The sequence below is a fragment of the Ipomoea nil genome, unplaced genomic scaffold, assembly GCF_001879475.1.
Source record: "Ipomoea nil cultivar Tokyo-kokei standard unplaced genomic scaffold, Asagao_1.1 scaffold0873, whole genome shotgun sequence".
NCBI classification, from domain to species: Eukaryota; Viridiplantae; Streptophyta; class Magnoliopsida; order Solanales; family Convolvulaceae; genus Ipomoea; species Ipomoea nil.
The window spans coordinates 1,482,838-1,554,926 of NW_017617301.1; the positions used below are offsets into that span (position 1 = coordinate 1,482,838).

The 72,089-nt window shown below is 35.6% G+C and overlaps 2 protein-coding genes and 2 non-coding genes across 4 annotated transcripts; all 4 read right to left on the reverse strand.

Annotated features, from left to right (window-relative positions):
• Positions 1-4,993: 4,993 nt before the first annotated feature.
• Positions 4,994-35,419, reverse strand: LOC109178886 (CHD3-type chromatin-remodeling factor PICKLE). The gene is made up of 30 exons (XM_019328430.1): positions 35,273-35,419; positions 28,072-28,209; positions 27,806-27,960; positions 27,406-27,564; positions 26,898-27,127; positions 26,718-26,813; positions 26,486-26,622; positions 23,592-23,804; positions 23,405-23,512; positions 22,350-22,400; positions 22,140-22,239; positions 20,785-20,927; positions 20,605-20,702; positions 20,197-20,335; positions 19,915-20,084; positions 18,430-18,496; positions 18,220-18,342; positions 17,485-17,594; positions 17,267-17,348; positions 16,150-16,347; positions 15,593-15,743; positions 15,400-15,505; positions 15,113-15,187; positions 10,239-10,300; positions 9,565-9,641; positions 8,724-8,854; positions 7,413-8,031; positions 6,760-6,889; positions 5,967-6,040; positions 4,994-5,805 (listed from the first exon to the last, which is right to left on the reverse strand). The coding sequence occupies exons 1-30, from the start codon at positions 35,417-35,419 to the stop codon at positions 5,308-5,310; spliced, it is 4,587 nt and encodes a 1,528-aa protein (XP_019183975.1). The 3' UTR covers positions 4,994-5,307.
• A 9,806-nt stretch (positions 35,420-45,225) lies between these two features.
• LOC109178859 lies at positions 45,226-47,849 on the reverse strand. The gene is made up of 4 exons (XM_019328411.1): positions 47,595-47,849; positions 46,353-47,252; positions 45,792-46,239; positions 45,226-45,365 (listed from the first exon to the last, which is right to left on the reverse strand). Exons 1-4 carry the CDS (start codon positions 47,847-47,849, stop codon positions 45,226-45,228), a joined length of 1,743 nt encoding a protein of 580 aa, XP_019183956.1.
• A 4,584-nt stretch (positions 47,850-52,433) lies between these two features.
• On the reverse strand, positions 52,434-52,505 carry TRNAP-AGG. The gene has a single exon. It is a non-coding gene; the product is annotated as a tRNA-Pro (tRNA).
• Positions 52,506-52,898: 393 nt separating this feature from the next.
• Positions 52,899-52,969, reverse strand: TRNAL-AAG. Its single transcript has one exon. It is a non-coding gene; the product is annotated as a tRNA-Leu (tRNA).
• Positions 52,970-72,089: the final 19,120 nt, after the last annotated feature.

The window sequence follows — 72,089 nt, forward strand, 5'->3', positions numbered from 1 at the left end:
CCAGAAAGACCCAGCATGCACAAATGTGAGTCAGCAAATGTCTCACCAGTGGTGAAAAAGAGTTTAGTTGAGTTAGCTATCATATAGAAGTAAAGAAAGGTTGTAACTGAGAAGAGGACCAAGATTTTTATGAAAATTTCTACAACCATGAAAAGAAACAAAGAATCCACTCAAGACATATATATATCCATAAACATGAAAATTATCAACAAAAAATGAGCATACTCTAAGGGGGAAAGCTTGCACTTTAGACATGCCTGATAGTTGAAGTTAAACACATCACAGTAGGAAGCACATGTGTTCAGATTAAAATAGCAGACAATGATATCACAAGGCAAAACTCAGATAGTCAACTTACAGCTGAAGTTAGTAAGAAACCTGTTGACCTGAAGAAAAATCAGCTGAGTGAGAAAGCCAAAATTCTACAAGTCCAGAAGTTAAAAAAAAAAAATTCATAATTTTGGTAACATGGATAAATCTGGGAAATTATTAAAAGAAAGATCAATGGAGATCAGGAGGAATTTGAAGCATCCTAAGAAACTACGATGTTTTAATTATGAAACGATATAGCACCCAAATGGTACATGTGTCAACAGATCTACAAGAGGAGATCTTTTTGCAGAGATCCTGAACTGACGGTTCGTATAGGAGCATTAATGCACGTCCCAATATTAATGGCAAAGATCGTGTCAGTAACTAAAGAGGCATATACTAAGACGGTCAAATCAATCGTGCAAGAGTGCGGTAACTAAAATGATGAAACCGCCTTATAAATTGTCAAAACATCAACATCCATTAATGGTTTCTCTCTCCAGGGAAGTTATCACTTCCCATCTATTTAAGGAGTCTCAAGCAAATACTCTGAAAACATAAAATCTTCTCTTTGCAAAGTATCATTTTCTTTCATTTTTTTTTTGTTTCAGAAAATCACTAAGGAAGGAGATAGTAGGATAAGAGACCTAGAGGAGTTCACTACTAGGATAGTGGATGTCGACCAATGAAACAAACTAGCCGGAAGAGCATTGAGGAGTTCACTACCATGCTAGTGAATGGTGACATCGCAAGAACATCAAAATCAAGAGAGTTGAGGAGCTCACTATGAGGATGGTGAGCGATGACATCATAGAGGAGTTCACCATTACTCCAAAAATGGTGAACGGTGACAAAATAGCGAAGGAGTTCAAGAAACCCTTGGAGAAAGATGTCAAGGTCCATCCACTGGAAGATCAGACAGACTCAACCTAGATAGTGTCTAACATCCCCAGGGCTAATGAGTCACTATCTTGGTTGTGCAAAAAGGGAGTGTTGGAAGAAAGGGTGGAGTACCCAAGGTCCTCTGGCAGTAACACTGCAAACTCAAGGGCTAGCAATGAGAAGTGCATGCATACCTCCTTTCTAGGAGGAAGAAGGAAACCTTTCGTAAGGAGGAGTTAAGCTGTCTAACAACTAAATTATGTAACGATGTAGGTAGCGTAAAGCAAGAGGATGGGTTCAAAATAGGAACCTTCCTTTGAAAGTCCCTGCATGAGTGTTCTACCAGCCAACCTAGAGGTGGCATCGAAGAAACTCATGTGCTCAATTGGTGAAGTTGCTAAAACCCTAACTCATCAAGTACAATGGTTTCCAACAATGGATCAACCTTAGGGCTAATGATAAGGAGAAATGGCGGATATACAGCCGCATCCTCTGACTCTGCATCTGCTGCACCACCCTATGTGCATCATCAGCAAGATAATGTATAGAAGGGGATGGAAAAAGGGTAACTGATGAAGTGAGGAGTATACCCTACACCTCTGGAGTCAAAAGGAAGGACATGAACTTAGTCTTACAAACCCAATTGCCTGTCTTTATGATGATGTCAAACAGGTGGAAGAAAGGTGAGATATATCACGAATTTCAAGGAAGAAAGGTGGTGGTCGCTAATAGTAGCAACAACAACCATAAAATGCATGATGTAATCCAAGCAAAGCAAAGGATATACATTCGTTATGCAGCAGAGGAAAAGAAGAGAAAATCAAGCATGAAAGTTTTCCAGCCACCAGCAAATGCTGAAACAGCTGAATACGAGTAACCAACTGAGTTGAAAGAGCTGGAGAAACTACTAACCAGAAGAAGCAGAGGATGAAGCAATTGAAGACCAAAGACTTAGAATAGGTATAAATGTAATCAGTTGTGTAATATCTTTTAAGAGCTATAAAAAGATATTCAGTTGAGTTGAAATATAGTCTTGAAATCAAACAATGTTTCGAGAAGTTAGATAGGTTTCAACATCCTCAAAAGGGGAAAATTGTTAGGATTGGACTGATTGTAATGGGTTTGTTAGAATCCAAATGTAGATTTTGATGATGTCTCAGTATAGTTTTTAGATCATAGAAACCTCTATCGTTTCCTTTGTAAAAGTTGCTCCTGCTAATAGGCTGAAAGAACCTAGCTGATGATCGATAACCAACTGGTCTATCTTCACATGGATGAGTAGTAGACCAGTAAAGAAGACAAGAAAAAGTGAAGATGTTGATAGAAGAAGTGGAGCCATTCTAGCTGAAATGTTAAATTAGTTGACCTTGGAGTAGTCAAATGTCAGCAGAGATGCAGAAGTAGAACAACCAGCAAAAAAGTCTTCCAACAGTGGTTGTCTAGCAAAAAAAAGGTTTTGATTCAAACTATGAAATGGACAAGGAGCATATAAGAAACATGTATACTAACTAACCAGCTGAGTTCTACAGAAGACATGAAGCTATAGTAGGCTTGAGATTAGTTGTTTACCAGCCAAGTTTCAAGGAATTAGAAATTGTTCAAGTTATCCTTATAGCCTATCAAGTTACCTTTGGAATACTTCTAGAAGGAGACACATGGGATCATTTCAGAGGCTGATAAAAAAAAATTACAGCATGTTCTTTTTGAATTTACACAACACTCGAGAAGAAGAACAAAAGTTGTTACGCAAGAAAAAAAAAAAAAGACGTACAACTGCATCATCATGGAGTTTTTTGCAGCATGGACACCTGTCAAAATCGAGTGCAACGGGCAGATTCCAATCAAGGTTATTTTACCAATCTGCCCCCACCTCTATCCCATAAATAGAGAGCTCCAAAGCATAGAGAAAAAAAATAGCGAATGCATATACGAGATATATACGAGAGACAACATATGAGGTTGAATGTGAAAGATGTAGTAAAAAACTTCTAAAAGTGAAGAAGGATGAGAAACATTAAGAAAGTTGCAAGTTATCTCAAGTTGAGAATCTGAAGGAGGAACAACGAAACTATACTTAGCACCTTTGAAGTTTCCATTCCAACATTCAGAAACAAACAACTTTCATTGCAGTGGGCGATCCTTGGAGTGAATATTAGATGTTGAAGATTGTGTGGCCATTGGCAGGTCGAAGGAGCACCACACTCAATCACAGTACTTAGTAGATGATATGTAGTTGGATCACTTTGTATTTGAGGCCCAAAATGCATAGTGAAGCCTTCCTTGGAGTTTAAGGAAGAAGAGTGGATGTGGCGGAGTTGCCGAACCACTTAAACATCTCTTGTGGCCAAAAATACCGCTTTACATTGCATATTTACCTGCTTTATACTTTTGCGAAATAGTTGATCACACACTAGATTTTGACCTTTATTGACTACTTTCGGGATCAACACATCTACCACCTCTACACAACAAAAACACAATGATTCATGGTGATAACCTTTTGCATGGCCCCACTTTGGTCCTCCTTATTAAAGATGTGTATAGGATTGTGTTTGCCTTATTTCCCCCTTGGTGAGGGTCTATCTGGTTCGTTTGGTAAAAAAAAAATTTTTTGGGATATGCCCCGTGTATTTGTTTCTTTCTTGTGCTTTGTTGTCCACCCTTTTTGTTTGGTGGCTCTTTTCCATTTGCTTGCAATAGTTATTGCATGGACTGTGGTCCACACAGCTGTGTAGACCACGGTCCAAAAACGACGTTTTGTTTAATTTTATTTTTTCGCACGTCCAACTGCAACATACATTTTTATAACTCATAATATATATTATTCTAAAATATAATGTACATTATTCTAAAGCATAATATGCATTATTTTAAAACATAATGTACGTTATATTACCCTAGATGTTTCATTATTCTAACACGTAATGTATATTATTTTAACACATACTCCCTCTGTCCCATTTTACCTGTTTTACTTTCCTTTTTAGTTTGTTCCAAAATAGTGTCATCTTTCCTAAATTAAACATAACTATCGCTCTACATTTCTCAATTTACTCTTTTGACTTTTCAAATTTCTAGAGGTAAGTACAATTGTACTTTGTACAAATGACACATACTTTTGAAGGGAAAAATTAAAAAGTTAGTAACATTTGTTATGTTGTATTAAAAATCGTGCAAAAAAACAAATGAAACATTCAATTAGGGACGGTGGAGTAATATACATTATTCTAACACGTAATGTACATGATGTATATTATTCTAGAACATAATATACATTACTCTAACACATAATGTACATCATTTTTACTCAATATTTTGGACTAAATTTGCCGTTTGCTTGCTTTTGGGTTTCTCGTGAATTCGTTTTTGTTTCTTTTGGCTTGTCTTTGTAGCTCTTCCTTGCTTTGCTCTACGCTTTGTTCTCTGCTCTTGAAAAAAAAAATTCTCGTCCTTTTGTTTCGGGGTTATGTCCCATAGGTATTTGACTATTTTATTTAAAAATAAAATTAGGGGTCCTTTTGTTTCGGGGGTATGTCCCATAGGTATTTGACTATTTTATTTAAAAATAAAATTAGGGGGCCAAATACGTAGAATAAACACATTTGATCCATTAATTTAATAATTAATTTCCAAACGTATTTGGTATTTACTTTTGGCGTGAATTAAAAAAATATTATCACTCGCATACAAGATTAGTATTTGAAGTTTTTATTTTTATTTTTTTACAATTTCAATTTTTCATTTCCAAAATATGTAAAACACACTTTGCAACATGCATTTCTGATGGGGCGAGTTTATAAAACGGAAAAGCCAAACTAGTTTCTCCTAGATTTATCTAATTTTGAAAAATTGTTTGTTTTTGTCCACAACATTTGTAAACCTTCCCATTTCAGTCACTTTCCCCAAAGTACATATCATGGACCCACACACTATTTTTTTTTAAGCCACAAGCTAAAGTTTAATGGTACCAGTGTCTCAGTATGAATTACAATTGTACTAACATATCCCAATAATATATGTGGGAATGGGAAATGAAAGATAAAATATTAACTGTGCCTCCCTACCCTTAAGAAAGCAAAGGGGTTAGAGAGCATAACAGCATATGTGTACCCTTCAATCAAAATCCATGCTGCTATCCTTTTCTGGTCTTCCCTGAGTAGAAGTATCACTGTTAACACCAGCATTATCATCCTGATTATCGGTATCGCAAACTACAGTAGTCTCTGTAGGAGGTGTTTCTGCTAGCGGAACTTTGCCATCTGCATTGCTCCCGTCTACCTCAAGGTTTGCTTCTGAATCGCTGCTCTCTGATTGAGGATCTGAATCTTCTACTACTTTGTCGTCATTTCCTTCCCCACCACCAACAACTAAATTATCTCCTTGAGGAATTGACGATAGATTTGATTCTCCAGCTTCTGGTTTTGTATCTTCTGGGCATATGAACCTCTCTAAATTGGGAGAAGTCTGTTGTGATGAAGAAAGTATTTGATTCATCTCGTTACTTATGTTCTGAAACAGATGAAGGTTCTTTTTCATCCCAGCACTTGCCGTTTGATTTGCAGCATATTCGGCTATTGAATCTTCAACATTTTCAGAAAGCACCTTGCACATCTTTAGATGGAAAAATATATTAGTTTCTATGAAGTAGCTTCCATTTGTTGCATTGACATGATTTTTTTAGAAAATAAAAATTCTAGCTTGTAATCTATCGACCGAATAATTTATAGCATATAATGCAATCAAATTTCAACTGTGCCAGTGAAGGATTTAACCTCATTATAAAGCTGAGCCACACCCAAACGATCTGGTTTAGTATCGCAAGCAGCTTCTGAAACTTCCTGTGGGGCTGCATGAATCAAATTTTCATGTTAAAAAAAAAAAAAAAAAAAAAAAAAAAGGCACACGCACACAGTAAATTACAACCACAAAAATATTGAGCTCCGCAAAAGATCCCTATTCTTCTAATGTGATATATATTTCACCCTGACAAGCTAAGTGTAATAGACTAAACCATGTGACAGACTAAACATAAGCAGCATCAGTAGATAAGGGATACAAAAATATGGGATGCATCCATAAACAGTAAAATGAAAAGCCTCATGCAATGAGTGAATCCTTTCCTTTCTTAGTCAATGTACTCTTGCCTCTTATCGATGTTCTTATTTGGCTAAGCTGGGCATTCTTTGAGTCTAACCACCCCCTCTTAAGGATTTCCTGATCCACACCAAAATGATGACAGATCTGCTTACTGTTGATTTAGAAAGACTAACATATGCATATCATTATCACCTACCCAGAATATTAACAAAAAGAGCAAATAAATCCTTCTGCATTAATCCTTACAAGAGCAGAATTGAGGAAAAAGGCCCATCATTCCGACAGAATGTTATGTGCGCATACTTCAAATTATTCAGCTCATTTTGTGAAAGGTGCTCCAAATTATTCATTAACCGAATTCAATATATTGTGTAATCTTGAGGACAACCCCACTATTAGTATGCTGGCATGAATTCCTCACCAATAGATGCTAAAAAAACAAATGAAGAGGCACTGGGCAACACTTACAAATCCCAATAATTTTTGGCAAATGATCAAAAACTTCACTATCAGAATCTACATTTCGGTTTGGTACATCCACAACCTTGGATTCAAACTCTGTCTCATCACTAGGCAATTCACTTGACCTCTCATCACCCTGTAAAATTTGAAAATAAATAAATAAACAACTAATTTTTTTTTTTTAAAAAAAGGGCAAGTGCAAACAGATACCCATGTGTGAGCTATAGAGCTGAATGGAAAAAGAGAAGTCATACAACCAACACAAGCTGATTCAATAAGGCTCAAACTGGATTTAGTTGAATGACATCATGTTATGACTTCCAAATGACATGACTCTTTAGCAATCTATTTATTTGAAATTGAACTGCTAGACTGCGCTGCAGTTGGGGAATATTTATGATAATGGTAAAAGAACACTTGGTCAAAAAGCACAAGGAGTAGCACATGTATAATTATGCAAAGATCAAATTTAGGGATAAAGCCACTGTGTTAAGCACACGAACCAAATTTATTGACAAAGTTACAGGATTGAACTTTATCTAATTCAAAGGCTTTTGCTTTTTACCTCATTGAGGGGGAAAATATGAAGATGCAGCTTTTAACAAAAAACTGACAATCTACAACCAGAAAAAGGAAGTAAGTTATAAAAGGGAACTTACATAGGCTTCTTTAGTGTATTCCGCATTAAGAGCTTTCTCTAGAAGCAGCACCCTTTTCTTAACAAACTCAACCAGTCTTCTTTGAATTTCTCTAAAATGATATAAAAAAGTAGAATCTTGGAAAAGCTGTGTTCGGCTTGAAGGATCGCTTGATCCAGTAACAGTAGCACCAACTTCAGCTCCAAGATCATTTCCACCACTACGTCCTTGTACTTGATTAATAGTACTTCCAGCATTGGATGTATTTTCACCATTAGGTGCTTGGGAAACTCCTAAAAGAGGTACTTGTGCTTCGGAAACTCCTGATACAGGTACTTGTGTTTGGGAAACTCCTGATAGAGGTACCTGTGCTTGTGAAACTCCTGATAGAGGTACCTGTGCTTGTGAAACTCCTGATAGAGGTACCTGTGCTTGGGAAACTCCTGATAGAGGTACTTGTGCCTGGGAAACCCCTGAACCAGGAACTTGTGGTTGAGAGGTTCCAGGTGTAATAACCTGCTGTTGAGAAGCCCCTGGTACAGGCAAAGTTATCATGGGGATATTTAGCTCCTTGCAAATCACTTCTTGGATCTTCAACTCTTTGTCATCAACTATGGATTGCCATTTTCCATAACCATGCCTTCATGTGGAATAACATAAAAGGAAAAATCAAAGTAAGCATAGAACCTCAATGAGATACTATAGTCCAACTAATATTTGCAACTTTGGAGTGTCACCAAGAGCAATAACAACCAAGAATGCACAACGCAACAACAGACATAATAGCCGCTATAAGACTTACTGAAGCATCAACTAGTAGAATTTAGAGGAGAAATGATAGAATCATGGTTGACATACGGGAGTCATGGAATCCAAACTGTTGTTGAGTGGAGTTTGGAATGCACTAAGTTTTAGAAGTCAATTTATTACAAGCCCCATGTTTCAGTTTCCTTCATAAGCCAATGAAGCAAATGCACCCAATTGTGCAATCAGAATTTACATGTTGTCTTAGATCAGGAATCAGGAATCATGTGAAGCACGTAGTATAAAACAGAATGTAAGACAAATAAAAGGAAACTACTTGGCTCAAGTAGATAGCCTTTCATTTCTTAACACATTAACCTTTTAGGTAGTTTTGGAAGTGAGGACCCACTCATTATGAGCATTCAGTAGCAGGTTGTCATATCCTAAGTTTTCCCAAAACACAATCTGAACATTAGCTCTCAACAGTCTCTCCATCTAAATTATTTAAAAAACTACAAAATTTATTACATGAAAGTGATGAGAATGTATTAGTATCATGAAAAATATGGCAATAAGAGGAGCCCTTACTTGAGTACTGCTCGCAGAAGCAACAAGTCATGCTCCTCCTTCCATAGTCTTCCACCCTTGAGTCCAGGAAAGCGAGATAGAATATCCTCGGTGAAAAGTGGACAACCTGGTTTTTCTGATAAAGCCTTGACCTGAAACTCAGCCAACTAGTTTGTTACTCTGATGCAAACTATAAAAAGTAAAAAACAGAAAAATTTATGTTGAGAATGATGACCAGAGGCTCAGAGCCACTGCTATGAGTCCTATACATGCTAGAATCAAGGTTTGCTTCAATGTGAAAAGAAAAAAAAAAAAAAAAAACCAGCATAACCAGGCCAATTGCAGTAAAAGGGCACAGTCGCAGGAGGCAAGAAATAGATTCATGTCTATTATCAATATAGAATGCACAAACAACAAAAGCAAGAGAGCCCAAATCTAGTTTTAAAGCAGCTCAGCTATAATATCATTCCAGACTGGATTCACCACATTGGTCTTGGAATTACTTGCCCTTCAAAATGATTAATGAATTGAATAGTTTTACAACATTTAACTTAAGATTTTCCTACTGCTCTCAACAGTTTTTCAGTTCTTTGCAATACATGATGCTCATCCAAACACCATCCCAAAAACCAAGAAAAAAAAAACACACACACACTCTCTTTATGACTGAAACATATAAGTGTGATCATGTGGTGATGGAACTATGGAGATGCCCTACTGGTGCAGAAAAGCAACACCAAAAAACTAATTTAATATTTAATCAGTAATGAAATGCTATGGCTACATCAGAGATCAAGATAAGCAATAGAAATAAACACAATTTTAGTGAGTTATATTCTCTTAATGCTAAATGTAGACTTACTTTGTCTCTTACAAGAAGTAATTCTGCAATCCTCACAAGTACATCTGGTATTCTCAAACCTTCTTTCGGAACACCATCTGCATGCAATGAAATTTAGAGATTGCAAGCTCGAGTTCATTTAAAGGACTAAATATGAAGAGAAAACAAACGAAAAAAAAAATTTAATAAAAAATCGGCACAAGTGTCAAATAGGTCCATCTACTACTGCGAAGTGCTCAATTTCCACCACGAACTAAATTAAGTGTCAAATAGGTCCATCTACGAATTAAATTTGTTCAATTGGCTTTTTTTACAGGTTAATAACAGGTTACCTATTTAATTATTAAAATAAATAAAATAAAATTAATTAAAATAAAAAAGAATAAAGCCATCGGCTCTCTGCCATTTCAAAGACAGCCGCCACCGGCTGTCCGGCGAGGACAGCCGGTGGCTGTATTCTTTTTTTTTTTTTTTTTTTTAAATAATTTTTAAATTATTTTGAAATTATTTTTTTAATAATTGAATTGGTAACCTGCAAAAAAAAAGTCAATTACCTTCAAAAAAAGCTAATTGAACAAATTTAGTAGGTAAGTGTGGTTAATTAGCCTTTAATTTAGTTCATGGTGGGAATTGAGCACTTGACAATAGTACATGTGCCTATTTGACACTTCTCCCAAAAAAATCAAAATGATAACCTGAAAAGGTGGGAGAGTCAGTAAGTTCCTCAGCAATGTGAGACAAAAATAGGCGCCCATAACTGTTATCATGACACATAATAAGGCTCAGTTAATGCATATCATCGTTGATGGTTTTTAGTCAAAACTAGATAACTAGAGAGTAAGTTGGAGATAGCAATATATAATCAGTGTAAGTAAACAGATAGCACTAAGATCCTGTCAGTAAAACAAATATTAAGGGAAAAAAAAAAACATAAAAAAACATTCCATTATCCCAGTATAGTACAGAATTAGTACATATTCTTTTGAAGTGTATATGACATGCAACATCAACACTTGTTGAAACATATATAGAATGTGTCAGGTACTCAGGTTATACCTTTGGTTTTCCAGCATGTGGTAGTTTAGATCTTTGGCCTTTGGTGTTCTTGCATGTGTGTTTGTGTGTTTATACGTGTATATTTTCCTATGTACAATGCCCTTTTTATAAATGAAAATATACTTTCATCCTCCTATAAGTCTACATGGTATCAGACCCTAGGTGTCCTAGGACATTTTTCTATTTTTCACGACAGAAATTGCTTAATTGTAACACAAATTGTTGGAATATTAATTGTCTTGGGCAGCTCACCAGACTTAGTAATTAAAGCCTTGGGGAGAGGAGTAGTTTTCTTCTTTATTTATTATTGTTTCTTCCCAATACTCTTGTAGACCTATATATATGGACCTGTAACCTGAAGTTAGAGGATAATAGAAGAAACCTTTCTAGCTTTTTAACATGGTGTCAGAGCCCTCTTTTTGGGGCCTGAAATTTCTTTCAAACACCTACTGCCGATGAACAGTGGTGTCCCTTTTCATCTTTCTTAAATACTGGAAGTTCACTTCATGAAACTGGTGCAATAGACTATATCAGAAGAAGCAGAGGCAACCTTTCCCATCCTATCTGGCCACTAGGAACCTCCACACGCGCCACTGCAACGAAGCAGTTCCGACACCACGCGCCGGCACGTGAGCCTTTTTCCAGCAACCTTTTCCGACAAAATTTTCCAGATCAGTTCATCCCTTATCTGCGATTCTACGGTGATTTTCTCATATTTTTCTGAAAGTTATGGCAAAACATGAAAGTTCAAGCAACATGCTGAGAGTTGCCAGGACCACCATGTCTCATACTGCTCTTGCATTAAAATCTGATTCAGCTTGGATTCTAGATTTTGGAGCCACGGATCACATTTCTGGTAAGCTCTCATTTTTCTCTAATATTGAGTTCTCAAACTCTCTTCCCGATGTCACATTTGGAGATGGATCAAAAGGAAAGGCTATAGGAGTTGGAAAAGTCACCATTCATTCTTTGTCTTTATCCAATGTCCTTTACATTCCTGGTTGCCATTTCAATTTGATTCAACTTACTCACTCTCTTAATTCCCTTGTCACCTTTTCTTCTGATTCGGTGGTTATTCAGAACCGTCAAACAAAAGGGACAATTGGTGTAGGATATGAATCACGAGATCTATACCATCTTTCATGTTCCCCAATACCAAAAGGGACAATTGGTGTAGGATATTTCACCTCTTCTTAACCATTGTCGTTTAGGACATCCTGACCTCAATAAATTAAAACAACTTGTTCCTGGATTGTCGAATTTAAAAACCAGAGATTGTGAATCATGTCAGCTTGGGAAGCACTCAAGAGCTTCATATCCTAGTAGAGTGAATAAGAGGGCCAATATCCCATTTTCTTTAGTTCACTCTGATGTTTGGGGACCGTGCCGAGTTTCATCCACTTTGGGTTTCTTATATTTTGTTGTCTTCATTGATGATTTCTCTCGGTGCACTGGGGTCTTTCTAATGAAGAACCGTTTTGAATTATTTGATGTGTTTCAAAAATTCTACAATGAAATTGAATCAATTTAGGGTATCTCTCAAAATCTTACGCAGTGATAATGCAAGAGTATTTTTCTGACCCTTTCACTTCTTTCTTTTCCTCAAATATACTTCATGAATCTTCATGTGCTAGAACTCCTCAACAAAATGGAGTTGCTGAACGAAAAATTCGCCATCTTGTTGAAACAGCTCATACTTTGCTTATTCATAACAAGGTACCTAAGAATTTTTGGGGTCATGCTATACTTCACTCTTGTTATCTCATAAATTGGATGCTTTCTTCTGTTTTGCAAGGAAAAATTCCTCTTCATATCTTGCGTCCACAAGAACCTCTCCATAAGCTTCAATTGCAAATCTTTGGGTGTAATTGCTTTGTTCATGATACTTCTCCAGGGCGTGATAAACTCGATTCCAAGGCAATAAAATGTGTTTTTCTTGGGTATTCTCGCCTCCAAAAAGACTTTAAATGTTACTGTCCTAAAACACACCGATTTTATACTCTTCTGATGTTGGCCCTGTTTGGTAAAAAATTGGCCTATAGCCCAATTTTAGCTTATTTGACCACTATTAATTGTTTGATTCAGTTAAAATATCAATATAACTGTTTGGTTAATTAGCTTTTTGCAACTCCAAAAGGCTAAAATTAAAAAAGCTACTCCTAGCAACTTTTTCAATTAGCTTTTTGAGAAAAAAATTTATACCAAACAGCTATCAGCTAACAGCCATTTTACCAAACAGGGCCGTTACCTTTTTTGAAACAACACATTTTTTCTCTTCCACCTCCGTTGAGTCTAATTTACTAGGAGAACCCATTGAAATCACAGATATTCTCCCTGTTCCTACTTTCTCAAAACATGTATCTCCCACTGTTCCTGAAAGCACCATACCTATTCCCGAAAGAACTATACCAACTCCAACCATTCAAGAGGAAAGACATATTCCACCATTGTTGTACACCTACCAACGACGCAATCATCGAGATTCCCAAGAGGATAGACATCCAGTTGAGTCATGTCCTACATCATTGTTACCCAATGATGTTGTCCAAAACACCACAACAGACTCTCCCATTGCCAGTCAAGTAGGTAAAAGATCCACTCGAAATCCTTACCCTATCTATAATTTCCTTTCACAAAAACGTCTGTCTCCATCATATTGTGCCTTCATTGCTAGTTTGTCAACTGTTTTTGTTCCAAACAATGTCAAGGAGGCGTTAACTCATCCAGGGTGGACTCAAGCAATAATTGATGAAATGGAGGCACTACATTCTTCAGGGACATGGGAGTTAGTACCTTTACCTCCTGGTAAAACTGTTGTTGGTTGTAGGTGGGTGTATAATGTGAAGGTTGGTCCAGATGGACAAGTTGATAGACTCAAAAAGCTCAACTTGTGGCTAAAGGATACACGCAGGTTTTTGGCATTGACTACACGGATACCTTCTCACCGGTGGCCAAGATCACTTCTATCCGCCGCAGTCAACCATCACTGGCAACTGTATCTAGATATAAAGAATGTCTTCTTACATGGTGATTTGAATGAGGAAGTGTATATGGATCAGCCACCTAGATTTGTGGCTAAGACAGGAGCTAATCTTGTTTGTCGTCTTAAATGCTCTCTCTATGGGTTGAAGCAATCTCCACATGCCTAGTTTGGGAGATTTAGAGATGTCCAACGATTTGGCATGATTCAAAGCAAGGCCGACCACTCTGTCTTCTATAAGCATCTACTTCGAAAAAGCATATATCTTGTGGTTTATGTTGATGATATCGTCATTACAGGGATGATAGTGAAGGAATAAATCAGCTTAAGAAACATCTGTTTCAACATTTCGAGACAAAGGATCTTGGAAAATTGAAGTATTTCCTTGGTATTGATGTTGCTCAATCCAAACAAGGTATCTATGTGTCTCAACGAAAATATGTTTTGGATATTCTTGAAGAAACAGGAATGACAAATTGCAAACCAGTTGACACACCCATGGATCCAAATGTCAAACTTCTTCCAAGACAGGGGGGAGCTTCTATCCAATCCAAGTAAGTATCGGAAATTAGTTGGCAAGCTATTGTACTTGACTATCACTCGACCAGATATCTCCTTTGCTTTAAGTGTAGTTAGCCAATTCTTGCAAGAGCCATGTCAAAGTCATTGGGATGCAGCCATCAAAATATTGAGATATGTCAAAAGGTCTCCAGGTACAGGGTTGCTCTATAAAGATCATGGACATACAAAAAGTGTTGGCTATACAGATGCAGATGGGGTTGGATGCCCTTGGGATAAGAGATCAACATCAGGATATTGTATTCTATTTGAAGGTAATCTTGTCTCTTGGAAAAGTAAGAAACAAGATGTGGTTGCACGCTCAAGCGCAGAAGCAGAATACCGAGCAATGGCACTTGGAATATGTGAGCTAATTTGGGTTAAACAACTTCTTACAGAACTCAATTTCTATAAGCCTGGTCCTATGAAATTAATTTGTGATAATCAAGCAGCGCTCCACATTGCATCCAATCCTGCCTACCATGAAAGGACTAAGCATATTGAGGTTGATTCCCACTTTATATGAGAGAACGTCGCATCCAGAGACATTGTTACCACATTTGTTGGGTCAAATGATCAACTGATGTTCTCACCAAATCTCTCTGTGGACCTAGAATTGAATACATTTGTAGCAGAGCTTTTGATTTATACGCTCCAGCTTGAGGGGGAGTGTTGGAATATTAATTGTCCTGGGCAGCTCACCAGCCTTAGTAATTAAAGCCTTGAGGAGAGGAGTAGTTTTCCGCTTTATTTATTATTGTTTCTTCCTAATACTCTTGTAGACCTATATATATATATATATATATATATATATATATATATATATATATATATATATATATATATATATATATGGACTTGTAACCTGAAATTAAAGGATAATAGAAGAAACCTTTCTAGCTTTTTAACACAAACTTTCCACATTTTCCAAAGGATTACAAAATATGCAAACTTAAAATATAAGTGGTCACATACTTTTTAATTTCTTCATAAGTTTTCTGCTTTAGGCGTGGTGTGAATTCGGCCCAGTCAAACTCTCCAACACCAAATCTGCAAAATAAAGGGGAAGCTGTAAAGGCATGAAAATGTACATGCAAAGACATTTTGAACTAATGCTGTCATTTCGTGATGGGGATAGATATAATAATTTAACTACCCCATGTTTCAAGTGTGCAAGGACAGATATAGAGAAAGTGAAACACAAACATATGTTAGCAGGACCAAGAAAAAATGCATGAGATGAAACAAATGCAAGATCTAACCTCATTAAAATCTGGACAAATGCTGTCCTTTGGTTCTGATTAAATCCCAGTACTCTAAATGATCGCCCTTCACCTTCCATCAAAGGAAGTGGTTCCGAGGGGTCCACTGTTCAAGGTTGACAAACAGTGTTGCTTTAGAAGTCATATTAATCAGATTCATACAAATGTAAAACAACACGAAGCCATTTTATACCACGTGCTCTCTTCCTAATAGGTTTTTTAATGGCTGCTGCTCCAGTTGAAGCTGCCTCACCATCAGTTGAATCAGCTTCGTAGTTATCATCTTCTCCATCAGAGCTCACGTCTTCCAGACCGGCAAGGTCATCTTCCTCAACTGATACCATCTAGAAAGAACATGAAATGGAAATTAGAATTACAATAGGAACACATGATAAAATAGAAACCCAAAGTAGTGAAAGAGAATTGAGTAGTTACAAACAGGAACAGAAGAAACTACAGCATTTAAGCCCACCTTCATCAAAAGAAAAATAGATAAATAAATAAAATAATATAATAAAACATTAAGCAAGTTCAAAGAGAGGTGAAATATTAAAAAATGTGTTTTACAAACATTTTATTGTGTCTAGTTCATGACATTAGAAAACTATCATGTTCGTCATACTACATCTCCCAACCAGAAGTGAAGAGAGTTCATATGCAGCTTGGTAATTTGTTTTTTAATTGCAATTCTGGACTAGTATTAAATAATTTGAAAAAACAGGTGGCCATAGATTGATTGAAAAACCAAACCTGTTTACGACTTCTCTTCCCCTTGCCCAAAGTGTTAAATTCTTCAACTTTATGAACTTCAAATCTGTCTCGTAGCAATTCCTCCCAGAAGTTTGCTCTTTCTGAATTGTTCGTAGCTGTTTTATCCTCTAAGGGCGTTGTTGGAACTTCCTCTTCAGCATTTGCTTCTGCTTTATCAATGTATTCAAAGTTTGCAACCTAAAGCATATATGATTGTTTAGCTTTCTCAAAAATGACTAATCAAATCAAAGAAAAAAGTTAAAGGTGAGTGTAAAATGCCCAACTCAAGAAACACTAAACAATCATTTTTAAGGGTCACCTTAGCACCAGTTCAACATAGTACAACGAAGAATTAGGTTCACATCTGGGCCAGAACTACAAAACCTAGCATATTTTTTATTTTGAGCCATGTGGATGCAGTTGAACATCAATCCATGCATAAAGCAGGCAAGAAAAAAAAAAAAAAAAAAAAAAAAACACACACACACACACACACACTCTCCTCCCATGCTATTAATCAAACAGAAAGTGAAAAGTGAATAGCAATAGCAAAGCCACACCACGTCATATTCCTGTTCTTTACTTCTTTCCACAGGTTTATGACAAACAAGCACACAGGGTTTTAGCATATCATTGATATAGAAAATCTTTTAAAGATTTTATTTTATTTTCGGGTAGAGAAGAGGCAAAGTATGGAAATGCCTCGCATGGAGGCATCAGTGATAGACTTTAGCGTCCCAATGAAAGGATGTTGAGGTGTGAAATATATAGCCTTGTACGACCAAATCGCTCGGCAGCAAACTTTGGCTGCTGTCACCATGCAAATTGGCAATATCTCTAATTTGGTTTCTCGAATTCACAAAGGATAATAATTTGGGTTGTATCAACAACCAAACCAAAGCAAGGCAAATTCCATTGCCACAGAAAGTATAAGAACCAAATCAAAGTTCAATTATGCTTCAGTTTTCATATTTCTGGCAGAATGGCACCTAAAACATCAGGTGGGCTAGTTTCAGACAGGCCATATGCCCAAACCAATTTGGCAGGGGAAGCAAGGAAACAAATACCTCAGTGTGGCAAAATCAGCGAATAAAAAGAAGGTATATATGAAATAAACCTTAAAGGCCTTCAAAAAGGTATCTTCTTCTTCTTCATCCATGACAGTTTCCTCATCTCCAGCTTGTTCACGGTTCAGTAATCTGAGGTTGAAACAATTAAATTGCCAAAATAATAATTTCATTTTTATAAAGAGAAGGTAAATTAAATAGAACTTGAAGTGAAGAAATTTTTTAGATAAACCAATACCATACAAACAAGGAAAGAAAGAAAATGTACCTATCTATAGCAGCATCATCATAATGAATTTGTCTGGATTTTCCAGTTTCATCATTGTCATCAGCAAATAACTCCTTTGACCCATACCTAATGATATCGTCAAGTTCTTCCTGCATAAGATTTAGATAGCCACAATTGATTTAAGAAAATGCAGTTGATCACGGAAATACCCATCACAAAAGGAATTACTGATGGGCTAAATACTCGGAGACAAAAATATTAACAAACCAGAAACTCAATGAAAAGAAATAGTGACTGGAAGAAATGCAATACATTTAAAAAGACTATCATTGAGGATTTACAAATATTTGGGGGCAAATGATACTGTTAATAACTATATGGATAAAGGCAGTTTCAATGATTAAGAAGCACATAAAACTAAATAATAATGGAATAAAACCATTCACAGAACACAGTGCATTCACTTGACACTAAGAAAAAGGTATTCATTTACCATTTCTGTTTAACTTTGAGAAATAAATCAAGTCACCCCACCCCCAACCCCCACCAAAAAAAATAAATAAATAAATAAAATAAACAAACAAACAAATGTATTAATAGTAGTTTATATGAATGAATCCAGAGAGAATGACTCATACAGAAGGTTTATAGCTCAAATACCTAAATTGGATGGTCAATCTAATGTTTTGAGATGATCTTTTCCCAACCATACATTGGTAAAGACTTGAATGAACAGACTCAAAGAATTTGTTTAAAGCAATCAAGTTCTATTACCTGGTTGATATTTTGAGCCTTGAGCCTCCCAACAACTAGATGTTCTAAAACCATTTTCTTCTTAGTCATCTGCATCATCCTTTCTTCGATAGTTCCTCTTGTTATGAGTCTATATATCATTACCTGGATGATCATAAATAAGCAAATAAATCCAGAAACCCACAACAAGGCATCAAAAATTCTAAACAGAATGATAAGCAAATATTTAACCTTGCTTGTTTGACCAAGCCTATGAGCCCTAGCCATTGCCTGTAGATCAGCATGAGGATTCCAATCACTGAAAAAGAGCCCCATTGATTAATAGATATGTCAACAAAACAATCAAACCAAAACAAATTTTCTATAACAGATGAGGCACATCAAAGCCATAAAGACCTACAAGGATCCATATACCCATCTAATGTTAAGTCCTCTTCAGTATTGACCACCACTTCACATTGATTCCTCAAAATGCTAACACAAAATAACTCTAGTATTCTTAATTACTATGCTTGGAAAAAGCTGAACTATGATAAGATATCAACCATCATTAGGAATGAAAGACCTAGTGTCCAAGGCTCATGCATCTTGCAGGATCTGGGAAAGGAAAATATTGGAACCTTGCCTCTCTTTAATAGGCTTCAAGTAAAAATAACCAGGTTAAGGAATTAAACCAGTGAAATATCTTGGCAAGGCTCACTTCTAGCTCTGATGAAAAACAAGTCTCATTATTTTACTGCTTTTGGACATACGTTGAATAAAATGAAGTGTGGTCTGTCTAGTAATACTTTGCTAAAACGCATCTAGAAGCTTCTATCACAAACTCATTTCGGCTGGATTCTTAGCATCTCATTAAGTACACACAGGCCTCTATTTTAGTATTTGTACATATTGCAGCTAGATCAACCAACTGCCTCTTTCATGAAACTCATATAATTTTACCCTTGTTCAAGACATCAATATAATGGAATGAGATTTCATAGAAGTTCCCTAAATGAAGTTGCACTGAGAAGTGAAATGCACTTTTTATTGAAAAGATCATGAACCCCAGCTCAAAAATCCCAATCCCCATACTGGCCCTGTGCCTGTCATTGATAACTAACAATTTTCAGGAACAGGTGATTTAAGTTTTCTCCTTGCACAAAAGAAGAATTATGTATATATAACAATAAAGGTTAAGGTCACATACACTTGTATTCAACAAATTGCTTAGTCACAGTACATAATAGGAGGGACACAAGCACACTAAAAGAAGCATTACAGATAGGCAATACCCATCACTCTCGATTCACTGCTGGTGATAGGCAATACTCAACCTTTCTTCATAAGAAAGAATTTACTAAACAAGAAATCTGGTAGTTCAGGCAATTATAGGAAGCAACAGTGACATGAGAAGCACAAATTTTCCATTTCTTCATGTCAACAGTCTTTCAGATATGTTACTCCCTAATTCTTATATATTACTACTTTTTAGGGCAATTCATTTAATCATCTATAAGCACACAACTCATTTCTGGCATGGACCAAGAAGCTCACACCATTAAAGAGATAAATGTCTTGAGCGACAGTAGAAATGAGCATTCACATGTGGCCCACACTACAAATTCATACACAAGTACCAAAGAACATGACTTTATCAAGTCCACTATATCAATCAAAGGGAAAAGAGAAAAAGTAAAAAAAAAAAAGAAAAATGCAATATAAATCCTAAAGTACCTGTCATATATAATCACTGTATCAGCAGTAGCAAGGTTAATTCCTAAACCCCCAGCCCTAGTTGACAGCAGAAAGCAGAATCTGGAAGAATTCTTAGCATTAAATCTATCAATTCGAATTTGTCTTTCAGCTCCACCAACTTTTCCATCGATGCGTTCATATTGCCACTTCTGATCAGAGAAAAAAGCAGCCATTAAGATCAATTTTCCAGATATTCAAATGAACAGTAAATAACAAATTCGAATTCTAGATAATCAAATGAAAGTGCTAATACAATAATACCCTAAAGTTGCAGTAATCTTCTAGCAAGTCCAACATATGCTGAAATTGTGTATATATCAACACTCTGTGCCCTTGCTCTTTAAGCTTCACCATCATCTTATCAAGAAGTTGCAACTTTCCAGAAGATTCACGCAGCTGCCTGTTATACAAATGCAAGTGACAGAAAGATAAATTAAGTTAAATAAAAAAGCATGGCAATCTTAAGGTTAATCATGGGGTGTTCAACCTGTACAACCAAACCATAAGTGCCACAATAGTTACAAATTACATATAGTTTTTGCTGAGCATTCTGATGCTTGCAAAAGAAAATTTACTTTTTATGTGAGAAGTAATATCTAGCATCTCCTTTGTCTCTCAACAAGATAAAAAAAAAAAAAAAAAAAAAAATTAGAAATGAATTTTACTTACTTGTGAAACTCGTTATTATCCTCTGGTTCAACACCTTCTAGCATAAAAGGGTGACAGCAGAGCTTCCGTAGTTCCATAACCACATTTATAAGAGAAATCTAATGGCAGAAACAATGACCATCATTATATGTGAAACATAGCAGTACAAGGGCATTTCTCATAAAAGAACATGTAACTTACTTGTGCACCACCCTTTCGAGTAAGTATCTGATAATTACGCGTTAGAATTGCTTTGTAATATTCTTTCTGCATAGTACTCAATTCCACACGTAAAATTAGCTCCTTTTTAGGAGGTAGTTCCTTCATGACATCTTTTTTTACCCCTGCAATTTATCACATAGTTCTTAGCCAGCTACTTAAGAAGACATTTTAACAATAAAACATGAATCTTATTAAGAACAAAGATTGATACAACTTTGAGAGAAAGATGTACCCTAAAAGAGGAAACAACTACAAATAAGAAATCTGGAAATAAAGCCAGCCAATTTCCATGAATATCCACAAGACCTTATCAGAGAAGAAGCAAAAACAAAAGCATCTTTTATTTTACTATAAAGTATTACTTCAGTAAGACCTTCCACAGAGTGACACTGCTGCTTAGTCATGCATATATTCAAAAAGGTAATTATAGAACTTGGAAATTTGTTTCAGGAACTTAAAAAATGACCCAAATGCATTTTTTTGTGATTATATAGCAAACGCCTACTAAGATCTAGAAAGATTTTCCAGTACAGTCATACATTTCCTTCAGAAGCTATCTTAAGGAATAATCCCTAAAAGTATAAATGAGAGTCTCCTGAAACAAAAATCAAGAATAGCTACAAATTATCCAAACTAGCAAAAAAATTACAAGATTCATTGTTTGCAAGGAACAAGTCTTTGGAGTATTCTAAGGTGAGAATAGTGTAGGTAGAGGGTGTAGGAACAGTGGAGGCTATTGATTGAACAAGACAAGTGTTAGGGTTAATTATATTGCACCAGCTGCACTAAAATGGAACAGGGTAATGAGCAGGTCATTCAACAGAGTGGTGTGGTAAACAAGAAATATAGAAATCTTGTACTTCTCCAGGCCTTACTAGCATTAAAAAGCAGCTTTTGAAAAGGATAACTTTATGCATCATCCTCAGACATGAAGAGAATCTGACATATTAAAAAGTATGTAGTACTCAAAAATTTTCATTGTATAACCATGTATAAACATTTAAAAAAAAAAAACACTAAAGAATTAAATAACAGATTTTTTATACCATGAAATCTTGTTACATTTACCTACTAATGATTTTTTTTTTTTGTACAATAATAAATAAAACACTTTTTTTTATCTCATGCTAAATTACAGATGCAACCCATTTGAACTTTATCCAAAACTAGATGCCAATTATATCAAAAGGAGAATCCAAAGACACACTTAACAAACCAGTGTAGAAGTTAAACAAATTTATGTGTATTTGAATTTTGAAAGGAAGCTTAACCCATATAAGTCAAAATTCTAAAATATCAAATGAGAAGCATGAGATTGAGTTTCACAGTTGTACTTCTGAGCAGATGTGGTGCCAACATCCTGTGAAGCCGTGAGATCTGCTCTTCTTGACTAATATCCTTGAACTCCTCTTGGAATTCCTCCAAGCTTCCAAACTGCAAAGATTAATGTAAAATATATCACATTTACACTGGCCAGTCTACAATTAAATTACTTTTTTTACTTTATTAGGAGTTGCTTCTCAAAAACTGAGGAGAGCACTGACCTTCCCAGCATCAAGGAAGTGCATAAGCATGAAAAGTTCATCCAGATTGTTCTGAAATGCAAAAAACAAAAACAAAAACAAAAAAAAAAAAAAAAAAAAAAGGATTCATAATAAAAAGTAGGCTTTGATAAGTAAAAGATCATGCAAACACTACAAAATACAAATGTCTCAAACTTGCAAACACAACTGAAGTCTTAGTATCAAATAGAACCATGACTATGCCCAGGCATCATTCTTAAAAAGAAAAGATAGCAAGAGCTTGAATGCATACAGCAGCATATCCAAACAAGAGGCAAAAAAATTTTGCACAGTTGAAAGAGTTACACAATAAAGAACTTGCTAGATAACAACACTTAAGGATCTGACTTGTAATGAGTGCAAGGATACGGCAATACTGACTTGCAATTCAAGAAATTAGCAGGCACATAGAAATAATTTCACATTACAGCCAGTGCTCCAGCTTGATTCTTAGTAACACTATCACAAGCTTTAGCACAAATTGCGAAATGATAGAATTCCAATTCCAAATTCAGTGCACCATCACACTTTGTATTTGTTAAGGAAATTCAACTGCTAGAATGAAGATAGATGAATTTAAGAGTCAAAACTCTCCAATCAAATTTGAAAGGTTGATATACAAAGCTCAAATGCAAATAGCATAATCCAGCAAAAGAAGTGTACTAGACTTATGTTTCAAATGAGTTCAGAGAACAAATGATTTTTAGTAGGAATAGAAAAATTAAGGAGGCAAGGACATGTCAAGTAAATAAAAAAGAAAAAGGCTTTCGACTGTCAATACTAAAGATATGTCCAAAAGTCCCATTATTTTCCATCACAGTGTACTCAAGGATGTTACTCTATCGTATAAAATGTATTTGTCCTCAAATCTCAGTATTACTCATCAAACTCTTCCAAAATGTTGTTTCAAAAACAATATAGGATTCTAGGTGAAATTTTTCAAAATGAAAAAAATTATTTACAGAAAAGCAATGAATTACAGACTAAGACTATAACCAGCTACACCATGACACCATGTGTTGAATATGTTCACAAACCTGGAGAGGTGTTCCAGTCAAGAGGACACGATGCCTGCTGGAGTACTGCTGCAATGATGAAAATAATTTTGAATCCTTGTTCTTCAAACGATGGCCTTCGTCAACAACCTAAATACAGATGTTGGCACCTTACTACAGCTTAATACACAAATTAACAGAAAATTGCAAGGTGCCAAAAGATATTTACCATGGATTCCCACTTTATTGGTTTCAGAGATGCAGTGTCTAAGTTAATCATTTCATATGATGTAAGAAGAACATCAAATTTTATCCTGTCTTGCTTGTTTTCACCAACAACTTGACCAGATTTCTTCTTCTTGCTCTTCTTGTGATTTTTGGGAAAGTAAAATTCGTAATCCCTTATAATAGTACGCGCATTGGATGAACCAACATACATAACCTACACCAGTGACTTCTGTTAAGAAGATGTATATAAAATTATCTACAAATAACAAAAAGGCATTTTAGCACTTCGGGTCGATGTCACTGCAAACTCCACTTTTAGTCCTCACTTTCCAGGACATTGTAACATTAGCCTTCATTTTTCTCTTAAAAATTTATTTTAAAAAACAATCTCTTAAGACGATGACCATCTTTAAAGTAGCATTCATAAAATGCAAGATTGTCATATACTTGTGAAATGAGATTTCATGACCATTCATTTCCAGAAGCCCTCTGGTAAGAATTAGAACTCAACAAAGAAAGCCTAAAATAGCAATAAAAACTTATAGACTACCCTTAAAAAAGTAAAGTAAATTAAAATAGAGCAAACGTAAAACAAAATGCAAATATTACTTAAATGTAATGACAAAAAAATCATATTATTGTTTCCCTACAGTGCACATCCCACCCCCTTTGCCACCGCAAACACCATTACCGTCAGCCAAACATGAAACACCACACCAAGTGTAACAGCCATATCTTGCACTTAAAAAAATTATAAATCGCATTGTTTACTACTTCACTTGACCCAAATGTTTGGATAACAGTTACATACATTTGAGGTGTAAAATTGTAGAAGAAAATATGACCCATCTTCTCCAAAACACCTATCATCCAGCTTCCATTCCCGACCTCACTTCTCTCACAACAGCCACCCTATCCTGCCGGTAACCTCCAGCAGCAGCAACATAATCCCCAAGCCAGTAACTAACAACTTTGGTCCCCAGATTCAGATGACCTCAAACACCCCCACAACCTCCTCCACTCACCAGTCCATACCTCCAACCATCAACAAACGATAGCAGAAATCACTTTGGCAACAATATTCTTCAGTGGGTAAATTAAATGAGCAAGGTCAAATTCTATTTCCAAAAGTTGGCATTTGAGTAGCTTACTCAGCACAAGAGAAATATAACAGATGCTTTCCTAAGAATCAATGATTTTTGTTATGGAATATAGATATACTATTTGGAATCTCTATAGATTAGGCATTCTTAGGGATTTAAGTAGTTAGGCATATGGAAACTTGTTTCCTATTCGCAGTCTTCTAGCACCTATTTATAGGGCTTTGTATTCTCTTTTCTAAATGACAGTTTGAGACAATATACGACAGCACATTAAGAAACTCTCTCTTTACTTTCGTAACATGGTATCAGAGCTCTGGGCATTGATCGACTTAGGGAGGCGACCTCACCGGGAAAGTTTTGCGGCGAACGGAGCTCTCACGCGCCGTCACGCGCTGCTGCTCACCGGAGCTCCGGCGACCACGCGCCGGCGCTTGAGGCCTTTTCCGACGATCGGAAAATTGTTCTGTTGGCAGTTTCTGGGTCGCTTAAGTCTCCTCTCCTCAGTTCTGGACTTAGCTTGGACCATTGCTTTTTTGTTCTATGGTTAGATTGTTGCGTACCCCTCCAGGCTCCCTTTTTTGTGTGTTATGTGATTAGTTTTTGTCTGGGTATGGCTGAGTATGAATGTGTTGCTGCTGCTACCTGGGGATCTTATGATGAAGAGGGTTATTGGTGAGGGGCTTGCGTCTGGGCCCTGGGGGTCTCTACGTTCTTGACCTCTATAAGGATGGAGTCCGTTCTGTGTTTTGGTGCTGTCTTGTTTTGTGTTTTGGTGCTGTCTCGTTTTGGTCCTATCTCGTTTTGGTGTTGTCTCTCCTTGTTTAGTCAAGATGCTCCCCTTTTGCTAGTAAAGAATTTGTGTCCTCTAGTTTGGAGTTTGTCTTCTTTACCTTGTGCGTCCAAAAGCTTGTTCGGTCCACTTTGTGTTCACCCGGAATTGTGGTATTGGTGGGGTTCAAAGCCTTCGTTTCAGGGGGAGTATCCAACCCCAAGCTTGTTCAATCTGCTTTGAGTCACCCGTTGTTCGTGGCATTGGTGGCGTTCAAAGATTTCGTTTCAAGGGAATGTCCTAAATGTATTTAGTTATTTGTTATTTAGTTATTTTGGGTTATCACTTATTTGTGTAACAAGTTGGGCATGATTAAAATCTATGCTCCAACTTGAGGACGAGTGTTATGGAATATAGATATACTATTTGGAATCTCTATAGATTAGGCAGTAATAGGGATTTAGGTAGGTAGGCATATGAAAACTTGTTTCCTATTCGTAGTCTTCTAGCACCTATTTATAGGGCTTTGTATTCTCTTTTCTAAATGACAGTTTGAGACAATATACGATAGCACATTAAGAAACTATCTTTACTTTCGTAACAATTTTAAATGATACTTGTGTTGGGTCCATGGTGGGTATTTTGGGCTTTGATTTTAGGGTTTTGATTAGGAGGACAGTTTGGTCTTCTGACAAATTTTACATTTATTTCCATTCTGGATCAAAAAAACAAGAAAACATCAAAACAATTTTAATGTGTAGAATATCTTTTAGGTTTTTTATGTTAAGTGAATGAGGCTGGAAAGTATGCTTTTTTCATATTCTGGAATGTAAAACACAGTTTTTGATGCCTCATGAAAATTCACAAGGACAGGACTTTTAAATGCCTTTTTAAATGGCCATCACCAAGTTGAATAGAGTGACTCAATATCTTCCCATTTCCTATATTAATAGTGGAGTTTCACAATAACAGGTGGACTAAAATGAAACAATAAAAAAAGAATCCAAATATATTAATACTTACTACATTCATCTGAGGAGCCCATGTAGCAAATTCCCGTTCCCAATTCCTCAAGGTTGACAGAGGAGCAACAACTAAGTGAGGGAAAACATTCTCCTCAAAAAGAGAAGCTAAGAATGCAATACTCTGTATAGTTTTGCCTGCATTCTTACAAGTTAATCACACAAGAATATTCCAAATAATGTTATTTAACAAAATCAAGAATTTCATAAAGAGAAATACAAAATAAACTCACCAAGACCCATCTCATCTGCAAGTATCACATGTGTTTGTTTGGACCAAGAAAACCGTAAGAAGTTGAGCCCTTCAAGCTGATAAGGATGCAGGGAACCTTGCATTCCATCCCATTGATGAAGCTTTAGAATAGTATACACAGAAAATAAATTCCAAAAAGCACCAAGGATATTGTGACTACCTCCAGAAAGAAACTCAGGACTGCATTCATACTGCTGAAATTCTTTTTGTTTCTTTTTCGATTCTGTGGTATCTTGATGGCTGGCTTTTTGCTTGCGTCTGGATTGGATTTTGTTAAACCTTTCAATTTCTTGCTGAAAAGAACAAATGTCTGACTCAAGTTCCCAGGAGCATTCATCATACTGGAGTTCCTTCCACTTCACATAGTACTCCTTATCCTCACCGTCTCCTCTGTTAAATAGCAGAACATTATACCCCTTAGCATTTGGAGAAAAACTATGTATAATAATTAATAAATATATCCTATGACCAGTATACCACACTAAAGGTAGGAAGAATATGAATAGAAAATAGAATAAGGAGCTTCTATCATTCCACCTATACCTTCAGTCAAACTCAGTCTCAAATTGCATATTGAACTAATGCTTAAAGGTATCCCAAGTAATCAAAAGCTTTACAGTAAAATAAACAACACTGCAAGAACTATCTCTGCTAATGGTTAATAAAACCTGCAAGCAAGGATGCGGTCAACAGTAGTCCATTCTGAACGTATAGCAACATAATCTTCTGTGTCAGTCATCGATGACATTTGACGATGGAAGTTGTTCACTTTTGTCTTTAGACGAGGAAGAGTCTTGTAAGCTTTGACAAACTCATTCTCCGGCACCCTGAAATAGTATATAGCATTATAGCACATAAGAACTGTTGCCTTGTCTAATTTAACAAAGTAAATCATGAACTCAAAAGATCTATGAGAATCAACATTGGAGAAGTGGGATAAAATTTAAGCTAACAGCAGAAATATGACGTTACTATTCAACTTGGAAGACTATCAATCTATAGACTCCATATAGTGAGGGAAAAAAAACAGATCAAAGAAAGCTAAGCACTGTCATAATGGAGATGTACCAAGAACTATGAAGATAAGAGAATCCTTTCCACTTAACAAGATACTGTTTCACAAATATTTGCTTTGATCCCAGTTTTGAAGCATCACTATCATCAGCAATAGTTGGGCGTGTTTCACAATCCAATATTTTCTCAATATCATTGAGAGGGCTCACCTATGAACAGAGAAAATAATAGTGAAATGGGGGAAAAAATTATTAAATAACTTCTGACTATCACCGTAATTTCAAAAAACAAAAACAATTAGTAGGGAAACAGGAGCGTACACATTCAGGGCACTTCCAGCTGCTAGGAAAAGGGGCTCTCATAGGTTGAAGCAAACACTTTGGATGATATGCATAAGTACATGTTTCACAGTTCAAGAGATTCTCATCTCCACCACAAGCTTGACAAGAATCAACTTTCTATCAATAGGAAAACCAATAAAAAATGAAATGAAAAATAAAAACTGATAATTTCAGCAGAATAAGTAGAATGTACAAGGAAAATACATATAATCCTAAAATCACATTTAAGAAGTAATCTCTACCGGATATTTTAAAATTTATGTGAAATCCTTGGGTGATTGTTTTGCACAGAAAACAGATGGGACAGACATTTAAATGGTTAAAATTCAAAATATTTAATCTACCAACAAGGTTTCTGAAAGTCCAATTGCAGAAGCAAATACACACATATATCACAAAGGATCATGCACACATACATCACACAGGATCATGCGGGCAGCACAGCTTTTACTGCCAATTTAGCAAAATGGAAATCTTGAAAAAGAAACATCCTAGCTCCCAGGAAACTTCTAAAACCAATCCTATCATCCTATGTCATTATTAGAAATGACCAAATATATAAAAAAACAAAGTCAACACTTTCAGGAATATCTTGAGGACTTACCTAGCACACTCAGTAGGATGTATCACACATAATGGGACAGGAAAGGAGAAGTTATTTGACCCACTTTGAAATGTTTGAAATGCTAGAGCCTAAAAGGCTGACACCCCATTGAAAATATCCCAAACTAAGAATTATTTACTTTCCTTCTGGTACTACCCTAATGACTACAACCCAATGGGAATCAAACATAAATGAGGACCATAATTATGAAATATTACCTGGGAATAAAATGACACCAAAAATAATAGATAGAAATGTATTAAATAAGGTTGAAAGCTAAACAACTAGTTTCCATTTTTATCAGAAACATCATGAAGTTTAGTAAACCTAATCAGAACTTATATAGGATCCCTAAACTTACCAACAGATGGTTTGTGAGAATTCCCATTCAACACTAATTACATCATCTGCGATAAGATCTGGTAGCCTTTTGATTTTCAAAGGGAAGCTAAGGACAAACCAAATCAAAACTTAAAAGAACTTAATTGTACCCTGGTTAGCAGTAAGCCGGTTGAATCAACATGAGATCCTAACAGATAGAATCAGATTTAATCAGAACTTATATAGGATCCCTAAACTTACCAACAGACGGTTTGTGAGAATCCCCATTCAACACTAATTACATCATCTGCGATAAGATCTGGTAGCCTTCTGATGTTCAAAGGGAAGCTAAGGACAAATCAAATCGAAACTTAAAAGAACTCAATTGTACCCTGATTAGCAGTAAGCAGGTTGAATCCACATGACAGCACCTCTAAAAGGGGAAGGAGAATATACTCGTCAAGCCAAATGCTTTATTTGACCAGACCCAAGAAACAAGAAGGGCATAGAAAATCGAAATTACAGAAGACACTAAATATGATATTTATTAATTATGAAGACCAATGCCATGAACCTAGACATAACTAGTCCCAAAACAAGTGAATATCTGTAGCCACGTGAAAAATAATAAAGGCTTATATGAAAGTTATATACTACTTCTATTGCAGTCTCCTGTGCCAATCAATTACCGAGAATATAAAAGGCCAAACTTGAATAGCAACCAAGTGTGAAATTAAAACGGCACTTCAACAGTAATCTAGTGCAACACAATTCAATTATTTAACACATCAACAGTTGCTATACTTGTACTCTAGAGAGTTGATAATAACAAAAGTTTTTTGGTATGTACACATTTTAAAGTTGGAAAATTGGTAGCTTTGTGAGTCGTCAATTACAAACTTGGTTGCTATGGAGCAAAATTTGGTACGTAATATTTATGTTTACTATTTTGTAGTTTACAGAGCTTGTATCATAATGCTTTGGTTAATTTCAAAAAAAAAAAAAAAAAAAAAAAAAAAAAAAAAAAAATAGGGAATGTTTTTGAAAATAAAAGGACTTTTAAAGCATTTTTAAAAGTAAAGTAAGAAGTTCATGCATCATCTCCTATCGCACATCATTCATCACCCAAGTTGGCCCACCACCATTAACCTACAAAACTTTACCTATCCTACAACCGATCTTTTTAAAGCGAAAAAGCACATCAGAGATACAAAGGCGGGCTTTGCCTAAAGCGAAAGCACAAAGCAAAGCATCACTTTTTCATACAAAGTGATCCTTTTCCTAAAAATAACAATTACTCCACAAGTGATGCAAAATGACATACAGAATGTTTTAATGCAAGTTCTAATGCAAATAATCAAATATACTAAAAGCCTAAACTCTAAAATAGTCGTCATCTCATAAATTAAAAATAAAATAAAATAAAATAAACATCTAAGAATATGAGAGCAAGAGTAACAAGACAGCGAGATACTTGCCATCTGTCGATAGCAAGGTCGCAACATTGTCGTAGGCAAGGTAGGGAGGAGGCAAGATGAGTCGGGTTATCCGCTGTCTGGCAGTGGCAAGAATGCAAGATGATACATGCTAGGGAAACTACCAAATTATTAATTATGAATCCTTGTAATCAACCCTATAAAAGGACCATTCTTTAGAAGAATGGACAAGTAGAAATTCAACCCTAAATTAAGGAACAAGAGAGTTTTGGGTCTCAAGCCAACCCAACATTTTCTTCTCCTTCCCCAACTCTTTTTCCTTGTTATTTTCTTTTATGTTTTCTTGCCCATGACGTAAGCATATAACATTGGTTCCGTTGCCAGCGTCAAGGGTATCACTCAATCCAAGTTTGAAGCTCTCAAAGAATTAGTGAATGAGTTGAAAGAGTTAGTGAAAAAGGTATACATATGTCGCCTTGGACAATCCAGTGAAGATGCCAACGAACTAAATCAGTGCATTTCTAAATTCCTTAATGACCATGGCCAAACACCAAAAATTGATACGCCCATTTGGCCATTTCCTCCAGATTTCAGCAAATAGAGGATGATGTTACTTCACCCAATGTGGATGATTCATCATTCATCATTCCCCTCATTCATTGTTGATCACCCACATGGGGAGATATCATCGATGCTAATGTTTTGGTCAATCAATTTCATGTTGGTGACAATTTAACAAAGAGGGTTATTGAGTTCATAGAAACTAAGTTTATGTTCTTTCCAAAAACTTTTTGCCACTCTATGGCCTCATCTCATTTCATGATTGTACCATATGGAATTGGTCAATGTTAATCTCTTAGATCTCTCTCATCCTCCAACGTTGTAGTTCTACTTAACTCACCAAAAAGATGTCCAAGCTTAAAATCCCTTTCCTCACCATTATTGGCTCATCAGCTAATCCTTAAAATGGCAATTGTGGCTTTACCATTTGCAATTCTTTTGCTGAGGCCGTTTGATCATGGGAAGTGTAATGATACATGCTTAGTACTTAGTTTAGTTATTTGGAAGCTACTAAATAGTTATTTCATTTATTATTCTTAGTGTTCAAATTAGTTTAGGTAATTTAGTTATTTGGAAACTATTATTAATTAGGAATCCTTGTAATTAGGCCCTATAAAAGGATCCATTCTTTGGAAAACTGGACAAGTAGAAATCTAACCCTAAATTAAAGGACATGGGAGTTTTGGGTCTCAAGCAAGCCTAGCATTTTCTTCTTTTCTTTTTCCAACTATTTTTCCTTGTTCTTTTCTTTTATGGTTTCTTGCTCATGGCGTGAGCATATAACGCAAGACACATTTTCTTTTAAAGTCTAGACTTTCTTGACAACTTGGAAAAGAGAAGGTTGTGACTTGAAAACCATAAAATTTCAGGCCTTTTATTTTTTTTCCTGTGTTGACCGATAGTTGACTTCGTTTTGCATGAAAAAGTGTTGCTTTGTCAAGTAGCAAGCACTTCCCACAAGAGTGCTAGGGCTAAAGCGCATAGAATTTACAACCCATTCCTCGCCTCTGCACTTTTAGAGTTCTAGTAAGTTTGCCCACAACACCCCCATCAGACCCAAACTCTCTTAACCTAGCCAACTCACTCCACCACCACCCCTAATCCTAATCCACCACACATCACTCTTAACCCTTAACCTATTCCATGACCTACTCTACTTAATATATCCATCACTAAGCCCACCAACCACTCTATTCCATCTTCAGTAGCCCAACAACCCCTTTTTAACCCACTTCCCCTATTACCCTTTAAAAATTAAATGTGAAATCAAACATGTTTTTTTTTCTATTTCAGCTTCGAGAATATTAAAAGGCAAAAAAAAAAAAACAAAAAAAACAAAAAAAACAAAAAAAAAAAAAAAAAAAAACAAAACAAAACAATAGTTGAATATAATTAGTTCCAAATTTGCAAAAGAATGATATAGGCCTTGATATGACAGAGGTGCTTGATGTTTTTCGGAACAACTTAGTGGCTAATAATACTTCCATATCAACCAGAAAAGTGGATAAAGAAAAATCAATTTTATTTTTAAAATGGTATCACAACCAGAAAAGTGACTAAAGAAAAATTTATTTTGTTTTTAAAATGGACAATCATTGGTCTTAACCATAACTTTACATAGTTATAGAATAATTATAGGATGAGCTAACAAATACAGTTGTTGAATTTCAGTAAGCAAACAAACATTAAAATACAAAGCAAAATTTTGGCATGTAACTTATTATAAACTCAACCATGTCAACATATTAAAAAAATAAATATATAAATGGCAATACAAGAGTACAAGACATAGATGCATATATATTCATATGATCTATTTAATGACCATGGTCAGCCTTTAAAGTTCAGAAAGGTTTTCCTTATAATGACAATAGTCAAGAGAACGATACATAATATCTTCATCCATCTTCAATAGAAGTGGATATAAAGAAAATTGATTTTGAATGCATTAGTTATTCCAATCAGTACGGCAGAATATTAGGAAAATTTGCAAGAATAAGTGGAGCACAAAGAATATGGTCTGCAAATTGCACAGGAAAAACACTGCATCAAGATTTAAGTAGAAATCTTTTAGTTTATTTAGATTATTGTATAAAATAATCATTATGGGAAAGGATCATTTTATTTCGCTGAATCTCCCATAAAGAAAAACCAATCATATAGGAGAAATGGAGTTAATAAACAATCAATGACTAATTGCGAAAGTTCAACAATACTTACCATACAAAATATGAAACACCTATTGCCAAAGAATGCAAAACATTTAAAAATGATTCAACAAACTTACTAATGTAGTAATGTACATTCCAAGTAAATTACTAAATGGCGTACGAGAATGCAAAATGTGGATATTTTCTTTTTAAAACATAGTTTACTTGATATGACTTCTGATTGATAGTTCTTTTATTGAAAACATAGAATAAGTTGCAACTAAAATACAAAGAACACCCTACAGCATAATACACTCACTACAAGATCCAAGCATCCGTCGATTTCAGAGATTGAAATCACTTGATTATGAGACATACAGAAATATTAATTAATTGCGCCAAAAATAGTGCAATATCCTCGCATAACAAGCAATACTTTTCTAGATTTTCATTTCAAAATGTCATTGCCATGTCTCTATCCACTTCCATGTATAAGTTTAAAGTTCTCATCCAAGCGTTGATTTTGAACTAATCCTATAGGGCTGTATTTTACCACCAAATTATCAAAACCTTCTCCGGTAAGCCAATAATTAAACCTGACTATTTGTTTGGCATCATTTCCTCTGAAGTAATTCTTATTTTGCCTACTGATGTCATTTGGTCAACATATTTTCTCACTCCCACCTCCACCACCCAGCTTTTTTGGGATTAAATGTGTTCATTTCATGAATGAGAACTTGCCCTTGACCTCTCTACTACCCGATCTGAGAGTGAACCAAGGTGATCCACTTACTTATCATATTTCAACAGTCTTGGCCACAAGGCTAGATGTTAAAGGCGTCATTGGGTTAGTCATTTTATAACTCCTGCAAGCTAGAAATGATGGGATCAGGCAATGAATTGCCTTTCCTTCAAACCTTGTCTCATTTTATTCAAAGGTTTTAAGAGAGGGGGGGCACATCAAGTAGCTCAGTAAAACTGATATTCTTTCCCATACATCTCAAACAAGGGAACATAAGCAGTAACACCACCCCCACATACCATTTGTGAGATAACACTCTGCTTAAATTATTTAAATCAAGCCTAACACGCATGTGACATGTACCTCACCAGAATGTCATGCTCAAAAAAAACAAACAAAACACAAGCCATAAAAAAGAAAAAATTTAAAAACCCAACTACTTGGGTCAAAAGCAAAATAGCAAATAGCCTAGACTGCTCAATTGAAGTTTCTCTGATCCATAAGTTGGACAAGTAATTAGCAGCCTCTTAATTGTTACTTCTGACCATTGTAGGAACTAGAGATCAATTTAGCACCTTAGATTCACATTTGTTTTCAATATACTTCAGGAAAAGATTATTTTCAGCATAAAGAATCAAGAATGTAAATAAAGCTATGCATTTTTTAAGTTGACACTGTTAATATTTGTGCAATTCTATTGTAACTTTGTATTTTTTTCAAGTGATCAACTGACAAACTACTCTTCCATTTAAATGAGCAGTTTATTCTAGTTCTTTTGAAAGGGATTCTCTAACCATGGACAACAGTAAACTTTCTTACTGCCAATTCCACACTGATGTCAATTTCAACTACATTCCAATTCCAAAGTGAAAAAGGGCAAAAACATTAACTGCTAATTTGTCCATTGGTATAGTAAAATACCGTCTCACAAGTCACAACCTAAACTACTTAGGTTTTCACAGAAGTCCAGTTTGCAATGCAAACAACCAATATTTCAATAGCCAACCAAGCCCGTTAAGCTCACATTTGATCAACCTGTTCACATCCTAGACACAGCTGAAGCTAAAATTCCTAAAACTCCATTTCATTTTAGCTCTCACATCATGAGCAGTACAGAGTTGCAAGTTCACAGTAAGAGAAAACATATTTAAGGGAAAAAAAAAAAAAAATTAAACCAAAGTAAACCCAGATTACCACTGAACTATTTTCAAGTTACACAGGTCATTTTGTGTTGGTCAGTGAAAAGTGTGGGGCAGAGTGGGTAAAAACAAAAGAACAAAAACAATGCAAAAGTACAGAGAAATGAGCAATGTGAACATAAGAAAATTCACTTTAAAAAAAAAAAAAAAAAAATCTAGCAATTTACCGCATCCGGTCTGTCAAATCTCTCAACTGGCTCCTGTGAAGGGCCAGATTTGCCACGCCTAATATCAGCTTCATCGTCGGAATCGTCTAAATTGTAAACAGGCCTTCGATCCGACCGAACGCGAAGCCTTTCCACCAAACTAGCCATTTCCCTGCACCATATCATCAAACAAACGAAGCATAAATACATACATTCTGCTTAAAATGAATACAAAAAGGAAGAGTTACAATAACCACTAGTTACAAATCCACGGACTTCAGTAGAACATTATTAGGTTAGGACGTAATTGAGCTAAAATTGATGTGTGAAACGTGAATGTCAGTTAGGGCTTTTGGGCAACTGATTCCCGGAATCTTTAACGGAATCGTATATTATGCAAAGAGGTCCGACAGACCTGAAAAGTCACTCTATATACGCGGCGGAGAAAGACAGAGCTGGGAACTCGGCCGCTCTCTCCGTTGAGGGTTTGATTCTGAAATTCAGAAGATATTCATAGCTGCAAGTAAAGTGGCAATAGAGAGAGCGAATTTTCATTCCAAGGGATTTCTTTGCACGAGTGTATATATATGCACTGACGAGTGCAACCGACCCCACCGGTCCGCTGCTTATATTTCCTAAAAATCACAAAAAGCACCCATACATTTCAATAACTATACTATTGAGCTTAGTGCTTTTCTTTATTACTCCGGTATTATTCAAAAAGTCTCCCAATTTTCTTTTTGGGATATTAATAATATTACACCAATAATTCAATGATTGTAATATTACATCAGCAATTCAATCAATAATAATGGACTATAATAATATTTTTGCCATCATAATGTGGCAAATTTCACAGTGGACCATAGTCCAAAACAATATCGTTTCTTTTAATTAGTTCTGTTTGTATAATATATTCAGATTCATTTTTATATATTGTAGTTTCATTTTAGCATATTAAAGTTTCATTTTGTTTCAACTACAATTTCATTTAATATTATACATATAGTAGTTTTATTACAATAAGACATGTTATTAAATTTCATTTTATACAGATTGTAGTCTTATTACAAGACCACTAAAATATAATTCTAATTCAGTTACGGTTTCATTGGACAATATACACTCAAATATGTGAAACTGTTATTCAGTTTCATTTTATATACATTGTAGTTGCATTACAACACAACAAAAGTATCATTTGGATATAACTACAGTTTCATTTAACAAAATAAACTCAATATATAAAACATGTTATTCAGTTTCTTTTAATATATACTATAGTTTCATTTAAGCAAAACTAAAGTATCATTTCAATTCAACTATAGTTTTATTTGACAATATATACTCAATATGTGAGACATATTATTTAGTTTCATTTTATACATATACTGCAGTTTCATTTCAACACAACTAAAGTATCATTTCAATTCAATTACAATTTCATTTGATAATATAAACAGAATATGTAAGACAAGTTATTTAGTTTCATTTTAGATACATCGTAGTTTCATTTTGTTATGAACACAACAAAAATACTAGATTTGTTAAAATTTAACAGCTATCGTTTCTTTACTTAAAGAAACGGCACCGTTTTCAAATTGTCCACACAGTTGTGTGGACCATGGTCCACCGTATAACGACCTTCATAATCTTGATTGCAATGTGTCATCATTCTGACTGGGCTACTTATACCGAATGGATCGCCATGTGTATTTTGGGCCTTATAATCCATAGAAAGCCCTTGAGTATGAGTTGAGTATAGGTGCATAGATTATGATGATTGCCTAATTAAAAACCTTAGACTAATAAAAATGCAATGAGAAAAAACTTAACTAAAAGAAAAAGAGTACAACTATGAGTGTAACTTTATGACTATAAAAAACCAAGACTAGTTTAACTAGTTGGAGCTTGCGTTGCAAGTTAGAGGTCTTGCTTTTGAAAATTGCTGGCAATACCTCCTTAATACTTTCTGTTACTACCCACTTTGAAGTGTTTCCTGGAAGAAGACTTCATTTTATTCCATCTTCCTAACTCAGTTTCTTCTTTCGTCTATCATATCAGATTTGAACCATTCCTAATTCCTCTTCTTTTCCCTCTAACTTGTTTTCCTCTACTTTTGTTCTTGTTTCTCACTTTAAACAACATAGGCCTATACATGTTATCCCTCCCATGCACAAAAGTTAGCGGGAAACAAAAGTAAAGTAATAAGGACAAAACCCCAAAAAAAAAAAATTTATAATAATAAAAAAATGGCTTGCCAAAGTTGAGGAGTTTTTACTGAAATGGGTAAATTTCATGAGGAATGGGCAATATTGGGCAACTTTTAAAATTTGAAAAAAAAAAAAAAAAAAAAAAAAACTCGTTTGCGACTTAGTTTTTGTTTATAAAAATACAACTCCCACTTGAGTTTCTCAAATTTATGAAATTCTTTTGTTTTCGCATGAAATATGACAAACACAAGTCGTACTTGCGTTTATCAATACAAATGACTTGATTACTTCGCATGCTTATCTGAAATCAGCATCAAGTCAATTTCTCCAATCTCAATTGATTAAGGGCTAAAGAATTCTCTTGGTTATTGATGAGAGTCATGAATGCTGCAATTGAGAGGGAGCCTCAATTCTGAAAATCGAGGAGATTGCAAGACAATTCTTCATTGAAGGAGTTCTTCAAGATAGCTAAGTGTTTAGCGAATTTCTTTTGAATTTTTCGTGGATTTCTTGTTATTCATGGAATTGCCTTCTTGAAGTTAAATGGAGAATTATTGGGCAGACTGTTCCAAGGGATGTCCCCTATATATAGGAGTATGTGTAACACCACTGGTTTCTGGACACTACACAAGGCCAGTACGAACATACGAGACTCGTATGTGCCTCTACAGTACACAAGGCCAGTACGAACGAACGTACAATTTCCAAGTGTGTTTACATCGTATTTTTATGGAATAGTCTTACTTAGGGGAGAAACTTTCCCGAGGGGGGCTCTGTACGACTCCAGTACGGGCGTACTTAGACTCATACATCGCCCAGGCGAGGATTTTCTAGTATTTCAGATTTTTGTTTCAACTCTCAAAAATTATTTTCTTAAATTGTTTATGATTATATCAGCATATTCCTAAACAATTTTACTATATTACTAGGCCTTGAAAATTATGTTTTATTATATTGAACATATGAATATTACGGGCTCGTTTACTGATTGAAAAATTTCTCCAGTTTTTTGAAAAAAATTGATAAATGGAAAATAGAAACTAGAAAACATGTTTACTACCACAGTTTTCAATTTTGAAAACAGGAGCTAATGAGCTATTAAAAACTATTTTCTAAATGAAAAACAGAATCATCTATCATCTATTTGGCTATATGTTGTTGTTGAATTTTAAAGTGGCTACCTCAGACCTTAATCACATAAATACTTCAAGTAACATTTATATACCAATCTTCTTTACCAAATTTGCTCTAGAAATACATTTTACTTGCACTCCTTTTACACATGTGATGACCATAATCCACTTGCCTTTTGGGGCAAGAATATTATAAATCTTGACATTGTATAGATTCCAATTTTTAATTTGAGAGTAACTTGCAACATGCCAATATATTGTAAAAACAACCAATTATTTCAACCACCTGATAGCTACACACTAAGGTAGAGAAACAAAGAGAGTATATCTTAGAACAAGAAGCTAAAATGACAACAATTAACTTTATAATACAGTAAGTCTCACATCAAGAAATTTATCACTCAAATAAAGTTAGATATTGAACAAGAAGCAGAGAAACACATAATCAAACAACTAGAAAAATGGGTTTGGAGAACTATAGAACATTTATTTACACAAGCATAGATGTATATAAGATTTTAGCAACTGCATTTTAAACCTAAAGATGGAACCAGAAACTGACAAAGTACACAAAATAACAAGGGCTTTCTTGTCTTTTCTAGTGTGTCTATTTTCTGTTATAACCGCCATGTTAAAAGGCTTACACAGTGTGTATTTTAGAAGTAGTTTTTCCCCCTCTTCTTTTGTAACTTTCAGAACAGAGAACACTCATAATCTTCTAGCTCTCAGTTTTTCTCCTCTTTACTGCAACTCCTTATCCAATGAGTAATGAATTGAACTTTCATCATGGTATCAGAGCGATACCGGAGTTACACCGCCGCTATGATGATAGACAATGAAGTCGGAGAAGGAACTTCAACCGGAAACACAGCTACTCCAGCGAACCAGCTTCCGACTCCGACTCCTCAAATTCCGCATCAACGGAATGATGAATTTGATGATCCGTTTTATCTCCACATCACGGAGAATCCGAATTTGATCCTTGTATCACCTCCTCTCTCTGAGCTTAACTATTCATCGTGGAGCACATTGATGAAGATAGCCCTAGAAGTGAAGAACAAGTATGGCTTTGTTGATGGAACCTTTCCAAATCCAGGAGAACTAAGCCCTACCTACACAGTATGGAAACGATGTAACAATATAGTGTGCTCTTGGATTCTAAAATCTCTCAACTCCGCCATTGCAGAAAGTGTGCTATACTATGAGGCTGCAACTGACATCTGGAGTGCCTTGAAGAAGAGATATTCGCAGATAGATCCTCATAAGATAGCTAAATTGCAGAATGAGATCTTCAGGAATCTGCAAGGTAATAAGTCCATAAATGAATATTTTACCAAATGCAATAGCCTATGGGAACAATTAAATGCTATGAGACCATTACCAGTCTGTGAGTGTACCCCTAGATGTGCCTGCACTTTGTCTAGCAAAATTCAAAAGGAAAGAGAAGATGATAAGGTTATCAGGTTTTTGGAGGGTTTAAATGATGATTTTGAGACAATCAAGTCTGGTATTCTGGTTATGGATCCAATTCCCCCAGTGGAAAAAGTATTGAATATGGCATTGAAATTGGAAAGGAAGATCAATGGTTCTATCAACCAAAAGAGCATTGAACTAGTCCTATCCAATGCTGTGTCCAAGCTGTGCAGAACAACCAAGGACAATCAGGTGATGAGATGAATATGATAGCAGCTTCAAGCTCAAATAATAAGAAGAAGTATAGCAACAATGGGGGTAAGAATGTTCCAAAATGCACCTATTGCAACATGATTGGTCACGCCATTGAGAAGTGCTACAAGAAGCATGGCTACCCCCCCCCCCCCCCCCCCCCGGCTGGATTCCAGGATATAAATCAAGAAATAAATTCAACCAAGACACATCAAATGGCTCTATAAATCAAATTGGTGATATAGGCATCTCTGCAGACTAGCTCCAGAAATTGTTAAGTCTCTTGCAGAATTAGAATCAAGGGAATCAATCAGCAACTAATGTTGCTGTGACCTTGAACAATCCAGGGATGAGAGCAAACTTCAAGAATAATGTTGAAGACACAGATGAAGGCAGGTTTATCTCTAACTTGCATATTGATACTGATTTATACTCTCATACTGTGTGGATTCTTGATTCAGGTGCAACAGATCACATCACATGTTCATTAGAGTATTTTGAAAGCTATCACAAAGTTCAAGGAGTATCAGTAAAATTACCTAATGGACAAACAGTGGATGTGACACACATAGGAGAAATTAGACTGCACTTTAATATGCTGTTAAGCAATGTGCTGTGCATCCCATCTTTTTCCTTCAATATCATATCTGTTAGCAAATTGACAAAGAAGGGATCATGCAAGATTATTATGAGTACTAACTCTTGAAATGTTCAGGGTCCTTATGGGATAGTGGCTGGTTTTGCTAAAGAGAATAATGGCTTATACATATTCACTATCCTCCTCCCAGAATGAAGAAGTCTCAGATTGATAGGTCTGTTGAATGTAATAATCTGTCTTTAGAACTATGGCATTACAGGTTAGGGCATTATCCTGTGAATAAGATACATTCTCTGAATGGAATAAAACACTCACAATTCTATAAAACCTCTGAGTTTGCTTGTGATGCATGTCAATTTGCTAAGCACAGGTCAATTTTTCCTGTCAGTGTTTCAAGGGCTGAAAATTGTTTTGACTTGATACACATGGATGTTTGGGGACCTTTTGCTATTGCCTCTCTTAAAGGTGAGCATTATTTTTTGACTATTGTGGATGATCATAGTAGGTTTACATGGGTACACTTAATGAATAATAAGGCAGAAGTGAAGACTTTGTTTCAGAATTTCTATAATTATGTCGATACTCAATTCTCCAAAAAGGATTAAAGCTATAAGAACAGACAATGGTAGTGAGTTTTCTATGAGTAACTTCCTCAATGAAAAAGGTGTTGTTCATCAAAAGTCATGTGCCTACACACCTCAGCAAAATGGAATTGTAGAAAGGAAACATCAACATATCTTGAATGTGTCTAGAGCTATTAGATTTCAATCTGGTTTACCTCTGGAATTTTGGGGATATTGTGTGTTGCATGCTGTCTATCTAATTAACAGGTTGCCCTCCTCTAAGACTGGTGAAAATACTCCCTTTGAGATACTATTTGACAAAAATGTAGTATATGATCATTTCAAAATCTTTGAATGCCTATGTTATGGTCCCACTATCTCTCAGGGAAGAAACAAGATGCAAGTAAGAGCTAGGAGATGCATCTATTTGGGGATTCCTGCCAATATAAAAGGATACATACTATATGATATATCTAATCAGCTTGTGTTTGTTTCCAGAGATGTGCAATTTCATGAACAAATTTTTCCTTTTAAGGAGAAGGAGCCACCAGCTAGTCCAGATTCCTCTGAAGATGAAATGTTTATTCCCAGTCTGCCTTTAGTTCCCACATCAAAAAAAAAAAAAAAAAAAAAAGAACACCTCCCTTGGAGAACATTCAAGAGCCCAATAGTGTTGGAAACCATTCCACGGCAAAAGGGGGTCATAACCCCAATTCTATACCCTGTAATGTTGAAAACATAGGAGCTAGCAATAATGGGGAGCCCACTGAACCAGATATTGAAGCTATATCAGAAGAGGTTAATACAAAAGATAATACTCAATTACCACCTAGAAGATCAGAGAGGATTATGACTATTCCCACTAAATTGAGGGATTATTATTGCCACTCAATGTCAGGAGACTGATTGCTATAATCTGCAAGCGCACAGAGTCAGTCACAGTATAAATTCCTGGAGTATTCCAGGGTCGATCCCACGAAGAACACTATTAACTGTTAACTTAAATAATCAATTTATTGAATAAGAAAGATGCAAATAAATAGAATTAATGTGATAAAATAGAATATTTATGAATTAAATAGCAAAGGAAATTTCAATTGAGAAAAGTCTAGGGATTTGGGTTCACCTATTAGATAATTAACTAACTATCCTAAGTATTAATTCTTATGACTATAGTGATGATTGCTTCAAATATATCTTAACACTCCGTCGAGCTACTAGGTTGTATCCAATTAACTGTGATTGTCCGTCGATATCTCACCAACATTAATTAAACCCATTAAGCAACAATCAAATATCACCACAAATACCTAAAGTTATGTCTAGTTTAGGTCAATTGTGTTTATCTTATGAGTTCTAGGTTCATAATTCACCTGTCAGTTCTTCTTATGAACCCTAATATTAGAATTATGCGATGGTCAGTCACACAATCCACAATTACAATACATAAAATAAATATAATCAAGTTCAATTATTAAATTGAAATTGGAAGAATTAACACATAAAAATTAGTCAATTAATCTAATATATGCTAATCCAAATCCCTAATTAAAATTTTAGCCAATAATCATAATTAAATGTATGGAAAATTTAAGGAACAACATTCTGAAAATTTAAACAAAATAAAGTAAGGAAGAAAAATAATTCAAGCCTAAGAAGAAGATAGCCGCGATTGAAGCTCGAAAATTCCTTACTATGGAGTCTTGAATCTCTTCACTCCTGCTGCAATTTCCTCGCCGAACCGCTGCTGCCCCTAACTTCTCTTGTTTCTCTATTGTTTTTCTCTTCTGTTTCGTACGTATTGCCGAACGAACCAAAAATAAAATAAAAGCCCTAAACCTTAGTCTCCCTTTTCTCTTTCTTTTCCTTATTGCTTCGCAATTCTGTAAGGGGAAAACTAAAATAAAGAAACAAAATTAAATTAAGTAAAATAATTAAAACCTAATGACACCCTTACTAAAACTTAATATTAAAACACTTATTTAGAATTGAATGCATACGACTACAAATAAATCTTAATTAAAATAAAAGTTCTATTTATATTAATAAAAATATAACATTAGCCTAATATTTATTAAAACACATCTAAACTAGTAACATATAAATAAATATAATATTTATTATAAAATCGACCCTAAAACTTAATTTATTTATGCAACTCACTAATTAAAATTACTTTAAATAATGCCTAGAAATTAAGCTTATCAAACTTCCCCACACTCAAGGTTTTGCTTGTCCCCAAGCAAACTTATTAAATGAAATCAAACTACCAAACATAACTATGTCAACTAGGCATTCAATTCAAGGGAATTGTGAACACATAATACTTATGAGAGTTCAAAGTCATATGCACACAAGAAAATAGATAATAGGGAGTTGTTCACTCAATCTCTCAAATATATATGTGTAAGAAAGGTGCACACCATCCTTTATTGAGAGTGCACTTGCCATAGGCTTGCTTGTCCACCAAAACTCCACCACCAAAATTATATGAAGAACACGAGTCAAAAGGTCTTTATTTCTGGGTTGTAACGGGGCCAAAGGTATGTGGTTTTAGAAAGAAAGGATATAAGGAAATACAAATAAAGTCCAAGGAATCAGTAGAGTCATAATTTCACCATATCAAGAGCAAGAGCTTGCAAACCAATACAATGAACTCTACCAAAACAAGCAAATCATTTCTTCATTCTCCCTCTAATAAACAACTCTCAAGACCATCATCTCTTTTTCATCTTTTTTTTTTTTTCATCTTTTTTTTTTTGTTTTTCTTTTTTGTTTTTCTTTTTTTTTTCCTTGGTAAAACTGAATAAATAGCTTTCCATTTCGACACAACCCTCAATGGTACTCTTCCCATAATCATCAAATTTCTGTCATGTCTTCATTGCTCACAAATCATTTTAAGAATAAAATGAGCACAAAAGTTTGTGCTAACAAGATTTTCAACCCACAATTTAGAACATATCAATTTGTTCTCTTTTTTTTTCCCGTTTTACATCCCCTTTGATCACAAACAGTTCCTCACTCAAAGCAAACCAGATATAAAATCACTTTTCATCTCCAATCTCACTCATACTTCATCACTTTTGGTCATCTTGCACAGATAAATGAAATAATGACATCCACTGACCCAAGGACGGGTTAAAAGGCTTCTTTTTTATGAGCAAAGGTTCTTTGGGATTGGCTAATGAAGAAAAATGTCTTATATTTATTTATTATAAAGCTCAAAATGGTTAACTAGGGGAAAAATAACATGTATAAGGATGTGGGCATTTTTAAGGCCATACGGCTAAATGCTAATGCCTTAATCATTCCCGTGTCATCATATAACATGTAACTCTGAAATGGTATGAAGCAAGTTCTAGAAGTAACACAGTCAAAGAGGGCAAATAAACGCTCAAAAATAAAATAAGTTGCAGTGGGCAACCTCTAGGCTCAAAAGCTCACGATGTGACAAAATTTGACTACCAACTCTATGCAAGCATACATATAACCAAACACATTCATTGATATTATGCACTCCCAAAACACTAGAATTTATATCCCAATCAACATAGTCATTAGATGACATTTTTTAAAAACTTTATTTGCTAAGAAATTGCAGAAAAATGAAGGAAAAATGCAGAAAATTAGTGCAGAAAATGTAGAAAAATGCATATTTTTAGTGCAGAAAATGAAGAAAGAAAAACGCAGAATTTTTTTCGTCTCCTCAACTTCCCCTTCCCCACACTCAAACTCAACATTGTCCTCAATGTTAAATAAGGAAGCAGGTATGAGAAAATGAAATAAACATGAAACTTCCCTGTTAATTGCCAATTTCTTCCGGACTGCCTTTTGGTGAAGCAACCATGAATGGTCTCTTTTTATCTCTTTCAATCTCTGTGGCCTCATACGAACAAACTTTAGTCACCATGAAAGGGCAAAACCGTCTAGACTTCAATTTCCCTAGAAAGAGCTTAAGACAAGAATTAAACAACAAAACTTCTTGCCCTACATTGAATTCTCTCCAAAAATTATTTTTGTCATGCCAAGCTTTAGTCAATGTTCTCCACAATCTCTCTTCTTTTGCATTAAGTAAATGAGCATACGAAATCATAAGAAAAGTATCATTGTCACTCAAAAAGTCGTATTTGAACCGCAATGAAGGTGGTTTAAGTTCAAGTTGATGTGGTGTTTCATTAGGTGAATGCTTAACAAATACTTCTTCTGAAGGTTTCTCAATAACATCAACGAAAAGACATGATTCATCAAAAGTTGGTAATTTTACAGCTTTAGAGATAGAGAATTCCTCTTTTTATGTTCCTACTCTAAAAATTAGTTTCCCTAAAGACATATCAATTATTGCTCCTCCTGTTAACAAAAATGGCCTACCAAGTATAAGGGATGTATCTGTATCACTACCCATATCAAGAATAAGAAAATCACCAGGAAAATAAAATTTACCAACTTTTACCAAAATATCTTCCACTACTCCATGCGGGTACTTGATTGATCTATCAGCAAGTTGAAGAGAGATTGTTGTTGGCTTCATTTCAGCTATTTCCAACTTATTGAAAAGCGTTAAAGGCATAAGGTTAATACTGGCACCTAGATCACATAAGCATTTATCAACAACAGTATTACCAATAGTGCAAGGAATAGAAAAACTTCCTGGATCCATTAGCTTAGGAGGCAATTTGCTTTGTAAAATAGCACTACATTCCTCATTTAAATGCACAGTAGCAAACTCTTCCAGTTTCTTTTTATTAGACATAATTTCCTTAATGTACTTGGCATAAGATGGCATATTGGCAAGTGCTTCTGCAAAAGGAATATTAATCTGCAATTTTTTAAAAACCTCTAAGAATCTTTTAAAGTTATTATCCTGGTTCCTCTTTTGTAGCCTTTGTGGATATGGAATGGGGGGGGGGGGGGGGGTACATAAGGTTTTACTGTAGAGGAAGTGAGGTTTTGATCACTAGAACTCTCTTTAGGCACTTGCTCATCTTCTTTATCACTCTCTTTTTCAACACTCATGGGTTCTTTTTCTTTCAAAGCATCATCCAATATCTTACCACTTCTCAAAGTGACAGCCATAGCTCCTTCCCTAGGGTTTATTTCAGTGGTACTAGGAAGCTTACCTTGATCTTTTTCTGCAACCAATTTAGCCAACTGACCTACTTGCACTTCTAAATTATGAATGGATGCTTGGTTGGACTGAGCAACCTTATCAATTTTTGCATCCATTTTCTCCATCATAGTGTCCTGGCTAGCCATGTATTGCATGAACATCTCCTCCAGTTGAGGCTTCTTCTCTTGAGTAGGAAGTTGAGGTTGTTGTGGTGCAGGTGCCTGCTGGAAAGGTCTGTATTGCTGATGCTGAAATCCTGATGGTCCTTGTTGTTGAAATCCGAGTGGTCCCATTTGTCTTGCATTACCTTGATCTCTCCATGAGAAGTTAGGGTGATTCCGCCAACCTGGATTATATGTATTAGAAAATGGATCACTCCTTGGTTGTTGCCTACCCATGTTGGATCCCATGTAATTAGCTTCCTCATAAGAGGGTTGTGATGACTCTGCATTCATACAAACAGAAGAATTATGACCATATGTATTGCAAAAAGCACAAAATTCTCTATTTGAACTATCACGAGTCTTCAACAAGTTAATCTGTTTAGTCAATTCAGCCATTTGTGTTGTCAACTCAGACTGTGTGCTAATTTCATGCACAACAGCTCTTCGACTTCTCACTGCCTTTTGTCGAGAATTACTAGCTAAGTTCTCATAGATAGTTTCTAATTCATCACTATTTTTATCACCTGTGTATCCACCTGCAGCAGTATCTACAAGAGACTGACAATTAGGAGTTAAACCATCATAAAAGAATTATGTCAACAATAACAATGGAAATTGATGGTGTGGACATTGTGTCAAAAGCAATTTAAAACGATCCCATGCTTCATGAAACAACTCAGTCTCTCTTTGAGTGAAAGTGCATATTCTACTCCTATAGTCCATTGTCTTTTGAGATGAATAATATTTAAACATGAAAGCATTGTAAACATCATCTCAAGCTCTTAAAGAACCCTCTGGTAAATTTAACAACCACTGCCTAGCATCACCCCTCATGCAATATGGAAAACATTTCATTCTAAGCTCTTCTTCAGATAAATTATTTAAAGGTAAGGTTTGTACCATACTATAGAGCTCTCGCATAAAACCCAAAGCATCTTCACTTCCCAAACCGTTAAAGGTAGGGAGCATATTCAGATGGAAAGTCTTCAATTCATAATTTCTAGCTGCATCAGATAATTGAATGCAAGAAGGGTTAACAGTTATTACAGGTCTTTGGATGTCTCGAAGACGTGGTTGAGCTGCTTGATTGTGAGGAGGTGAAACTACTGGTGGTATGGGGTCGTCTTGTTGACCCACTCTATTGTTTTCAGCCATTTCAAGCCGCCTGCGTATCCTGTTTTTTCTGCAAGTACGCTCAATTTCAAGATCAATAGGAAATAATTCAACGTTCTTATGCCTTTTTGATCGCCTTAAGTTCATAAACAAACAAAATAAAAATAGAAAAACAAAAACTAAATAAAATAAAAATAAAATACTAACGAACCTAACAACTAAAATAAATTTAAAAAGAAAAACTTAAAGAAAACAGTTTAATAAAGTGTTCCCCGGCAACGGCGCCAAAAACTTGATTGCTATAATCTGCAAGCGCACAGAGTCAATCACAGTATAAATTCCTAGAGTATTCCAGGGTCGATCCCACGAGGAACACTACTAACTGTTATCTTGAGTAAACAATTTGTTGATAAGGAAAAACGCAAATAAATAGAACTAATGTAATTAAAATAGAATATTTATGAATTAAATAGCAAAGGAAATTTCAATTGAGAGAAGACTAGGGATTTGGGTTCACCGATTAGTCTATTAGATAATTAACTAACTCTCCTAAGTATTAATTCTTATGACTATAGTGATGATTGCTTCAAATATATCCTAATACTCCGTCGAGCTACTAGGTTGTATCCAATTAACTGTGATCATCCGTCGATATCTCACCAACATTAATTAAACCCATTAAGAAACAATCAAATATCACCACAAATACCTAAAGCTATGTCTAGTTTAGGTCAATTGTGTTTATCTTATGAGTTCTAGGTTCATAATTCACCTGTCAGTTCTTCTTATGAACCCTAATATTAGAATTATGCAATGACGAGTCACACAATCCACAATTACAATACATAAAATAAATATAATCAAGTTCAATTATTAAATTAAAATTGGAAGAATTAACACATGAAAATTAGTCAATTAATCTAATATAGGCTAATCCAAATCCCTAATTAAAATTCTAGCCAATAATCATAATTAAATGTATGGAAAATTCAAGGAACAACATTCTGAAAATTTAAACAAAATAAAGTAAGGAAGAAAAATAATTCAAGCCTAAGAAGAAGATAGCCGCGATTGAAGCTCGAAAATTCCTTGCGATGGAGTCTTGAATCTCTTCGCTCCTGCTGCAATTTCCTCGCCGAACCACTGCTGCCCCCAACTTCTCTTGTTTCTCTACTGTTTTTCTCTTCTGTTTCGTACGTATTGCCGAACGAACCAAAAATAAAATAAAAGCCCTAAACCTTAGTCTCCCTTTTCTCTTTCTTTTCCTTACTGCTTCGCAATTCTGTAAGGGGAAAACTAAAATAAAGAAACAAAATTAAATTAAGTAAAATAATTAAAACCTAATGACACCCTTACTAAAACTTAATATTAAAACACTTATTTAGAATTGAATGCATACGACTACAAATAAATCTTAATTAAAATAAAAGTTCTATTTATATTAATAAAAATATAACATTAGCCTAATAGTTATTAAAACACATCTAAACTAGTAACATATAAATAAATATAATATTTATTATAAAATCGACCCTAAAACTTAATTTATTTATGCAACTCACTAATTAAAATTACTCTAAATAATGCCTAGAAATTAAGCTTATCACAGACCACTGTCATAACAGATCACCCCCACATTGAATTAGTAAAGTCATTTCTTATGAAGGTTTGTCCCCTACTCACAGGGCTTGTGCTTCATCTATCTTGGCCACACATGAACCACAATCCTATAATGAGTCAGTGAAAGAAGAGGCATGGAGGAAAGCCATGCAAATTGAAATAGATGCTTTAATTGACAACAAAACTTGGGTCCTAACATACCTACTAGCTGGAAAGTCACCTATTGGATGCAAATGGGTTTATAAAGTGAAATACAAGGCAGATGGAACAATAGAAAGATATAAGGCAAGATTGGTTGCAAAAGGTTACACACAACAGCTTGGTGTGGACAATATTGAAACATTCTCTCCTGTGGCTAGAATGACAACTATAAGAACTTTCTTGGCAGTTGCGGTGGCTAAAGGATGGGACATTCAACAACTAGACATCAATAATGCTTTTTTGCATGGAGACTTAGAGGAGGAAGTGTATATGGTTCTCCCTCCTGGTTTTCAGAATGACAAGCCAAGACAGGTCTGCAAGTTATTAAGGTCCTTGTATGGTTTGAAGCAAGCTAGTAGACAATGGAATGCAAAGCTAACAAGGGCACTACAAGGTAATGGTTTCTGCCAATCCGTAGCAGATCCATCTTTATTCATCAAAACCTCAGGTACTTCATTCATGGCCTTACTGATATATGTTGATGATATACTGGTTACTGGTACAGATTCTGAGCAGATTACAGAATTAAAGAGTTTTCTGGACAAAGTTTTCAAAATAAAGGACATTGGTCATTTGAATTATTTCTTAGGGATTGAAGCTTCTAGAACCCCTAATGATCTTAACTTGTGCCAAAGGAAATATACATTAGAAATACTAAAGGGGAATGGATTTTTGGATGCTAAGCCTACAAATACAGCAGTAACTGCAGGCCAAAAATCAGTAGCCTAGAAGGCACAACTCTTGCCAAACCTGAAGAATTCAGAAGATTGGTTGGCAAGCTTCTCTATCTCACAAACACAAGGCCATAAATCTCTTATGATGTCCAATAATTGAGCCAATTTGTTGACAAGCCCATGGATACACACCTTATGGCTGCTCATAGGGTGTTAAGATACCTTAAAGGTTCCCCTGAAAAAGGCTTGTTCTATCCATCACATTCTCAAATAAAGTTGCAAGGATTTTCTGACTCTGGTTGGGCTACTTGTGCAGAGACAAGAAAATCAATCACTGGTTACTGCATTTTTGTTGGGGAATCTCTAATATCTTGGAAAACAAAGAAGCAAGTCACTGTGTCAAGATCATCTTCAGAAGCAGAATATAGAGCTTTGGCATCTACAGTTTGTGAAATACAGTGGCTACTCTATCTACTTGAAGACTTAAAGGTGAAACCAAACAGCCCTACAGCCTTGTTCTGTGACAATTTATCTGCAATTGCCATAAGAGAGAATCATGTGTTTCATGAACGCACAAAACATATTGAGATAGATTGTCATGTGGTGAAACAAAAGGTAAATGAAATGGTGATCAAACTGCTATCCATTCCTTCACAGAAGCAGTTGGCAGATGGATTCACAAAGGCTCTACCAAGATTGAATTTTGATGTCTTTCACTCAAAGCTTGGGCCTTCAGGATATTCATGCTCCAGCTTACGGCGGGGGAGGGGGCGGGGGGGTGACAAAGTACACAAAATAACAAGGGCTTTCTTGTCTTTTCTAGTGTGTCTAGTTTCTGTTATAACCGCCAGGTTAAAGGCTTTACACAGTGTGTATTTTAGAAGCAGTTTTTCCCTCTCTTCTTTTGTAACTTTCAGAACAGAGAACACTCATAATCTTCTAGCTCTCAATTTTTCTCCTCTTTACTGCAACTCCTTGTCCAGTGAGTAATGAATTGAACTATCATCAGAAATCCATAATTCCCAAAAAATAAAAATATAAAAAAACAAAAATTTCTAGTCTCCTGCTCATCTTCTTTGAGCTAAAAATCAAATATAACTCTCACCGTCTTTAAAATCTTAATTACTTCATAATGTTGTGAGGATAAATATGGCTGACTTTCTACTTTTCTTATTATGAATAAACATGTAAAATGGTGATGGAGGAATAAAATAGAAGATTATGCATCCTTTACAATACCCATTTGCATAGGGAAGATAGTGCATTTTGAGAATTGAACTTAAAGCCTCTCGTACCCTAAGCGAGAATCATACCACTAAACCAAATGCCCTTCTTATTAAATAGAGATGTGAGAAACCAAAAAAAAAAAAAAAATTAGTATATCTTAGAACTAGAAGCTAAAATGACAACAATTAACTTTATAATACAGTAAGTCTCACATCAAGAAATTTATCACACAAATAAAGTTAGATATTGAACAAGAAGTAGAGAAACACATAATCAAAAAACTGGAAAAAAAGGGTTTAGAGAACTACAAAACATTTATTTACACAAGCATAGATGTATATAAGATTTTATAAACTGTATTTTAAACTTAAAGATCGAACCAGAAACCCATAATTCCCAAAAAAAAATAAAAAATAAAAAAAGACAGAAATTTCCAGTCTCCTGCTCATCTTCTTTGAGCTAAAAATCAAATATAACTCTCACCGTCTTTGAAATCTTAATTACTTCATAATGTTGTGAGGATAAATATGGCTGACTTTCTACTTTTCTTATTATGAATAAACATGTAAAATGGTGATGAAGAAATAAAATGGAAGATTATGCACCCTCTACAATACCCCTTCGCATAAGGAAGATGAGGCATTTTAAGAATTGAACTCGAGACCTCTCACACCTTAAGCAAGAATCATACCACTAGACCAAATGCCCTTCTTATTAAATAAAGATGTAAGAAACCATAAAAAAAAAGAGTATATCTTAGAACTAGAAGCTAAAATGACAACAATTAACTTTATAATACAGTAAGTACTACTATAAAGCATAGACGTATAGACAGAAATTTCCAGTCTCCATAGAAGTCTACAATACCCCTTCGTGAACTCGTACCCCTTTACATAAGGAAGATGGGGCATTCCAAGAATTGAACTCGGGACCTCTCGCACCCTAAGTGAGAATCATACCACTAGACCAAATACCCTTCTTATTCAACAAAGATGTGAGATGCCAAAAAAAAAAAAAAAATAGTATATTTTAGAACTAGATGCTAAAATCACAACAATTAACTTTATAATACAGTAAGTCTAACATCAAGAATTTATCACTCAAATAAAGTTAGATATTGAACAAGAAGCAGAGAAACACATAATCAAACAACTAGAAAAAAGGGTTTGGAGAACTACAGAACATTTATTTACACAAGCATAGATGTGTATAAGACTTTAGCAACAGCATTTTAAACCTAAAGATGGAACTAGAACCAAAGACAGAAATTTCCAGTCTCCTGCTCATCTTCTTTGAGCTAAAAATCAAATTTAACTCGAGATGCGACATTCTGAAAATTGAACTCATACCCCTATGCATAAGGAAAATGGGGCATTTTGAGAATTGAACTCGAGACCTCTCGCACCTTAAGCGAGAATCATACCACTAGACCAAAATGCCCTTCTTATTAAATAGAGATGTGAGAAACCAAAAAAAAAAAAAAGTATATCTTAGATCTAGAAGCTAAAATCACAACAATTAACTTTATAATACAGTAAGTCTCACATCAAGAAATTTATCACTCAAATAAAGTTAGATATTGAACAAGAAGCAGAGAAACACATAATCAAACAACGAGAAAAAAGGGTTTGGAGAACTACAGAACATTTATTTACACAAGCATAGATGTGTATAAGATTTTAGCAACTGCATTTTAAACCTAAACAAGCATAGATGTGTATAAGATTTTAGCAACTGCATTTTAAACCTAAAGATGGACTAAAACCAAAGATAGAAATTTTACTCATACCCCTTTGCATAAGGAAGATAAGGCATTATGAGAATTGAACTTGAGACCTTTAACACCCTAAGCGAGAATCATACCACTAGACCAAATGCCCTTCTTATTAAATAAAGATGTGAGAAACCAAAAATAAAAAATAAAAAAATAGTATATCTTAGAACTAGAAGCTAAAATCACAACAATTAACTTTATAATACAGTAAGTCTCACATCATACCCCTTTGTATAAAGAAAATGGGGCATTCTGAGAATTGAACTCGAGTCCTCTCGCACCCTAAGCAAGAATTATACTACTAAACCAACTACCCTTGTTATTAAATAAAGATGAGAGAAACCAAAAAAAAAAAAAAATAGTATATCTTAGAACTAGAAGCTAAAATCACAACAATTAACTTTATAATACAGTAAGTCTCACATCCAAAAATTTATCACTCAAATAAAGTTAGATATTGAACAAGAAGCAGAGAAACACATAATCAAACAACTAGAAAAAAGGGTTTGGAGAACTACTGAACATTTATTTACACAAGCATAGATGTATATAAGATTTTAGCAACTGCATTTTAAACCTAAAGATGGAACTAGAACCCCATAATTCCCCAAAAATAAAAAATATAAAAAGACAAAAATTTCCAGTCTCCTGCTCATCTTCTTTGAGCTAAAAATCAAATATAACTCTCACCGTCTTTAAAATCTTAATTACTTCATCATAATGTTGTGAGGATAAATATGGCTGATCTTAATTACTTCATAATGTTGTGAGGATAAATATGACTGACTTTCTACTTTTCTTAGGATAAATCCTCTACAATACCCCTTCGCATAAGGAAGATGGGACATTCCGAGAATTGAATTTGAGACCTCTCGCACCCTAAGCGAGAATCATACCACTAGACAAAACACACTTCTTATTAAACAGAGATGTGAGAAACCAAAAAAAAATAGTATATATTAGAACTAGAACCTAAAATGACAACAATTAACTTTATAATACAGTAATGGCCCGTTTGGTTCACGGAATAGGCCGGGAATGACATAGCATTCCCAGTAATAGGCCTATTCCGTTGTTTGGTAACCATTTCTATTACCAGGAATAATATTCCTGGTAATAGCCTATTACCTCAAATAAGGTAATAGCTATTACTAGGGCCCCCCCTGGTATTAGCCTATTACTGAACGCTCAGGAATAGATTTTAGAATCTATTTCCTTTTTTACCCCTTTCTTTAACCTTATTTTTTTTTATCATATATATAAATTTATCATATTTCACCACCGTCGTTGCCGCCACCACCATCACCGCCGCCGCCACCACCACCATCGTCGCCGCCGCCACCACCACCATCACCGCCGCCGCCACCACCACCACCATCACCACCGCCGCCGCCACCACCACCACCACCACCATCGCCGCCGCCGCCGCCGCCACCACCACCACCATTGCCACAACCGTCACTGCCCCCACCACCGCCGCCGCCCCCACCACTGCCACCGCCGCCACCACCACTACCACCGCCACCACCACCATCACCACCACCGCCACCGCCACCACCACCACCGCCGCCGCCACCAGAACCACCACACAGCAGCACCACCGCCACCACCACCACCGCCACAACCGTCGCTGCCCCCACCACCACTGCCACAACCGTCACCGTCAACACCACCACCGTCGTCCCCACCACTGCCACCGCCACCACCACCGTCACCATCACCACCATCACATATTTTTATAAGGGTATTTATGTCTTTTAAAACATATTTCATTTCTATTCCTTAAATCAACCAAACACTGTAATATAATTCCTAAAGTCTATTCCTTCCGCGAACCAAACAATAGAATACAAATCCTATTCTATTCCTTGCCTATTCTATTCCTTATGGAATAGCATTCCTATTACCTCAAAATTCATTCCGCGAACCAAACGTGCTGTAAGTCTCACATCAAGAAATTACTAGAAAAAAGGGTTTGGAGAACTATAGATGTATATAAGATTTTAGCGACTACATTTTAAACCTAAAGATGGAGGAATGTATACAAGATTTTAGCAACTGCATTGGAAATTGAGCATTTCAAGAATTAAACTCAGAACCTCTCACACCCCAAGCAAGAATCATACCACTAGACCAAATACCCCTCTTATTAATTATATAGTTTAAAAATAAAGTACTCCATACCATATTAAAGCAAACTAGTATTGTCCCCGTGCGATGCACGGGATAAATATTGTTCAAATTTATTGTTCAATTGTGTGAAATATTTAAAAGATAATCTAATATTTTCAAAGATCAAGAATTAAAAAGTCGAGTTGAAATAAAATATAGAAAATGTAAATGAAAAATAGAAACAATAATGAATTTTACTTTAACATACATCTGAATAAATGTAATATATTTATTCTAATAGATGTATGTGTGATTTAATAATGTAATCTCTAGTTGAATTATATTTTTGTTTTGAGTATTTTTTATTAGATTTTAATATTTTTTTATCCCTAATAATAATATTTATGACTCAGCCTCTAAGTGTTTTATTTTATTTTTCTTTTCATCCCATTGTAGAAAATTTATGAACCTCCCCATGCTTATATGTTCTACCTTCCGCAAAATTTAAATTGAACATATATCTAAATTGAAATTGAAATAACTAAAAAATATATTAATAACAAAAATTATGTATAATGTATACATACTACACATCTAATGTATACATACTACACACTAACAATTATATATATATATATATATATATATATATATATATATATATATATATATATTAGAATTCTCTAGAAGATCAGAGAATTCTTAGCTCATCTCTTGTCTGCCTCTGGTCTATCTCTCTCTATACTTGCGTTTTCAGAAAATCCATCTACGCTCTTGACGCGCTACAGATCTGTCTGGAAAGCATACCTATCTAAAGCTTAGCTAGGAGTGAAGATCAAGCATCCAAGAAACCTGTAGTTAAGTGGTTTTTCATCTCTTGCACATTAATTTTTTTAAATTCATCATTTTCTTGTGCAGATGACGTAACATATGTACTAATTTATGTAATATATAGCTTAAAATTTCAGATTTCAAGCATTGATTGTCGAATTTCGTTCATGTGTACAGATCTAGGTTTTAGGGTTTACGTCTAACCTCCATTTTTGAAGAACCATTACATATCTGTACTTGCGTCATATCAGCATATAAGTTAAGATTATTGAGTAATTTATGCATTTTTGGATTGCACGCAGAATTGCAGATGGTGGAACAATTATAATGGTTCTGCGTATAAGATAAGTCTATCTCTCTTATTCGATACTACTAATTTCTACTGGCCTGGTTTGCGGATATTCCGTCTCTATACTATTTATATGAGTACCGAAAAATTGTCTAAAAAAAGAAAGTACTACCTCTGTTTTCCTCTTTAGACTTCCGTTTATATTTCATATAATTGTAGATCTGGTCAATTTCCTCATTTGCCTGTATTTATGTTAAAATTTTAGTCTAGCTGGTCTAATGGTTTAGTTTTTTTGAACTGATTCATTACATTTTTTTTTTCCACTGGAAAGCATTCTAATGGTCTAATAATTTGATTACAGACTACATTCTGTACATTAGCTGCAATAAATATACTAAACTGCTCATTCTAACAACAAATACATTTCAATGATGTCACTGTAGCTTTCAATCCTTTCATAGTGCAATATGGTTTCTGCAACTTATTGTCAAAAGAGTCAAATTCATAATATTTTTCCAGTTCTTGCCAAATGAGTCAGATTTAGACCTGGCAAAGTAATAAGAATTTACCTATATTCTGAACTTTTTAAAGTTAAAGTGTAATTTTGCCAAATGCATAGCTAGAATACATGTGCTACACTATTCTATCATGACTAAGGGATCAATGCTGAAATGATACTTTTGTGTCTTCAAAATGATATATGTGCATTTCAAATTTGTTGCTTCAGACTGTTTGGCATGGTATACTCATTTGCTATGTGTGATCTGTTTTTGTATATGTACTCCACTACCTGCAAAATATTAGGAAATAACATAGAAATCAAATATTACCTATTCCAAATTAGAAATTAGAAATAACTCAGAGACAAAAATGTTCCAAAACAGATTAGAGGTAGGCATGACATCTCATCATCCCCACTAAAAACCTTAGTTGGCATAAATGTTTGTCAGTTCATCACATTACCACAAAAAAAAAATTTGAATAAAATAAAAAATTAGTATAAACAGTATATAATAGGAAAATTGAATGAAATAAAAAATTAGTCTAATCTTAGAACCAACGTATCATAACATAAAGTGTATACCTCAGAGATTTTCACCACTGGCTGAAACAGAATAGGAACTACCTGGATCAAAGCTGGACTGTGATACAATACTCCTCATGGGAGTCTGTTTATGGCACAAACTCATTCCGAAAAAATAATAATTCATAGTTTAGGAGAAAGTGTTTTAAGCCTATTTTCTTTAGATTTTAGTTTCTTTAGATTTTAGTTTAGAATAGACCTTTCTATGAACTCTAATAACTCTGGGATGTGTTTAAATAGAAGTTGAGTAACATGAACAAATCTTGATCTCACCAGTTAAATAAATGAAATATATTATTCCGGCTGCTATTGTAGGACCAAAAAAAAATGTTTGAACAATCTTGACTGTAAAGAAAGTAAAAATGCAAACAATGAAGTGTATACCTTTCCTATCTCCTCATGTGTCGGCTACTTCCTCATGTGTCGGCTACTTCATCTCCTGAGTATATGCTTCTCCTCCACTGATAATTCCATTGGCTTCCATGTGCTTTGGCTACAGCTGTGGAGTAGATATTGGACATTTTCCCTGATGGTAGGCTCTAATTCGACGCTGCTTCCTTTCCGGCGAGGCTTCTGGTATCACTGCTGCACTGCATGACCTAGTGTTTGTATTGAAGACTGAAACTTGATAGTCTTTGTATTGAAGAGAGAGTGATGTATATAGAGAGGTTTAGATATAATTGTTTCCCTATCGTTAGATAATGAAAGGGCAGAAATCGATTGGTCTGCAATTAATTACTTTGGAAAAATAAATCTGGCTCTTCACCATAAATATTATATGGGAAAATGAAGAGTACACACGGTTTAAACAAAAAGTTTAATATTAGTGGTATAGAGATTAAAAAAGTCGGCTAAACAATTTTTTTTTTAAATTTTGTATTGGAAACTGATAAATTACACGTTCTTCAACATAAAATGCAATAAATTTTCAAAACCTGCTAAACGACACCGTTTCTTGTAGGCGGGAACTTTTTGTGCTATGTCATTTTGCTTTAATATATATAGAGATATTAATTATGTTTTACTATAAAAAAATTATACCGGAATAAAAATGTTCAAAAGAGTATATCATGCTAAAGTATGCAATTAAGTATTTATGTATTCTAGCTATAAAGTTGTAGGTTATTTATGGCAAGAATATAATTTTTTTTTTTTTTTTGTTTTTATCGAATAAAATTGTCTTAAAATTCTATCATTGTATTGTATTTGACTAATTTAATTGAAGTATCATATTAACTCACTGATAATGCTAGATGTTCTTACAAAATTTACTTTTCTTTTGTCATATTTAATAGGCTGAAAAAAAACATTTTTCTTAAATCAAATATGGATTATGTTTATCTGTCATAAACTCTAGTGGAATTAAAATGTTGAAAAAGGTGCACATGGGACATTGAGAGAAACTGGAATTACTGCTCCCCTAATATATTCTCTCAATTGTTACTTTATTCCCTAATCAATCATGCTATGATCTAACAAATTTCCAACATCATCCATACAAGTTATAAATCTTAAAATACAGTATTAGTGCATGCTTAATTTAGATATGGAGCTTATTACACATGGCACACAGATAGATGCACACATATGGATGACCTTCCTTCGACTCTGATCACTACAAGCAATTCATCGAAAACAATTATATTGTGCACCGCGGTGTATAATGGGTTATGTATCGAGCTTCTAAACGACGTCGTTTTGTTTAATGAAAAGAAACGATACCCGTTTTGCGCCGTTCCACAAAAAAGTAACTCTATTATTCAGTTTCATTTTGTATACACTGCAGTTTCATTAAAACACAACTATAGTTTCATTTCGATATAACTACAATTTCATTCGATATTTATACACTCAAATATGTGAAAATGTTATTTAATTTTATTTTATATACACTATATATAGTTTCATTAAAACACAACTAAATTATCATTTTGATATAACTACAGTTTCATTGCACAATATACACTCAAATATGTGAAATGTTATTCAGTTTCATTTTATATACACTGCAGTTTCATTTCAATTCAATTACAGTTTCATTTGACAATATAAAAATAATACGTGAGGCAGTGTCAGTTTAGATACACTGTAGTTTCAGTTGGTAATTAATACACCAAACTTGGGCGCCGCGTTAACTGTAACGGCGCGCCATTTCTTTACTTAAAGAAACAACGTCGTTTTTGGATCGCGTGCCATAAAGCTTTGTGGACCGCAGTCCACAGTATATTTGCTGCGCGAAAACTCATCTTTAACCAGAGACATAAAAGAAATGAAAAGGCCCATTTATTGTTCTCTTAAATTAAATATTTTTACCCCAAAAGGCTGAATCCCCAACCCTAAGGGCCCCCCCACACTCCGACCTGACAGAGCATGTTGGATGATGTAAATCACGGTGACTCAATGGGTTAGTAGGTAGGGCCAAATTAAATATTCAAACTCAATCGTGGTGTTCGTTTCAAAGTCTACCATTCTACCCTTCCATGGAAGCCAACCCTTATTGCTTCTACCAAGTCCAACCTTATTCCCCTGGGAACCGTCGTTCCCCCTCCAACAGTCCCTCCAACAAAACCACCGATTTCATAGTACACGAGGGTACCGATCACACATGGCAACACATGCCCTGGATAACACATGTTATCCCAGAAATAAACACGTGAACCTTACACAAAGGCCACAAACTCCATAATCACGTCATGGCCACCACGAGGACCACTGCAATACCTTGGTGACTAGTGTCCCATACCACTAATCATGCAATCCAGGTAAAGCCACACACACATCACACCTCAACAGGAATCAATCAACGGATCACAACGAAGATATGAAACCATACTCAATCAAGGAATGGATCACAGTCCAACAACAACGATGAATAACACAAGTCATCATCAACAATAGGAAGGTACAAACAACACACACGCTAGCATTTAAACACCAAACTAGCATGCTTATCAAACGGGTAAACCAAACGTAGTTCCGAAGAACACACAAGACTCATCACGGTTCAACGAAACACAATGTTGAACACTTAGCACGATTCAAGACACCAAAACCTACATGGATACCTACCATATAGTTCTAGACATACGAAACATCAAGAAGACACTCAAATAGTTCCACAAAAGAACATCGGGAAGTCAAAAGACCAAATACCGAGTCAAAAGAATCACGGGGAACAAATCCCCCAACAACACCAACATTGTACCCCGCGGGTGGGCCCACGGGTGGGCCCTTACCCCTGGTTCCGCCCGCGGGTACAAGCCCTCCAACTTCATGTACCCCGCAGGTGGGCGGCGGGTTGGACCCCTACCCGCCGTTCCGCCCGCGGGTACACATACCTGCACAAACAATCCCTTCGGGGATCTTCAACTCCAAGCTCAAATTCAAGTCCAAAACATGTCAAATCTCACCCAATACAACAAAATGACTTGAATCAACGGAATAGCCAAGCAATGGCGTAAATGAACCCTAAACACAAGCTCTAGATATGCATTTTCACAAGACAATGCATAAACACTCACATTTCATAGCAAAATACATGTAGAATCCAAGAAATCACATATAGGTAAGCAAAATAGATTTTGTAGAGCATGGGTTACCTCTTGAAGACTAAAAACCTTCACTTAACACTTCACCAAGCTCCTAACGAAGCTCACATTCCAAACCCACTTCAAGAACAAACCAAAAGATCATAAAGATTCTATCTTTAAGAAAAGACACCTTAGAAAACACTAAAAACACAAGATGAACATAGATCTTACCCTCCTAGATGCCCAAATGTATGAAAGGTAGAATCTTGGAGACAACTCTTGAAGTTTTGACAAAGCTTCAACTTGGCTTGGAAGAAAAGCTATCTACCTTTTTAGAGAGAAGGTAGAGCTAAAGTTTGGAAAGTGTAAGGAGAGAAATGAGGAGTGTTCTACTAGGTTAGCTTACACTACTAACACAAGGTGAAAATTCAAGAATACCCTTACTAACATAAGGAAGTGTAAGGGAACAAGGGAATTCCTTACAAAGCTTAAGGTACAACTTTGACTTTGGGGTTGACTAGTCAATTACTAGTCCCCGACTATTGAATTTTTAGGAATTAAATCACCAATTGAAATAGGATTAATTACTTAATTAATCCCTTAATCGAATTTGGATTTCGAGGTGTCACAAAGACGCCATGTACCATTCTTCTCAAGAGCATTGATTTCCTCATTGACAACAACCTTCCATTTGGGATCTCTTAGTGCCTCGTAGATGCTTGTAGGAATCTGGACAAGATCAAGAAAGGCAACAAAGGCTCGATACATAGGGGTTAATTTCCCATAAGCAACATACATTTCTATTGGGTGACTAGTGCATGTTTTAACACCCTTTCGATGAGCAATAGGCAAATCAATATTATCAATAGCAGTAGATACCAACTCATGGGTCATAGAGTCCTTACCTTCATGATTTTCAAGGTCAAGTAAGCTCGAATGTGTGTTTGAACAGTCCTGGTTTTGCATGTTAGCACTCTATATTTTAAAGTTTCCTCCTTCTATAAACACGGAGTTCTTTGTTTCGTTTTTCAAGTGGTGCTTGAGGAGGTGAATTTGGTGGAGTGTTTTCTGATGATGGGTGGTTGTTTATTGGAGGTGAAGATGGATTGATTGTAGGAAGAGAGGATGACGGGTGATTGTCTATGTTTTCTGGAGTCACATATGATGAAAGAGGTAATAGATAACTGGATGATGTGGGTGATAAATCAGGTTGAGTTGGAGTAGGTTGATGCTGGTATGGTAGGACATTATGTGAAGAAAATGTAGCCTGATTATCTGGAAATGTTTCCCAAAGTGGATATTCGCTCAAATGCTCCCCCTGAATACCAGATTTGGGAAAGAATGATTGGTGTTCAAAAAATGTGACATCCAAAGTATGATAAACTCTTTTTGTGACTGGAGAGTAACATTTGTACCCCTTTTGAGTATTAGAATACCCAATGAAGATGCATCTGTGTGATTTGTGGTCAAGTTTTGTTCTTTTGTGATCATAGATATGGACAAAAGCAGTATAACCAAAGATTTTGAGTGGCAATTCCGAGGAAAAAACTGAGAGATGAGGGAATGCTTGTAGTAACAAAGATCGTGGTGTCTTGAACTTTAAGACACTACTAGGCATAGAGGTGTGCAAACTTCGAATAATTTTCGGTTAACCGACCGAACCGACAAAGTTCAGTTACCCGTTTTCGAACCGAACTTTTTCGGTTCGGTTAATGGTTAAAGGAATTTTAAAACTTCGGTTAACGGTTAATTCGGTTCGAAAGGTCGGTTAACCGAATTAACCGAACGGTTAACCGAAGTTTTTAATATATATAAAAATAATAATATAAATATAAATACTAATTTGAAGTTATGGATGTTTGGAGTTTATAATTCATGTTTTTTATATTTCGTTATGAATTTATTATGATATGTATTTTATTTTAATTAGATTTATTATTTTGGGAATTATTTTTAGAATTTTAAATTTTAATGTTAAAAAGTTCGGTTAATCGGTTAACCGACCGATTAACCGAAAAAATTTTCGGTTCGGTTAACGGTTAAAGGAAAAAAAATTCGGTTAATTCGGTTTGGTTAAAACGGTTCGGTTAACCGAACGGTTAACCGATTGAACACCCCTAACTAGGCATACGATTTATGAGATAAGTGGCAGTAAGTACAGCTTCCCCCCAAAAGTGTTTAGGCACATGATTTGAAAACATGATGGATCGAGAGACTTCAAGAAGGTGCCTATTTTTTCTCTCAGCCACTCCATTTTACTGAGGGGTGTTGACACAAGAACTAATATGGACAATTCCCTGATCTAACAAGTATGGATTGAGTTGTAGTATTCTGTCCCATTATCAGTTTTCAAAACTTTGACATTTTGTTTGAACTGATTTTGAATCATGGAATGAAAAGCTTTAAAAATTGATGTAGTTTCTGATTTTTCTTTCATGAGGAAAGTCCATGTGGTCCTAGTGTGGTCATCAATGAAGGATACGAACCATCTAGAACCATTAATATTTTTCACCCTTGAAGGTCCCCAAATATCACTATGTATCAATGAAAAAGGTTGAGAAGGTTTGTAAGGATTGCTTGAGTAAATGCTTCGAGTATGTTTTGCAAGTTGACACACTCCGAAATGAAAAAACTTGGGTTTTTTATTGATAAATAAACCAGGAAACAATTTTTCAAGATAAACAAAATTTGGATGTCCAAGGCGAAAATGCCACAACATGACTAGACTCTCATTGGAGGCAGAAACAGAATTGAAACCATAATTTAACATGGGGACTTGTTTATTTTCAGGAGTGTTTTTGAGAATATAGAGACAACCGCAAACTTCAGCACTGCCAATCACCTTTTCCGAGCCCACAGCCTGAAATTCACAAAGCTTAGGATAGAATTTAGTTACACAATTCATGTCTCTAGTGAGTTTACTGATGGAAAGAAGGTTGCAACTTAATTTAGGAACAAAGAGAACGGATGAAAGAAAGAGTTCATCAGTTAATTTGACAGAGGGATCCATCAGCAATTCTGATCGTGGTGGGATTGGTACAAGGTTTGAATGTGTATGGAAAACCTTTAAATCACCTGACATATGGTCGGATGCCCCGGAATCCACAATCCAAGGACCTGTTTTATTGGACTTTGCAGCAAATGCGTGAGAATTGGTACCTTGATGACTCATAATACTAACATGTGCTTCAGCGGAAGGTGGGATTGACTGTTGTGCAACGAATATCTGCCCAAAAAGCTTCTTCAATGCCTCAAGTTGAATTTTTGAAGAAAGACTGACTTCATTGGGTAATGTTTTAGAGGTTGAAGCCATAGTTGCTGGAGAGATTTGGTGAGGAAGGATAGAGAATAACCTAGGGTTTAGAGTCAGGCTCTGATACCATGTAAGAAATCTTGAATTGTTTTTCTAAGAACCTAGGGTTTAGAGTCAGGCTTTGATACCATGTAAGAAATCCTGAATTGTTTTTCTAAGAACCTAGGGTTTAGAGTCAGGCTCTGATACCATGTAAGAAATCCCGAATTGTTTTTCTATTCCATTTGAAAAATATAAGCCCTAATTTATACAAAGAAGAAGATTGATTATAGGGAAGATAATCCTATAATCAGGGAAAGTAAATAAAAGGATCACTAAATTAGGAAAGAATCAAATCCACATCACTAATTACAGATCCTAAAAATATATGCATATCAATCTAATATTTTTAGATATCAATTCTAATATTTCCACATGGTATCAGAGCTTATGTCTTGACTTCATTTGTCCATTTTAGGACAACTTCCAGAATCGTGCGAACTGCTTCAAGGCCCCCGTAAACCGTTTCCAACCCGCGAGATGCTACTGGGCTGACAGTCGTGAGACGCTGTACTATTCTCTCCATAACACTCTGCAACACAGCCTTCGACAGAGAGGCGTATTCAGTACCCCACTTGAAGAATTCAGTAACCAATGACGCCAGAGTCCGTAGACATCCAGAAACAGCGTTGACACTATTTCCGCAACTTCATCTTGCAATTTCCCCCGCATTAATTAGGGGGCGCACAACCTTTCTATATAGACCCTTCGGCAGAGAGGCCGAAGGCTTATCGCCGTTATCGTTATAATCGAAATTCTTATCGTCGGAATCAGAGGAGGAAGGCTTGACGGGCTCATCATCGTGGTAGGAAGGTTTATCGCCGTTATCGTCAGAATGCTTATCCTCTTCAACGGAGGATGAAGGCGTCATTTCCACGCTTCGGCGTCATTTTCTTGATGGTAGACTACAGCTCAGAATCAGAATGTTGAAATTTACTCAATATGAAATGCCCGACGATAAAAATTAATAATAAATATAATTACATATATATATATACAGCATGGCAGACGGTTAGGCCGATTATGGATGAGCCGGGTCGGGGCGGTTCTTGAAATAGAAATGGAAATTAGCAAACAGGTGAAATAGCACAATTACACAACTAAAATATATGCTGACTAAAAAAGCATGTGGCTCAAATTGCTAAATTTTCATAAGGCATGATTGGGGGCAAATTACTACTAGAGGGCGTTTGATTTGCGGAATCTTAGATTACCACAGGTAATAGGATTACTTGTGGTAAGGTAGTCCCACTTTAATACTAATAATATAGTCTTGATACGCATTAATCAGGAATAAAGTGAAGTGAGTGTTTGTTACTTGGAAAAGTGTAATACTTTTTTTTTTTTTAAAAAATGTAATACTTTTAAATCAACATATAAAAATATTTATTTTTTTTCAAAAGTGTTACACATTTCCTTATAATGTGCTAATAAACACTTTATTTCTTATTATATTACATTATTACATTTTTAGTACAATTACTACATTTTCATCTTGACATCGACCTGTCTCATGGACAAGGATCCGTGAGATGGTCTCACACAAGTTTTTGCCATTTGAATAAAACCAACAACCTTGGGATATTATTTTATTTTATTTTTAACATCGTTGTTTCAATGATTCATAGGAAATTAAGGTAATAATCTTACTGAAATATATTTGTGGACCGAAATGAGTAAACAAGTAGTAGTTGTATAGCTAAGAGTTTGAGTACTAGATTTGAGCGTGTCCCTTGCATGTCGTAGGTGCCTCAGCTCGTATTTATACTAGCAATGACTAATAAGTACAATGGATACAATAATAAGTAAAACGGTCTTCTAATAATTTCAGTGCTCTCTTTCATAACTGCGATAACCCTCCATAACTACTACTCCTTAATATAATGAACCGATGCTCTAATAAATAGAATGACCTTGCATTTAGTGCCCATGTGACCATTATGTTTACTCGTTGCTCTACTCTTGAGTTCAGGTCAAGTCTAAGTAACTTATCCTATTATCTTATTATCAGCATCCTACTTTTCATCTATAAGAGTAGTTGAGTCAACTAGTAAGCAATAATAGTGGTAGGCTCATCGAATAACTCGTAATCAGCCCCTACGAGCTAGTGTAGTCAAGTTAGGGAGTAATAATAATTTTATTTTTTGTGATCTTCCTTTCCTTTTTTATATTATTTCAAAATCTGTCATTTTGAATGTCTCCCACTCTTTTTAAATTCTATTATTTTTCCATCAATTCTTTCAAGCCTCCTGCTTTTGTAAATCTCCTTTGCTCATGATCCTTATCATTTTCTTCTACCTGCCAAGGCCAAGCCTCAACGGTTTTTTCAATGGAGCAGAAATCCAGAGTCGGCTAGGGTTTTGTGGACCCGCCAAGGTTGGCGTTATTTTTTTAAAAAATTATTTTATTTTATTTTTTGTCCAGCCAAGGACAAACCTCACCCCCAATTCTTTGCAATCGTTATGTTATGAGCACATGTTCACCTTGCATGGTACGCACAAATTTATATTCATAATTTCTATAATGTAGATCTATAATTTCTATACTGTATATTCATAATTTCTAGAAGTTAAAATTTATACTTTAGATTCATAATTTCTAACCACGAATCTATATTCATAATTTCTATACTGTAGATCCATAATTTCTATATTGTATATCCATAATTTCGAGACTCTCGGTGAGCTAAAATTTATACTTTAGATTCATAATTTTAACTCACCGTGTAACACCCCCTAAAACACATGCTATAAAAAGCCTTAAAAACATGCAGATAACACAACTAAACAACTAACACAACGGAAGACTAAAAGATAACTGGATAAAGATAAATCCAAGTCATGGGATGTTATGCCACGTTCACCAACAAGGATGAACGCTACGACAATATCTGCATTGTTTACACTATCCAAAGTCTCAAAGTCTACAACTAAAAATCGGCACACAGGCCATAAAACAAACGGGAGGAGCTATGCTATCAGGCACTAGACTGCGCACTCGCCTAGACATCACGTGAAAGAACACAATAAAACATGGGACGACGCCCGGTCAGCGAATAATGCTGGTAGCCCACCAATACCTGTTAAGTATCATACATAGATATGATATATATACAAAATCATTTCGAAACGGAATATATATATATATATATATATATATATATATGAGTGCAAAACCAAGAGTAATAGCCAACACAAGACTCAACACTCTCAATCAATAAAACGGGAACGCATCCCAAGACCACAAAGGACAACAACAACTCAAGGATAAAGATACGACCAATGGCAACACATGCCTTTGTGACTACACACGTCACAAGAAGAGAGCTCACAACAATGGCTACACAAGCCCTCGTGGCATCACCCACCACGAGTTGATATGCCTTCCTTATGCCCGATACCAACCTTATGGCTACCCCCAACCTTATGTCTAGTTCCAACCTTTACCTCCAGGACCCCTGTACACCAAGTCCAACCTTATTCCTCCGAGGACCGTCGTCCCCTCTCCAACAGATCTCCAACAGAACCACCGATTTCATAGTACACGAGGATACCGATCACACACACGGCAACACATGCCACCCAAGAATCACGTGAACCTTACACAAAGGTCACAACTCCATAATCACGTCACAGCCACCACGAGGACCGCTACAATACCTTGGTGATTAAGGCCCCATAAACCGAAATCGTGCAATCCAGGTAAAGCCACACACGCATCACACCTCAACAGGAATCAATCAAGGAATGGGTCATAGCCCAACAACAACAACGATGAATACCACAAGTTATCATCAACCAATCGGAAGGTACAAACAGCACACACGCTAGCATTTAGACGCCAAACTAGCATGCTTATCAAACGGGTAAACCAAAGATAGTTCCGAGGAACACACAAGACACGTCACGGTTCAACGAAACACAATGTTGAACACTTAGCACGATTCAAGACACCAAAGTCCTACATGGATACCTACCATATAGTTCTAGACATACGAAACATCAAGAAGACACTCAAATAGTTCCACAAAAGAACATCGGGAAGTCAAAAGACCAAATACCGAGTCAAAAGAATCACGGGGAACAAATCCCCAACATCACCATATCACGTACCCGCGGGTAGGCCCACGGGTAGGCCTCTACCCGCGGGTACAGGCCACCCTCCTTGTGTACCCCGCGGGTGGGCGGCGGGTTGGACCTCTACCCGCCGTTCCGCCCGCGGGTACACCCTGTACCACAACCACACACTTCGCGAAATTCATCTCCAAACACAAATTCAAGTCCAAAACATGTCAAATCTCACCCAATACAAAAAATGACTTGAATCATAGGAAATGCCAAGCAATGGCACAAAAGAACCCTAAACACAAGCTCTAGATATGCATTTTCACAAGACAAATGCATAAACACTCACATTTCATAGCAAAACACAAGTAGAATCCAAGAAATCACATATAGGTAAGCAAAATAGGTTTTGTAGAGCATGGGTTACCTCTTGTAGACTAAAAGACTTCACTTTACACCTTAACAAGCTCTTCTCAAGGCTCACCTTCCAAACCCACTTCAAGAACAAACCAAAAGATCATAAAGATCCTACCTTTAAGAAAAGACACCTAAGATGAAACCAAAAACTCAAGATGAACTTAGATCTTACCCTCCTAGATGCCCAAATATAAGAAAGGTTGAATCTTGGAAGCAACTCTTGAAGTCTTGGCAAGATCCCAACTTGGCTTGGAAGAAAAGCTACTCACCTTTTTAGAGAGAAGGTAGAGCTAGATTTTTAGAAAGTGTAAGGGATAGAATGAAGATGGTCTACTAGGTTAGGTTACAATACTAACACCATAAAGATCATACCTTTAAGAAAAGACACCTAAGATGAAACCAAAAACTCAAGATGAACTTAGATCTTACCCTCCTAGATGCCCAAATATAAGAAAGGTTGAATCTTGGAAGCAACTCTTGAAGTCTTGGCAAGATCCCAACTTGGCTTGGAAGAAAAGCTACTCACCTTTTTAGAGAGAAGGTAGAGCTAGATTTTTAGAAAGTGTAAGGGATAGAATGAAGATGGTCTACTAGGTTAGGTTACAATACTAACACCATGTGAAAGGTCAAGAATGCCCTTACTATCATTAGGAAGTGTAAGGAACAAGGGAACTCCCTTCAAAGCTCAAGGTACAACTTGACTTTGGGGTTGACTAGTCAATTACTAGTCCCCAAGTATTGATTTTCAGGATTTTAGGAATTTAATTCCCCAATTGAAATATGATTAATTACTCAATTAATCCATTAATTGAATTTGGATTTTGAGGTGTCACACACCGAGAATCTAAAAATTTATGAATCTTACAGTATAGAAATTATTGATATAGATTCGTGTGCACCATATGCATAATTTACCAATTCCTTGTTCTTTTTATTTTTGACAAATTTTTAGAACAATGCTATGGAGATCTCGCTCGACTTCTCACCTCCCCGCAACTACAATCCTGCATATTTTGGTAATTTAATGCTAAGATATTTTTAATGATGCTTTTTATGGATCATGTCCACCATAAACTGTGTTGGCATATTATGTTGTGAGCATGTGCTCATCATGCACATAGTGCACACGAATCTATATCCATAATTTCTATATTGTATATTCATAATTTGTATACTATAGGTTCATAAATGTCTAGACTCTCGGTGAGCTAAAATTATGAATTTAAAGTATAAATTTTAGCTCACCGAGAGTCTTGAAATTATGAATATACAATATAGAAATTATGGATCTACAGTATAAAAATTATGGATATAGATTCATGGTTAGAAATTATGAATCTAAAGTATAAATTTTAGCTCACTGAGAGTTTAGAAATTATAAATATACAGTATAGAAATTATGGATCTACAGTATAAAAATTATGAATATAGACTTGTGCGCACTATGCAAGGTGAGCACGTGCTCACAGCATAACAATTGAACTATGTTAATACAGGAGAAATATGGACGAGAAATAATGATGTAGTAACAATGACCAAAAAACCCTTAGGACTCGTTTGGTTCACGGAAAATATTTTAAGGGAAGTGGAATTGAAATTTCATGGAAAAACAATTACTAGGAAGATGAATTTCATTGTTTGGTTGGTGGAAAAAGAATTAATGAGAATACTAATTCTATTGTTTGGTTAGATTTGGAATTGTAAGGAATAACGAGTATAAAGACCTATATGCCCCTACAAATTAATAAAAATAATATAATTTAAAAAAATAAACAAGGGTATTCCATCCCACTTTTTCTTCCCATCTTCCATGGAAAACAAAATCCTTGGTCCAACCAAGGATTTTGTTTTCCTCAAATTTGAGGAATTCATTTTCCAATGGAAAATGAATTTCATGAACCAAACACAAGAAAACAACATTTTCCTACACTTTAAGAAAAAATGTTTTCCAAATTTTCCATGAACCAAACATCCCCTTATATAATGTATTTGGGCTAACAAGCAATTGTCCAAGGAACACACCCTACTAGCTCATTATACAAATGACCCACTAGAAAACTAGTTGGAGGTTGCCCATATTAACACTAAGCAACAACTAATTGACAAACAAGAGAAGTCATGTGGAAAACAAGGCTACGAATGAGTAATGTCTAGAAGGAACAAGTTTCCCCCATTTTATACTATGTTTGGAGCAAAGGCCACGAGCATGACCAATGAACCAAGATGGATGCCTAGCCAACCACAACCATTCATGTACTTCTACAAGCCACCATCTTTCCTGCAATCTTGCCATGTTGCTTAGGAAGTCAAAAGACTTTAAATTAACTCCACCTAGGTCAAAGTGCCTACCTCCAACCAACCTATAATGTATGACCAATCGACCACGCCATTGTCTTTTGTGGATCACACTGGCCCACCGACCCAAAGCAAAAGACTAGTCGACTAACCAATAAGCAAAGGTTAGATTGGCCCCTCGGTCAAAAGTCAACAGAATGGCTTCTAACATTTATTTGCTGAGAATGGCACCAATTGCCCAACCGTAACCTTGCTTTGCCAAATTCCCCAATTTTCCCAATATGAAATCGTATTCTGTTGCATAATTGGCCTATCAAAGACAGCCCATTTCCATACCGTTTCATTCCTGCTTTGCCAAATTCCCCAAGTGAGCATGGCAAACTTACTTTGCTCCTCATCTTTTAGCAACTCCAACTTCTCAAAAAACCACCCATCGCAGCTTCCATAATCCAGCGAAGAAGGTGGCAATTGCGCAGCTGCCCAGATCGCCCGTGCGTGTACACAATCACGGAATAGGTGTGTGGCAGTCTACTCTTCTGCACCGCACATATGGCAAGTAATATTACAAGCCACACGCTTAGTCAATAGCGCGTCCCTTGTTGGCAAAATGGTCGACGCAAGCTGCCAACAGAAAACACGCATCTTCGGAGGTACCTGCAAATTCCAAATCAAGTGCCATGGCTTATCAACCACCAGCTCCCCAACAAGCTTCCGGTAACAGGATTTCACAGAGGTAATGCCATTTTGGCTCCCGACTCCACACCCATTGATCACTAGGTAAACGGCAACTTACTGGAATGTTCAGAATGCAG

What these genes read in the sequence shown, in the direction of transcription:
- LOC109178886 (XM_019328430.1), bottom strand. Translation starts at nt 35,419, where the DNA reads ATGGCTAGTTTGGTGGAAAGGCTTCGCGTTCGGTCGGATCGAAGGCCT. An exon ending in CTCGAAAGGGTGGTGCACAA is followed by an intron (nt 20,703 to 20,784) that starts GTAAGTTACATG and finishes TTCTGCCATTAG; the next exon opens with ATTTCTCTTATAAATGTGGT. An exon ending in GCCAAAAATTATTGGGATTT is followed by an intron (nt 6,041 to 6,759) that starts GTAAGTGTTGCC and finishes TGATTCATGCAG; the next exon opens with CCCCACAGGAAGTTTCAGAA.
- LOC109178859 (XM_019328411.1), bottom strand. Translation starts at nt 47,849, where the DNA reads ATGGCTGAAAACAATAGAGTGGGTCAACAAGACGACCCCATACCACCA. An exon ending in TGCGAGAGCTCTATAGTATG is followed by an intron (nt 47,253 to 47,594) that starts GTACAAACCTTA and finishes CCTAATTGTCAG; the next exon opens with TCTCTTGTAGATACTGCTGC. An exon ending in AGATACATCCCTTATACTTG is followed by an intron (nt 45,366 to 45,791) that starts GTAGGCCATTTT and finishes AGCTCTTTCTAG; the next exon opens with GGAAATTGAAGTCTAGACGG.